The 72,089-nt window shown below is 38.2% G+C and overlaps 2 protein-coding genes and 2 long non-coding RNA genes across 4 annotated transcripts; 2 read left to right on the top strand and 2 right to left on the bottom strand.

The window, feature by feature from the left end:
- Positions 1-33,532: 33,532 nt before the first annotated feature.
- LOC145790195 (uncharacterized) lies at positions 33,533-34,683 on the top strand. Its single transcript, XR_014328856.1, has 2 exons — positions 33,533-34,211; positions 34,303-34,683. It is a non-coding gene; the product is annotated as an uncharacterized LOC145790195 (long non-coding RNA).
- Positions 34,684-35,714: 1,031 nt separating this feature from the next.
- LOC114269033 (uncharacterized) lies at positions 35,715-38,997 on the top strand. The gene is made up of 6 exons (XR_014330060.1): positions 35,715-36,761; positions 36,922-36,955; positions 37,057-37,166; positions 37,258-37,313; positions 37,646-37,724; positions 38,793-38,997. It is a non-coding gene; the product is annotated as an uncharacterized LOC114269033 (long non-coding RNA).
- Positions 38,998-40,832: 1,835 nt separating this feature from the next.
- Positions 40,833-43,615, bottom strand: LOC145788881 (uncharacterized). The gene is made up of 2 exons (XM_082869665.1): positions 43,176-43,615; positions 40,833-42,047 (listed from the first exon to the last, which is right to left on the bottom strand). The coding sequence occupies exons 1-2, from the start codon at positions 43,563-43,565 to the stop codon at positions 41,286-41,288; spliced, it is 1,152 nt and encodes a 383-aa protein (XP_082725791.1). The 5' UTR covers positions 43,566-43,615; the 3' UTR covers positions 40,833-41,285.
- Positions 43,616-61,194: 17,579 nt separating this feature from the next.
- On the bottom strand, positions 61,195-65,212 carry LOC114267645 (uncharacterized). Its single transcript, XM_028208697.2, has 2 exons — positions 64,566-65,212; positions 61,195-62,395 (listed from the first exon to the last, which is right to left on the bottom strand). The coding sequence occupies exons 1-2, from the start codon at positions 65,091-65,093 to the stop codon at positions 61,595-61,597; spliced, it is 1,329 nt and encodes a 442-aa protein (XP_028064498.2). The 5' UTR covers positions 65,094-65,212; the 3' UTR covers positions 61,195-61,594.
- Between the last annotated feature and the right edge of the window lie 6,877 nt (positions 65,213-72,089).

Here is a 72,089-nt window from a genome sequence, read left to right as displayed (position 1 = left end):
AGATTAATTAATTCCGAGACGAAGGCTTGGTGAAAGAGTTACAGAAGGTTTGAAGACAATTGGAGTAGTTGGGTAATTTGTTTGTTATCTTTGTAATCTTTCTTTCTTCAATAGTGGATTGGTTAGTGGCGTTTCGCCCGTGGTTTTTTATTACAATTGAAGGTTCTTCAATTGTGATTTTTTCACGTAAAAATCGTTTGTGTTGATTTATTGTTTATTTCGAAAACAACAATCTAAATCACTTTCGTAAGTGCTTGATGATTTAGATTGTGTGTTTTGAATGATTGGGAATTAAAATATTTTAATCTTGATCTAATCACGAATCACTTAGGATTTTCAAGAATAAATAAAATCAATAGCTCAAAAATAATTTTTGTTTATGGCATAATTTTTATAATAATTTAATTTAATACTTAATTGTAAATAATTTTATTTAGTTAGCTGTAAAGTATTGTCTAAAAAATGCCTTTAAAAAAAAATCAATAGCTGAAAAATAATTTTTTTTGTGACACAATTTTTATGTTTATAATCATTTCATTTAATAATTGTAAATATTTTTTATTTAGTTAGTTCAGGTATTGATAAAAAATAATTTTGTATACATTTAAAATCAATTATTTTTAAAGCCATCAACTATTGAAATAAAATGTAAAAAAAATTCTTTTATAGTGATTTACAAATATAAAATATATTGGATTATACTTAAAAACTAACAAAAATTGATCAAAACCCATTTTGAACCCCAATAAATATGATTTTGGAAAAAAAAATTGTATCAGTAAATTTTTTCAAATTGTGCGAAAAATAAAAAAATAAAAATTACAGTTCTGATTACCGCAATTGTTACACTATAGCCTTTACACCCCGCAACTGCAACCACAACCACACCACCACAATCATTACTGTGTTTCCGAAACCTTGCCTAAAACATTTAGTCAACCAAGAAATGTCTGCATATATGTGTCTGATTAGGCATCCATCTATGTCATAGCTAAGCAAGAAACACACAAAGAGAAAAAATAGTAAGAAAGAAAAGGAAAGAGATGGAGGCTGGAGGAGGGAAACCAAAACAGAGGATTCATGAAGCGGCAATTGAAGGAAGAGCGAGACAAGAACAGAAGCTTCATAAAGCGGCAGTTGCAGGAGATGTAGACACATTGACTGAAATATTAAACGGCAATCCAAACTTTCTTGATATGGTTAAGGTGGGTTGTTTCGTTCACACTCCTTTGTATGTAGCAGCATACCATAGACATTTAGAATTTGGTGAAAAAATTCTAGAGAGAAGTTCGGGACTCGTTGAAGTGATGGATTCGTGACGATGGTCTCCTTTTCACTTGGCATCTGCTAGAGGACATAAAGATATTGTACAAGCACTCATATCGAAGAATTGTGATATGTGCACATCTCTTGATGGAGATGCTAGAACCCCTCTCCATCTTGCAGCCATGAAGGGTAACTTGAGGTCTTGGACAAGTTGTTTAAAGCTAGCCTCTATGGCCCCCATGAGTTTATGAATGCTAAGGATGTTGCTGGTAATACCATATTGCATCTAACTGTGAGGAACTAAAAATTCGCAGTGTGAGTAATACTACAGTTTCAAAATTTTTATTCTCAATTTTATCCAAAATCATTAATTTATGACTCACATTCATTTCATATTTGAACTCACACAATACCAATTTAATCTCCACCATACCATCACAATATTTTTAGAACGGTAAGATTTTCCTTCAAGGTATGCCAATAATTTAGTTAGTTTTTTTTTTTTGGGGGGGGTATTAATGGGGACGAAGCCAGAACTACACTTTCATGAGGCGAGGATAGCCCACACCATTCTTGTCACTATCTAAGTATAAGGCCAAAAAGGAGGGCGCATCTGTCGAAATAACACCCACATAATCAAATTGCAAGGCTTCCTTGGCAAATCTGTCCGCACGGGAGGTAGCTTTACTGTGACAACCCCAATCTGTATTATGCTTTTAATTCCTTGTTGCGTGTGTGTTTATATGGTAAATGTGAATTTGAGTGATAAATGTGTTATTATCATGTTAATGACTTTATATCTGTTGACCATAGAAAAATCTGTTAAGAATTCTGCTTTAATCTGAACATTGAAGGCCTTAATGGTGTTAGAAACAGAAATTGGTTAATTTATTGTGATCAACATAATTTTTAGAGCGTAATGAGAAGTTTAATTAAAATTTGATTCAATCTAATTTAATTAGATTAAATTAATTGAACTAAGTGTAATTAGTTAATCCTAAGCCTAGATTAACACCTTAATCTAATCCTCAAGTATAAATAGGCTATAATTAAGAGCTTGGACTTAATTACAAGTTTGAGCTCAAAAATTCTGAAGTAAAGAAGTTTAGAGAGAGAAAATGCAATTGTAAAGAGAGAAGGGGTTGAGATTGAATAATTGTGAAAGGGAGCTCAAGTTCTTGAAGAATTTACTTGATTGAAGGCCTTAGGTAAGCCTTTGAACTTTAATTCATGAGATTAAGACATCAAATATGTGAATTCAAATAGATTGTGTGCTTAAATGAAATAATTGAGCTAGAACTGTTAGAATCAAAGTCAATTTGCACATGCATGCATAGTTTGATAGAGTTTCATGAGTTTGAACACAATTGATGTCATCTAAGTTGAGTTTTGAAGCCATCTTTCACATGCACTCATGAATTATGAAGTTTTGGAACCTTATTTGTATGGTTTACAAAGTTTGAAGTTTAGTATCATATTTTGAAGGCTAAGAGAAGGAATTTGGGAAAAGATTTCTACATGCATGGAAGTTTGAGTCTCTAACTGCTTTGACTATAAAGTTTCAAGTTTTAACTTTACTAAACTCAGAATTTTGAGTTGAAGGTTGTGATTGATCATGGTTCTTGCCATCTAAGCTTGAATTAAAGCTTGAATCAACTATGCATCCATGATTTATAAAGTTTTGATGTTGAATTTCATGTTTCGAGCTTTAATTTTCCAAATCGATTATGTATCCATGTTTTTGGAAGACTTTCTAAGTGTTTTCAAAGTATTGTCAAGCCATGCAAGAATTGCAATGGCCTGGACATGCATCTGATTAATTAGTCATCTAACTGCATTGTTATGTGGTAATTGATTAAGTGTTTGATGAGAAACTGCATGTGAATTAGAAGGATTTGAGTTTATATCTGTTGATTGTAGGAAAACCTGTTGAAATTACAACTTTAAACTAAAAATTGATGGTCTTAGAGGCACCAGAAACCAAAATCGATTAAATATTTGTAATCAACATGATTTTTGGAGCCTAATATGAAGTTTTGTAAAAATCAGATTCAAAATGAATTAATTAGATTTAACTGAATATTATATATATATGAGCCTTAGTTGAGCCATAGGTTCAGCAAAATATCTTCTAAGAGAGAGGAGGATAAGAGAGTTCTAGAGAACTCAAAAAGAAAAGAAGAGGTCAAGGGAGAAGGAAGATTGACCCCAAAATCAACAACTTAATGTAAGAATTTCCTCCTTATCTCTTGAAATAGAGCTAAAGCACTCATGAACTCATGGTTAATTAGGGAGTTGGTGGTGTTAGTTTGAAATATCAACATGTGTAGCATATTGTTCATGGAATTCTTGCTCATACACATGATCTATTGCATGTACATATGATTTAGAGCATGATTATTAAGGATTGAGAAGGAAACTCCATGGATTTTCAAGACTTGGAACTCAACATTTAAATGTGTTATGATTTTACCCTTTTGATCTTTTATTTGGAACCTTGGTTTTGATGTGAAGCTATGGTTTGAGTTTGAAGTTAAACATGGTTAATTCAACATGTTTTTAAGGGTTCTGAGCCATGGATCTTATAAAATTGGAGTTGGATTTTGAGAAGAATAAGTTCCACATTTCAGTATCATTTTCGGACTGATTTTTGGCCCAGACCGCACGTATAGCCTGAGGTCCCATACGTGTGGCCAAACCTCCCCTGTTTCGAGCTGCTTTCTGCAAAAATTGCATGTGCGGGTGCATGTGCGGTGGAGGTTCCGCACGTGCGACCCGGACCTCCGCACATGTGGTTTTTAGAGTAATAGACTGTTTTATTTCTTGTCATTTTTCTGGTGCACGGGTCTTCATTCGCATGATTCTAGCATGTATTTTACACTTGTGTGCATATCATGATAATGAAATAAAATAAGAAAGAATATGAAGAACTAAGTGAATAACTAACAAATGACCCGACTAAGCAGCGTGAATGAAATGTGTTTTGTTGTGCTTGGTTATGTTTCTGTAGGTTAAGCCGTTAAGGTGTATCACCAACCAAGTACTATGAGTAACATTTCTGTAAAGATATGTTCATATGAAATATTTTTGAAATGCTATTTGATAGTTCATGTTTTTGGAATGTTATTTGCTCAAGTGAATGAATATCTAATTTTGAATCTATTATGACATCCAAAGAATGGTCCCAAGCCATGGGGGACTGCATGTTAATGCGGATCCATGACATATATGTGCTTACAAGATCTCGTTAGCCACTTGACAAAGTGGAGATGTGTTTATATCGGTTTTCGGAACCGATTACTTTAGTCAGAAGACGATATGTTCTGCTTTGTTAGATGTACCATTATTATGTTCAGATATAAGAATAATTATGATATGATTTGTTTTACGGATATGATATATTTGGAATTCGTTCACTAACCCCTTTACTTTAATGTTATTCACTGGGCTATAGTTCACTGTGTATATATATATATGTATAGGTAAGCGTCATGAAAAGCAAGCCCAGAAGGAAGCCTTTAGCTGAGCCACCGTTTAAAGCCTTTAGAGTTTTGTTTTGGTGACTCCGAGTTGAGGCTAGGTCTAGAAGACCGTTGTCAAGTTTTTGATCATGATGTTGACATTTTGATATATGTGTATATGTATATAAATGTTTTTTGTACGAGATGTGATGAATGTTATATAGGGTGGGTAAATTAACGTTATGTGTATGTGTTATTTCATATAGAATCACAGCTCATTAGATTACTGGTCGGTTACGACGCTAAACCTATAGGGGCGTGTTTGGGTCATAACAAAAATAGTCTTTGAAATTGCAAGTTTTAAAACTCAACCTTGTTCTGGAAATTCTATAATTTTGTCTCATCGCTTGAGCAAACAATCCATCGCTTGAGCGTACTTTGCAAGCATCCAGTACTTTTTCAGACATTTAGCTGTTGGCTCGAGCGACCAAGTGTACGCTCGAGTGAAATCACTCTGCACTTGGCTCGAGCAACCATCGAGCATAAAATTTGAGCATCGAGCAACCATCGTGTGTATGTAGGTGAGCAGCGGGATGTCCAGCCCCAGCCTTAGTGAACTTGAAAATGATACCAAGTTTTAAGGAGTCTGTTATGAGCGCCTCACGAGTGAGGCTTGTGTTCTTCTGTTCTTTTGTTCTTTTGTCTTTTGATTTTTTGTTTATTTCTTTTGTCAGTCACGCCTAACAGTTTCTATATATAAGTTATGGTTAATATAACAGTGATGTTTGAAAGATCTTGGACATATGGAATCTTATTATGTACGTCTAAGCGTGAGTTATTAATGTTTAAAAGTTTTCTATTTATGCCATTTATGCACAACTCATTAGATAACATTTATAATTCTGCTTCCGCTTCTAGCCCCCTTATTATTAAATTTGTCTATTATCTATTTGAGGCTGTAGGTAATCTCATGATTATTGGCCGATTACGATCTAAACCCTTAGGGGCAAGTATAGGTCGTGACATTTACACCAGATTAGCAAGAGATCCCACTGTTATTCCTGATTTAAATCCCAAATTTCCCGACAGAGGTTGGAATTAGGATGCAATGGACTTGAGACTTTGATAGCTTGAATATCATTTGTAGAGTTTGACTCAATAACAACACATTGGTGTCCAGAAGACCAAGCTAGCTTCAAGCCATGCCAAATACCCTAAAGCTCTATAATTCCTGGATGGTTTTGATATATGGAATATGGTATAACAGTGTATATTGAAAATGAAGGTTTATAGCTCAATTTTGATTAACTCTTAATTCAAGCAAGACTTCAATCAATCTTTCCTCTCTCTTAATCAATCTTTCTAACCCCTCTCTTCTCAACAATCTGATGTTCTCCTTATAGGAAAAGCAAGTGGAGGAGATGGTGGAAGACATGGTGGAGGACAATGTGGAAGACAATGGTTAATGGAGAATAAAGAGAGATGATTAATGCTTGCTGTAACCCTCTCGTTTTTAAATAGGCAAGTCCTTTATGCAATGGAGGCTGAGTGTATATGCATTTCAAGCACGAGTGGATTAGAAAATGGGAAAGTGGAGAGTCCCACACGCACTAAACAAGAATTCTATCGAAACTGCCCTATTCCTAGATAAATTAATCGGTCGGCCAATTTCTTGGTCAGCTAGCTAATTAGTTGGCCGGTTGGCCAATTAAGTTGGCTGGCCAGCTAAAATATTGGCTTTGGCCTTACAATTTTCCATGAAATAGGAGTTTTCAACAGAATTATCATCCTTTCCTCCTATTTCCATATTGTTCTTTACTCAATTTCCTAAGAGAACATTTCATTTTGAAGTTTGAAAATGAGACTCAAAACATTACAGAAATACTCAGAACAAAGCACGAAAAGAACGTTTCGAAAGAGAGTTTTGAATGAGTTTTAAACATTTGGGAAAAACGTGCTTATGGTTAAGATAAAAGCTCAAAATCCATCTTTTTTATTGACGCTTTTATGAGAAACACATTCTTGTTTTCATCATCGTGTAATAAAAAAAAAGCGCCCAAGTCTTATGGTCAGTCAAAACGAGATGTCTATAGTTACCCCTCTTTAACAGAGCTCGAAGTCATTTCATAATGTGAGTGAATGTCAAAGCCTGAAGATGACCCTTTTGACAAAGCTGTAAGACTTAGGCAAACAAACAAGATGCGAATGCAATTAGTTGAACTTAAGGGTTGCCTATGTATCCCTTTGCAACGAATCAAACCAGCGTAGTTCAGGAGCAAGATACAAATGATATGTTCGGAATGCAATTGAAAGATGGACTTACACGATTCGCAAAGTTCATTTTGTTCTAGTATTCATGATTCATGCAACACAATGAAATAACGATAAATATACCAAGATGATAGCATATGAAACAAGCCTCAAGCTTAATTAAAACAGGTTCAACTGTGTCTCACACAGAAAAGAGCAACCAAACATCAACTCCGAACACGTTTCACATGAAAGAAAAGATGGTATGACCAACAAGCATACCTAACTGTATTTCATACAGAGAAGGGGAATGTTTTAACCCAGTAAATATGAAATCCTAACGTATTTTATGCGAAAGGAGGAAATGTGGTGTAACCAACAAGCATACCTAACCGTATTTCATACGGAGAGGGGGAAGGTTTTAACCGAGTAATCTTGAAATCCTAACACGTTTCACGCAAATAGAGGAAAGGTGGTGTAACCAACAAGCGTACCTAACCGTATTTCATACGAAGAGTGTGAAGGTTTTAACCGAGTAAACTTGAAATCCTAACGCGTTTCACGTGAAAGGAGGAAAGGTAGTGTAACCAACAAGCATACCTAACTGTATTTAATAAGGAGAAGGAGAAGGTTTTAACTGAGTAAACTTGAAATCCTAATGCATTTCATGCGAAAGGAGGAAAGGTGGTCTAACCAACGGGCGTACCTAACCGTATTTCATATATGGAGAGGGGGAAGGTTTTAATCGAGTAAACTTGAAATCCTAACGCGTTTCACGCAAAGAAAGAAAAGGTAGTGTAACCAACATGCGTACCTAACCGTATTTCATACGAAGAGGTGAAATGTTTTAATCGGGTCCAAATCAATGTTAAAACACCAAAGCATACATTCCAAATGCTATTTTTGAGTTTTTGACAGCGAAAGCGATTTGGGCGTGCCATTTGATCGTCTTTGGATGAAAACAAGAACATTTGGCCTCATCACATGAATCCAACCGTACAAAACAAGAGTGACCCAGACAATTTTGAACTTCTCGTACAAAAACAGAGCAACCCAGCCAAATTATGAGCTAAACGACCAAAAAATGATCCACCCAGCCAAAAACTTGGCTAGTCGGCTAACAAAATTTTCACACGGCTAAAAACTTAGCCGTCCAGCCAAAAAAGGTTTCAACCAGCCAATTTGTTCGACTACGAGGCAGAAAATGGGTTTTAGAGAGCCGATTGCTTTAAAACATGTTCAAGGGTTCATTTCCTCATACACCCATGTTCGAAAAACATATCCCTCACTCCCGAAGCTCTCTCTCTCTCTCTCTCTCTCTAGATTTCTCTTCATTTTTTATTTGCCCTAAACCCACGTCGTTCCTCACTTCTGCCGTTGTTCTCATCATTTCGCATTGATTAGAATCCAAAAAGGTAAGGTTTTAGCACTTTGTGTTTAATTTTGCATGACTTGAGTGTTCATTCCATGACTTGGGCTCGATTATTGAATGATTGCCATGAATTTATGCAATTTTTCACCATTTTTCTTGATTTTGCATTTTCTTTCATTATTCTTTGCAATTTTGGTCTTGAATTCTCACAATTTGGATTGATTTCTGAGGATTCCTTATAATTAAGGTAATTTTTTTAATGTACTTTGAACACTTGTTGATTTCTCATCATTTAGACAAATTTCCCCACATTTGGCTTCAAGTCTTGAATTTCTCACAATATTTTCACTATTTCATCAAATTTCTCATTGTTTGTTGTTGATTGCATACCACTTAGGCAATATTCTGACTATTCTTATGTGATCTTCTTGAACACAATTTTGAACCATGTCATTCATGAATTTAGACCTTTCTTTCGATTTGGTTTGAATAGGCTACTATCCACGACTTGGCACAAAACTCTCCTCAGATATAGCCTTTAAATTCACGTTGCCTATATTTGATTTCACAATGTTAGGCCTTAGTTTCATGCTTTCCTTTATCGTTCCTCATGATTCATCGCAAACTAGCCTTGATTTGGCACTGTTGGATTGAATTCTCGGATTTCTCAATGATTGATTACAGCTTGAATTGAATTTTTCACACTTTTTTCTTTGATTCCACAGATTGCTATGGCTAGTGATGACGCTCCTCATGATGATGTGCCACCTATCATTGTCACTGAGGGTGACGTACGCTCATCGGTGCCTGAGGTTGATATCCTTGCGTCTGCCACGAGCGTTGAAGGCCATGGCAAGGATTCTATGGTTGAAGACATCGAGGCAGAACCAGAGCCACTCTCCTTGAGGACGAGGCGATTTGATCTTGTGACCTACAGGCCACGCACACATACAATGGCCCTCGGAGGGATGTTGAGTTTCACAGAGTTCTCCCGACAGGTTGCAGAGGACGTATTGCTTCGGGAGCGCACGAGGCACCTCTCCCATGAGTCCTTCATGGTATTCTTTTTTCTTTTTTTGTTTCTTTATTTAGCATGCTATGCTTTGAACTCATTGATAGCTCTATTCTCTTATATGCTAACAACATTTTTGTCACAGGTCACCGATCGATTGATGAGGGGGGTACGGAAGTGTCCACGGCCTTCACTAGTGGTACAGAGTTCTCCCCACTAAGGTCCACATCCTGGTGAATAGGGCCAGCTTCGATCCATTTTGCTTAGGGATCTCATCATTGCAAGCGGACCGGTCAATCTACGACGCCTTAGTGGAGAGGTAGTAGGACACAACCAACTCATTCCATTTCTCATCTACTAGGGAGATAAATGAACCCCTATGACTTCTCCATGATCAGTAGTCTCTCGGTGGGGGGTGATACGATCCTTTTCGACCTCAACCTGAGCCAGTGACATGCTGTTCAAATCTTCTTTCTTGGGGCTACTCCACCCCTTGCTCACTATGGGATGATTCGATACAATTGGCTCTAGAAGCACTTCTATAAGACAAACCCAATGACTCTAGAGGAGATAGCCCAATATGTCTACAGGTTCCTTATCTATGTCCTCAGTACTACCCTGTTTGTGAGCAAGGTAAATACTGTAGGACTCTATCTATTGAGCGGCATGGTAGAGCTCCCGCAGTTGAGGGAGTACAACTGTGGTGGAGCTAGCCTCGTAACCCTCTATGGATGCATAAGCTCCATGTCCCGCCGAAAGGCGGATCTACTTGGAGGCTATTGGAGGACATGAGAGGTACATTCTGCACTTTCTTTCAATTCAGTTGTATTTCATCGCCTATTTTATTTCCATCTTTGCCTGTTGATTTTTTAACATGCTTTTCCGTACAGCTACGGCATTACACTTACTTTTCCCCTATCACTCCCATTCCGAGGCTCGAGATAGCCATGGCGGTGTCTTCCTCCTCTTGTATCAAGCTTTATTTTGTATTTTGTATTTTTTTTTTTTTTTTTTTTGGGTAGTAAAAAAATGGGCACTTGGTTGAGAAATCCAATTTTAAATTTTCTTAGTCTAAAGATGTAGGTGTTGATTTTCTTTGCCCATAAGGACAAGCATATGTAAAATGACCAACATACTCTTCTGTATATAAACCATAAACACTATTGTCCAAACCCTAAACATTTGCACTTCTCTCTCTCTCACTCTCTTTCTCTCTCTCCTCACATACAGTGACGACAACACCGACACCAACTTCGTCGCCTCAGTTACTGCCACCATCGCCACCTCCACCTCCGTCACCGCCATCTCTCTCTTCTCTTCTTTACCTCCACCTCCATCTCCACCTCCAATCTCGTCACCGTCATGCACCTCTCTCTCTCTCACGCTATCAATCTCCATTCTCTCTTTCTCTCTCGCTCTGGCTATGAGTCCCACCATCGCCGCCATGACTCCATCGTCGGTCGCCGCCATGACTCCATCGTCGATCACCACCATGGCTTGCGCACCTGAATCTTTGGCTTTGAATTGCCATTGTTGTTGACGATCAGCCCTTCTCCACGTCATCGAATTCCTCCGCCTTGCTCCACGACCGAAGCTACCCAATCTACCAGATTTGGACTTCCCTACCCTCGAATCTGGACTCCTCTACATGAAAACCTCATCTCCCCTTTTTTCCTCTTCATTTTCTTTTCTTAGTTCTTCTACACAGATAACATATATATACACGCACACAAGAAAATGTGTTTATTTATACATATATAGATCCATATGTATGTATAAGCATATATGTGGCTTTTGGAAATAGTGATAACATCAATGAGTTCAAACTGAGACATTATTGAAAAAGAATTAGAAAGAGATGAAGAGAGAAGAGTTAGAATTAACTAACCTAAAGTAGTATTCACCGATCTGGTAGAGGAATTGCACAAGTGTTAGATTCACTGATCGTCTCTCTAGGGCTTTTGAAGAAGAACAAGTACTTGTTTTATGTTTATCAATAAATAATAAGAAAGAATTATTATTTTTTTTTTAATTTCTTATTTTTATTGAGTATTTTAATTGAATAATGAATTTTTTTCGCTCAATGCTTCACCAATTCTTTTATCAAATTCAAATATTTATCCATTTGTATGTATAGGTATTGTTGTTATTATGTGTTTATTTAAATTGTTTGATGATTTGTATTTGGACAGATAGAAAATTGATAATGATGATGAAACATATGTAAATGATTTTTATCCATGCAAACCAAATTTTTGCAACTAAAATTTGTATATATAAAATGTTGTCTCTGATCTATCCAAATTAAATAGAGATTTTTTCAAGAGAGAAACAGATAAGGAAAAAATAAGAAATTAAACAGATAAAAAATAGAATAGATAGAAAAAAATAAATTATAAAAATTCAACAAATAGGTTAAAAAAATTCAACAGATAAAAAATATTTAAACAGATAGACAAAAAATTTTGAACAGATAGTCAACGAAAGTCAAAGATAAAAAAAGTCAACGAGGTGAAAATTGAAAACAAAATGTCCTTTAAAACCAATAAAATGATTTCTCACCAAATTATTTCACAAAAGATGGATATATCACCAACAAAAAATATTCATTGGATTTGTTGTCTTAGATACTCTCTAACCTGGATTTATCACCAATTTTTTCTAAAAAAAAATAACAATAATAATTCTCTCTCTCTATATATATATCATTACTCTTATCCAAAAATTGCTAGTTAATTATATCCAATGGAATATAAAGACTGCAGGTTGCGGATTATTTACTTGAAAAAATAGAAAAAGCAGAAAAGACAGAAATTCGAATGAAGGAAGTAAATGCAGTAAACAATTGTGGGTACACAGCAATGGACATTGTAATGGAAATTGAAAAGAGACAGAAGAATTGATAGACATTAAAGCCACCTTTCGAAGAGTGAAAGCAATGAAAGCAAAAGATCTCTCCCATGGTGAATGGTTGTCAATAGGAATGGCAATGGGTTAATGGGGTGGATATTAATTTTTCATCCTCATTTTTTTATAATAAATTTTTCTCATTTTCCATTCCCCATTCTCCATGGATACCACCCTTCCCATTTTTTAATGAGTATGAATTTTCTCAAACCCACTTTAATCCTCATTTTTATTTTTTATATTTAATGTTAACAACTTTTTTTTTTTAAGGTTCACAACAAAAACTAAATATACCTTCAATCTTTTTTCTTTCTTTTTTAATATATTTAATGTTAACAATTTTTATTTTTTTTTATTTTTTTTAAGGTTCACAACAAAAGTTAAATATACCTTCAATCTTTTTTCTTTCTTTTTTAATATATTTAATGTTAACAACCTTCTTTTTTTTCTTTTTTTTTTTAATAAAGGTTTTAGCTAAATATACCTTCAATTTTTTTTCTTTCTTTTTTAATATATTTAATGTTAACAACTTATTTATTTATTTATTTTTTATTCTTTTAAGGTTCACAACAAAAGCTAAATATACATTCAATATTATTTTATTTTATTTGGTTCAACAACAAAATCAAATACACATTAATTAATTAATTAAAAAGTTTGTTTTATAATAATCAAATATATAATTTTGAGACAATCAAATAAGTTTTAGTAATTGAAAAAAAAATGTGGAAGAACGCGGAAGATTAAAAAAAAATTACAACCATCTCTCTCTCTCACTCTCACCATCACCACTATTCTCACTTTCACTATCACACTACCATCATCATAGCCACTACCATCATCACTGCCGCCATCACCCCACCACTATGTAACAATCTCTACTTTCACCTTCGTTCCATCACCACCACCACCAAATATAAAAAAATATATTTTTAATTTTTTTTATAAAAAATATTTTTCATTAAAAAATATTTTCTATCTAAATAAATGAAGCATAACATTGGAAAACAAGCTGATTTCAGTTAAATCTGTTCATAACTAAGAAAAATTCTTTTAATTTAAAAAAAATTATTTAGTAAGATTTTGTATCCCCTTTTTGTTTTTCTAGCAAATAAATCTTTGTACCCATCATTTCTAACCAATCACGACTCATGCTTGTTTTGATTCTCTACAATTTCCTTATTTTCAAATACATTCATATATATATATATATATATATATGTTGTATAAATTGTGTGATAACATAAAACAAATAGATTCATACTCGTTAATTGAAATTTCAGAACAAGCAAACTGTACGGGGAGCAAATACTCCGGCAAGCCCGTACTCCTTTCTTCCAAGCTCCGTTTCTGTCCGATCACCTGCGAGCACAATAGCGGTGAGCTACCCGGCGGTGTGGCGCCGGAAAACCCCTCCGACGATCAAGTTAGAACACACACAGGGGATAGATAGAGAGAAGGGAGAGTGTTTAGTGTTTAGTGTATGTCTCACCAAATGTTCATCTGTCCGCGTATGGGGGGCGCAGACATGTTTATATACCCTCTGCGCCCCATATCCACTCCCAGTCATCTCCTGACACGTGGCTCTGCTATCCCATCTGTCAGCATAAACCTTGCTGAACACCACCTAACCCAACTGCCAGCCCACTCTACTGGGAGCTCGGCAGCCGGGCTGCAGCTTCTCGGCTGCCAACAGCCATACTCCACTTCAAGACCAAGTGCTTCCAATAACCGAGCTTCGTTTCAGCCGTGCTCGACCGCATTCCGGCGACGCCGAGCACGGGATTGGTCATTCCGGTCAACCAAAGGCCTTCCTGTCGAGCTTCAGGCACGAATCTTCACGCCGAGCTATGGGTGCGCGCCTTCCGACCGAGCAACGCACGAACCATGAAGCCCTTCTAGGCCGCGGACGTCTCAGCCGAGCTCTCACTTGACCGGCCTTCATACCAAAGAGCCCAAGTAGCTCGGCTCCGCAGGCCCTTTGCCATTACTGAGCAAAACCACGGCACAATCTTGAAGCCAAATACCTCGGCCCAATCTTGTTTGGCCGAAACTAGATCATAAATCTCCCTCTCAATTGCCCCTTAATTCCGTCCGCACTAGCGTGACTGGGATTACATTACAATGTCCGCTCGGCGACTTCCCTCTTGGCGAGCAAGATCAGCTTGGCCAAGAAACTCCAAAGAAGGCGAGCATGGTTCGCTCCGCCACTTCCTTCTTGGTGGACAAGATCAGCTCGGCCAAGGAACTCCAAAGAAGGCGAGCTAGGTCCATTCCGCGACTTCCTTCTTGGCGGACAAGATCAGCCCGGCCAAGAAACTCCAAAGAAGGGGAGCTAGGTCCGCTCCGCGACTTCCTTCTTGGCGGACAAGATCAGCTCGGCTGGACTCTCGGAGTTGAGCAAATCATCAACACGCTAGCCGGAGTAAAACATCTCGGCTGGAACCTCAGAGTTGAGCAAATCATCAACTCTTCAGCCGGAGTAAATCATCTCGACTGGAACCTCGCAGTTAAGCAAATCATCAACTCTTCAGCCGGAGTAAATCATCTCGGCTGGAACCTCGCAGTTGAGCAAATCATCAACTCTTCAGCCGGAGTAAATCATCTCGGCTGGAACCTCGCAGTTGAACAAATCATCAACTCTTCAGCCGGAGTAAAACATCTCGGCTGGAACCTTGCAGTTGAGCAAATCATCAACTCTTCAGCCGGAGTAAAACATCTCGGCTGGAACCTCAGAGTTGAGCAAATCATCAACTCTTCAGCCGAGTAAATCATCTCGGCTGGAACCTCGCAGTTGAACAAATCATCAACTCTTCAGCCGGAGTAGATCATCTCGGCTGGAACCTCGTAGTTGAGCAAATCATCAACTCTTCAGCCGGAGTAAATCATCTCGGCTGGAACCTCGCAGTTGAGCAAATCATCAACTCTTCAGCCGGAGTAAATCATCTCGGCTGGAACCCTAAGTTGGACAAAACGCCAACTCTTCCAACCGGAGTAAATCATCTCGGTTGGGGATCCGAAGTTGGACAAAACACCAACTCTTCCAACCGGAGTAAATCATCTCGGTTGGGAATCCTAAGTTGGACAAAACACCAACTCTTCCAACCGGAGTAAACCATCTCGGTTGGGGGTCCGAAGTTGGACAAAACACCAACTCTTCCAACCGGAGTAAACCATCTCGGTTGGGAATCCGAAGTTGGACAAAACACTAACTCTTCCAACCGGAGTAAACCATCTCGGTTGGGAATTCGAAGTTGGACAAAACACCAACTCTTCCAACCGGAATAAACCATCTCGGTTGGGAATCCGAAGTTGGACAAAACGCCAACTCTTCCAACCGGAGTAAACCATCTCGGTTGGGAATCCGAAGTTGGACAAAACACCAACTCTTCCAACCGGAGTAAACCATCTCGGTTGGGAATCCGAAGTTGGACAAAACACCAACGCTTCCAACCGGAGTAAACCATCTCGGTTGGGAATTCGAAGTTGGACAAAACGCCAACTCTTCCAACCGGAATAAACCATCTCGGTTGGGAATCCGAAGTTGGACAAAACACCAACTCTTCCAACCGGAGTAAACCATCTCGGTTGGAAATCCGAAGTTGGACAAAACGCCAACTCTTCTAACCGGAGTAAACCATCTCGGTTGGGAATCCGAAGTTGGACAAAACGCCAACTCTTCCAACCGGAGTAAAATATCTCGGTTGGGAATCCGAAGTTGGACAAAACACCAACTCTTCCAACCGGAGTAAATCATCTCGGCTGGAACAGAAGAGTAGGCCCCTCATCCACTATTATTTCGGACACAACAAAGCTCTTCAGCAAAAGTAATTCACTTCTATTACATTGACAAAAAGAGTATTTGCATTCAGAAGTGTAGGGGAAACAAGTCCCTCAAAAAATTACATAAGGCCGCATTCCATGGCCGGGGTAAACCTTTGCCATCCAAATCCTCTAAGTGGTATGCCCCCTTGCCCGGTTATCTTGTAAGGCTCTTCCTAGTTTGCCCCTAGCTTGCCTTCACCCGGCACTAGTGCGTTGCCCATAACCTTCCTTAAAACCCAGTCGCCCACTTGCCCGTTGCCATCGAGGTTGTCTCCGCGGTGGACGTCGCTGCATCATCCTCTACTCGAATGTGCTCATTGATGCGTTGCATTAGGTGCCACATGGATGTCTGCTGGCTCATTGTAAGCGAATCCCTCAGCCTATGTCCGAGCCGGAGACCGCGCTTATATTGGGTGATTGCCAAGTTGACCGGGCAATCTGGGATCTCATTGTAGGTATCCCAGTACCTGGAGTTGTACGCCTTGAGAGTGTTGCTCGGTTCCATCCTGACACTGAGAAGGTGGTCAACTTCCTTTGGCGTTTTGGTGTTGGTTTTGAAACGCGTCACAAAGGCTTCGGCCAACTGATTCCACTGTTGTATACTCCCTTCTGGCAACCTCTCGAACCACTTCAAGCCCAGCTCGCCTAAACTCGACGGGAAGATCAGGCACATAAGAGCGTCATTTCGCCTACGTCCGGCCATGACCTGTCGGAAGTGGCTTACATGCATATACGGATCGGTTTTTCCGTCATAAAGCGTGAACTTTGGCTAGTGGAAGCCCGCGGGAAGCGGTGTTGTTTCTATCTCCAGGGAGAAAGGGGTGGCGCTCAGCCTCGTCAAGTCTGTATCTACAAGGAGTGGCGCCGCTAGGCGGGGTGGGGGCATTCCGGCCTTGTAACAACCCTCATACTGTTTACCGACTTATGACTGATTGATTACCGATAATCACCGATTACTGCTAAACGGAACTGATAATGACTGATAACTGACTGATAATTGAACTGATTAAAGTACTGAACTGACTGACTGAAAACTGGAACTGGATTGAATGAATACATCTGATTGAACTGCATTCTATCTGTTGATTGATTATTTGATCTGTTTGTGTTTTGTGTTTAAACTGCTAATTGAAGGCCATATCGGCGGCCGAATTAGAAACCGATTGATGTTCCATGATCCTCAGAATTAATGTGATTTTATGGTATAATTACCTGAAAACTGATTAGGTATGATTACATTAGATTAAACATTGACCAATTGCAAACTTTGCCTTATTTACCAAAGAGCCATCTAGTGGGCCACTACCTAGGCATATTGAGCTACACCACACTTGAATCAAAACATTTCCTCAGCTTCTTTGAGCACACCCCCGAATTTAGAGAGAGAGGAAGTGAGAGACTTGAGTTCACTTGTAAAATTGCTTGGGAATTGAGAGATTTGGAGCATAAGATTTCATAGTTGAACCTCTAGACTTGCATTCAAGGAACCTAGGTATGAATTCCATCCTTTTGACTTGTCTTTAAGTTGATTCATGCATGGTTCATGTCTAATTGTAAAGCTAAGCCTAGAATTGGTTCATTGTTGTTGATTTGAAGCTCAATCTTTGCATGCATGTTAGTATTGTTGGTTTTTGAGTTGTTTTCATGGCAAAATGTCACATGCATGTTCACAAATATGTTTAAGTCCATGATTTCATCATGCTTTGGAAAGATTTGGCTCATAAGAGCATGAAATTGAAGCTTTGAAATAATTTGAATGCATGCATGTTTGCATGTTTATATTGTTCTTGAAATTGGTTTGAACATTGGGTTTCAATTAAACACCATTGGGCTTTGATTTCGCAAATTGAGCTTTGAATCATGTTTAACTATGTGTTTACAAATGTTTTCTGGAAATTCAGCCCAAGAGGTCGAGTTTTGAGTTGTTTAAACTTGGTTTTGAGCTTGGAGGTGCAATCTGGGTTTTCCAGATTTTGCACTCCCGCTCGAGCGGGGAAAGTTACGCTCGAGCGTGGAATTCGAGCAACCAGCATCTCTCTGCACTGTTTTGCAGTCCGCTCGAGCGGAGGATTGGGCGCTCGAGCGGAGTCTTGTCTCAAGCTCGAGCGGGCGTCGAGCGGGGATTTCACCCATCCAGTACTTTTACAGTACGCTCGAGCGGAAAAGTTTACGCTCGAGCGTGTACCTTTGTTGCATGACCGCTCGAGCGGGGAAACTTGCGCTCGAGCGGAACTCTGTTTTTCTGAAAATGCTTTTAAATGTACATCTTTGCATCCTCATCCCATTCTAGGCATTCTTAGGCCTAGTTTAAGACATCTTGTTGAGGATATAGATGTAGAACACACCGAGGCATTAGGGATTAAGTTATGATATTTCCCAACTGTGTAGCTTAGTGTGTGTTCAACCTGTGAACTGTGTAGGGTTGGCGACTGGGGAGACACGCTCTAGCATACTGTGGCCCAAACTCTGTGAGTAACAATTGTGTAAAGATATGTTCAACTGATATCTTTTGAATACTGAACTGAACTGTTTACTGAACTGGTATTACTGAATGAATGTATGTCCTTTATTTCTGAACTGTACTGTGGCATCCTTAGTACCTACTGTTTACTGTTACTGTTACTGTTACAGAGATCTCTGTCGGTTCCCTCGTGGAACCACTACTGTTTACTGACTGATGGCCATCATTACTGTTCGGTCTTTTAAGACCTACTGTTACTGTTATGCTAATGGATGTACCACATATGACTGTTTACTGTACTGAACAACTGAAATACTGATTGAATTGAACTGTTTTCATTACTGTAAGGACATTCATTCTAAACCCCTTTACGCTTTATGTTATTCACTGGGCTTTAGCTCACTGCTCATATATATATGTAGGTGTACAGGCACCAGATCGGAGCTAGGAGCGTCAGGGTAACTCTAGTTTTGTCAAGCCAGCCTTTGTGCCTCACTGCGAGGTTCCGAGTTGCCATGCTATGGCTTTGGGGTGTTTGTTTGTTTTCCCCCACCTGTCATCATACTGTCTAACTGTTCTGTATAGACTGAATGTTTACCGTACTGTTATCAAGGGATTAGGTCCCTGTTCTGTGTGACTGTAAATTTTGTATAGACCGTACTGTTTTGTACAGACGGAATGTTTTCTGTACTGTTATGTAGGGTTGAGTCCCTAGTTTGAATGGATGTAAGTATTGTACATACTGTTCTGTACTGTTTATGTATAAACGTATGAAAAGCCTTTTTGCATACAGACTGTCACAGCTCAATGGACACTATTTATTTACTGTATTGGCTTCCGCCAGGCCCTGTACTCTGTTTTACTGTATTACTGTTCTGCAGGCCTTCGGTAATCTCGGATTACTGGCCGGTTACGGTGCTAAACCCATAGGGCCGGGTTTGGGTCGTGACAGAGTGGTATCAGAGCGATACTTAACCACGAGTTATACCGCACACACGTGTCCAAATGAGCTATAGGGTGTCCTAGAAAAGTAATTACGGCATCTCATGAGCATGATAAGTGTGTGGTTATGTTATGACTGAATATCTGTTAATGTGTTAAACTGTGAAACAAATGACTGCTTATGTTTAAAACCGTTATAACTGCTTATAGTGAAATGGACAATGCAAATGAACCTGAGTCCTCGTCTACCGAGGCAAGAATGGAAAGAATGGAAAGAATGATAGAACTGATAACTGCTAGACTGGAACAACAACAGAACCAACCGCCCCCACCTCCTCCTCCTCCGGTACAGCCGGAACCTAATGTTAATGTGAATGATGGGGATATTATTGCTCTGACCCAGAAGTTCAGCAAAATGAAACCGCCATCCTTTCAGGGAGGCCTCGAACCGTTAAAGGCTGAAGCTTGGGTGCTTGAAACAGAAAAATTATTCGAAGTGTTTCCGTGCTCAGAAGCGAACAAAGTACTGTTAGCTACCTTCACCCTACAAGAAGAGGCTAGAAGGTGGTGGATGTTAATCCGTGATACAAATACTGTTATGACTTGGGCTCAGTTCAAGGAGTCCTTCTTTGAAAAATATTTCCCTCAGTGTGTTAGGGATAGGAAAGTGACTGAATTTGAACAGCTGAAGCAGGGCACAATGTCCGTTGCAGAATATGAAACGAAATTCACCGAACTTGCCCGTTATGCACCGCACATGGTGGATACGGAATATAAGAAGGCCAGAAAATTTGAAGGTGGCCTTAATGTTGCGATCCTTGATCGAATAAATGTCTTGAAACTACCGACTTTTGTGGGTGTTCTCGATCGGGCATTGATGGCCGAGTCGAACATTGCAGCAGTGAAACAATCTGAAACACCAATAACTGAATGGCATGGAAAAAGGCAGGGTTTCAAATTCAAGAAAGGCAAGCACAACCCAGCCAATAAGAAACAGAATACGGGGACGACAACTAGCCCCAGTCAAGGGAGTGGATTCATACCACCCTGTCCTGAGTGTGGCAAGAAGCACAAGGGAGTCTGTTACAGAATATCTGGAGCATGTTACAGGTGTGGCAAGGTGGGCCACATGGTTAAAGACTGCCCCTCTGTTCCACAAGCCAGTGGTAAGGCTGCACCAAGCGCAGCAGCATCAAATGCTCCACCAAAGCCTAACCCTAAAGCTACCGGGAAAGAGCCTGTGAGGCAAGGCCGAGTGTTCGCACTAGTACCGGGAGATGTGCAGAATACCGAGACCGTTGTGTCAGGTATTCTCTCTATTTGTGCACAAAATGCATATGTATTAATTGATTCGGGGTCTACGCATTCTTATGTATCGCATGCTTTCTCACGGAAATTGAATAGACCCTTAGAACCCATGAACTATCTGCTAGCCGTATCATCACCCGTAGGGGGATCTATGACATGTGCTTATATGTACCCCGCATGTGAAATCATTGTTGGGGATATGCATCTGTTTATTGATTTACTGCCATTGAACATTGATCATTTTGACGTAATATTGGGGATGGATTGGTTACAAAAATATCACGCCACTATTGACTGTGTGACCAAGCAAGTTGTTTTCCGTCCACCTGGTTTGCCTGAATTTGTGTTTAATGGGAGTGGAGTAGTACCTCCTCCGTATTTGATTTCGTCAGTGAAAGCTGTTAAATTAATTAGAAAGGGGTGTAAAGGATATCTGTGTTCTGTACTGACTGTGTCTACTGATGATAGTGTTAAAACTGATGTGAATTGTATTCCTATAGTCAGAGAATTTCCAGATGTTTTTCCAGATAATCTTCCAGGAGATTTGACTGACAGGGAGATTGAATTTACCGTTGATGTGATTCTCGGAACACAACCAGTTTCTAAAGCTCCTTACCGAATGGCTCCAACTGAACTGAAAGAACTGAAAGTGCAATTGCAAGAACTGTTAGACAAAAAGTTCATCAGACCTAGCACTTCGCCATGGGGTGCTCCTGTTTTGTTTGTCAAGAAGAAAGATGGCTCACTGAGACTATGCATTGACTACCGTGAACTGAATAAGGTAACTGTAAAGAACAAATACCCATTACCGCGTATTGATGACCTGTTTGATCAGTTACAGGGTGCTAAAGTATTTTCCAAGATTGATCTCAGATCCGGATACCATCAGTTGAAGGTTAAGCCGGAAGACATTGATAAAACTGCTTTTAGAACAAGGTATGGACATTATGAATTTCTAGTTATGCCTTTTGGAGTCACGAACGCACCAGCTGCTTTTATGGACCTCATGAACAGAATTTTTAAACCATACCTTGATGACTTTATTGTTGTATTTATCGATGACATATTGATTTACTCCAAAAGTATAGAACAGCATGAACATCATCTGAGACTTGCCCTGCAAACCTTAAGAGAACAGAAACTGTATGCTAAACTGTCTAAATGTGAATTCTGGCTTGACCATGTGATGTTTTTGGGGCATGTTGTTAGCAAAAATGGAATTTCTGTTGATCCGCAGAAAATTGAAGCTGTAGTGAACTGGCCTAGACCAACAAATGTGACTGAAGTCCGAAGCTTTTTGGGATTGGCTGGATATTACAGAAGATTTGTCAGAGATTTCTCCAAAATTGCCCTACCATTGACACAGTTAACACAAAAGGGGACATCATTTGACTGGACTGACCAAAGAGAATCTGCTTTCCAGGAGTTGAAAACTCGATTAGTGACTGCACCGGTTCTTACCTTACCTTCAGGTACGGATGGTTATACTGTATTTAGTGATGCTTCTCATAAGGGTTTGGGATGTGTTTTAATGCAGAATGGGAGAGTTATTGCTTATGCTTCCCGACAGTTGAGACCACATGAAAAGAACTACCCGACCCATGACCTGGAACTTGCTGCAGTGGTGTTTGCACTGAAAATTTGGCGTCACTATCTGTATGGGGTGACATGTGAAGTATACACCGACCACAAGAGTTTAAAGTATTTCTTCACACAGAAAGAACTGAATATGAGACAGCGGAGATGGCTGGAACTGATTAAAGACTATGACCTACAGATATTGTACCATCCGGGAAAAGCCAATACCGTTGCCGATGCATTGAGCCGGAAATCGATTGGAAACTTAGCCTGTTTGCTCACCGGACAGAAAGAGTTGCTTTGTGACCTTGAAAAATCTGAAATTGAAATTGTTTTACGAGAACAAGGTGGAACCTTAGCTGCTATTTCTGCTCAACCGGCACTGATTGAAGAGATTAAAGAGAAACAGCAACTGGATGATTTCTTGAAGAAGATCATCGAAGAAAGAGAATCTAAACCGAGACCGGGATTCAAATTTGAGAATAATGTACTGAAATTTCAAGAAAGACTGTGTGTACCAAATGATACTGAACTGAAAAGAAGAGTTCTGCAAGAAGGCCACAATTCGAAATTGACTATCCATCCGGGGAATACGAAAATGTACCAAGATCTGAAACAGAATTTCTGGTGGCCGGGAATGAAGAAAGAAATTGCTGATTTTGTATCCAAATGTCTTCATTGCCAACAGGTCAAAGCTGAACATCAGCGACCTGCCGGATTATTGCAACCCCTACCCATACCAGAGTGGAAATGGGAGCATATCACGATGGATTTCATTGTGGGATTACCTCGCTCCAGAAAAGGTATGGATTCAATTTGGGTTATTGTTGATAGACTAACCAAATCTGCTCACTTCTTACCTGTCAAGACAATCTATAATGCGGACAAATTGGCTGTTATCTATATTGATCAAATTGTGAGACTGCATGGAGTGCCTGTGTCTATTGTTTCTGACAGGGATTCGAAGTTTACATCGAGGTTTTGGCAAAGCCTACAAACTGCACTGGGTACTGAACTGAGACTGAGTAGTGCCTATCATCCTCAGACAGATGGCCAATCAGAAAGGACCATCCAAACTCTGGAGGATTTACTGAGAATGTGTGTCCTTGATTTTCAGGGAGACTGGGAAAGTCATCTGCCATTAGTTGAATTCGCCTACAACAATAGCTACCATTCGAGTATTGGTATGACGCCTTTCGAGGCATTGTATGGCAGAAAATGTAGATCTCCGATTTGCTGGGCAGAAGTCGGAGATGGGCCTTTGCTTGGGCCCGAGATTGTGTATGAAACAACTGAGAAAGTGAAACTGATACAGCAAAGACTGAAAACTGCACAGAGTAGACAGAAAAGTTATGCAGATGTCAGAAGACGGGACAGAGAGTATGAAGTGGGTGATCACGTTTTTGTGAAAGTGACACCAATGAAAGGCCAGACTCGTTTTGGAGTCAAAGGCAAGTTAGCACCGAGATACGTCGGACCATATGAGATCATTGAGAAAATCAATCCGGTGGCGTATCAAGTTGCGCTTCCTCCTGAAATGGAGCACATGCATAACGTCTTCCACATCTCTATGTTGAGAGACTACCTTCGGGATCCTTTCCATGTAATAGAGCCTACTCGTGTAGTGCTGAGTGATGACTACACTTACGAGGAACGGCCTATACAGATTGTTAACAGATGGATCAAGAAACTGAGGAACAAAGAGATCCCGTTAGTGAAAGTTGACTGGCAGAACCATGGTGGCGTGTACGCCACATGGGAAAGGGAAGATGACATGGCCAAACGATATCCTGAACTGTTTCCACTGAATCCTGTTTTCTTCCAGAATGAAGGTAACTCGAGTTTAGAGGACTAAACTCTTTATAAGGAGGGGAGACTGTAACAACCCTCATACTGTTTACCGACTTATGACTGATTGATTACCGATAATCACCGATTACTGCTAAACGGAACTGATAATGACTGATAACTGACTGATAATTGAACTGATTAAAGTACTGAACTGACTGACTGAAAACTGGAACTGGATTGAATGAATACATCTGATTGAACTGCATTCTATCTGTTGATTGATTATTTGATCTGTTTGTGTTTTGTGTTTAAACTGCTAATTGAAGGCCATATCGGCGGCCGAATTAGAAACCGATTGATGTTCCATGATCCTCAGAATTAATGTGATTTTATGGTATAATTACCTGAAAACTGATTAGGTATGATTACATTAGATTAAACATTGACCAATTGCAAACTTTGCCTTATTTACCAAAGAGCCATCTAGTGGGCCACTACCTAGGCATATTGAGCTACACCACACTTGAATCAAAACATTTCCTCAGCTTCTTTGAGCACACCCCCGAATTTAGAGAGAGAGGAAGTGAGAGACTTGAGTTCACTTGTAAAATTGCTTGGGAATTGAGGGATTTGGAGCATAAGATTTCATAGTTGAACCTCTAGACTTGCATTCAAGGAACCTAGGTATGAATTCCATCCTTTTGACTTGTCTTTAAGTTGATTCATGCATGGTTCATGTCTAATTGTAAAGCTAAGCCTAGAATTGGTTCATTGTTGTTGATTTGAAGCTCAATCTTTGCATGCATGTTAGTATTGTTGGTTTTTGAGTTGTTTTCATGGCAAAATGTCACATGCATGTTCACAAATATGTTTAAGTCCATGATTTCATCATGCTTTGGAAAGATTTGGCTCATAAGAGCATGAAATTGAAGCTTTGAAATAATTTGAATGCATGCATGTTTGCATGTTTATATTGTTCTTGAAATTGGTTTGAACATTGGGTTTCAATTAAACACCCTTGGGCTTTGATTTCGCAAATTGAGCTTTGAATCATGTTTAACTATGTGTTTACAAATGTTTTCTGGAAATTCAGCCCAAGAGGTCGAGTTTTGAGTTGTTTAAACTTGGTTTTGAGCTTGGAGGTGCAATCTGGGTTTTCCAGATTTTGCACTCCCGCTCGAGCGGGGAAAGTTACGCTCGAGCGTGGAATTCGAGCAACCAGCATCTCTCTGCACTGTTTTGCAGTCCGCTCGAGCGGAGGATTGGGCGCTCGAGCGGAGTCTTGTCTCAAGCTCGAGCGGGCGTCGAGCGGGGATTTCACCCATCCAGTACTTTTACAGTACGCTCGAGCGGAAAAGTTTACGCTCGAGCGTGTACCTTTGTTGCATGACCGCTCGAGCGGGGAAACTTGCGCTCGAGCGGAACTCTGTTTTTCTGAAAATGCTTTTAAATGTACATCTTTGCATCCTCATCCCATTCTAGGCATTCTTAGGCCTAGTTTAAGACATCTTGTTGAGGATATAGATGTAGAACACACCGAGGCATTAGGGATTAAGTTATGATATTTCCCAACTGTGTAGCTTAGTGTGTGTTCAACCTGTGAACTGTGTAGGGTTGGCGACTGGGGAGACACGCTCTAGCATACTGTGGCCCAAACTCTGTGAGTAACAATTGTGTAAAGATATGTTCAACTGATATCTTTTGAATACTGAACTGAACTGTTTACTGAACTGGTATTACTGAATGAATGTATGTCCTTTATTTCTGAACTGTACTGTGGCATCCTTAGTACCTACTGTTTACTGTTACTGTTACTGTTACAGAGATCTCTGTCGGTTCCCTCGTGGAACCACTACTGTTTACTGACTGATGGCCATCATTACTGTTCGGTCTTTTAAGACCTACTGTTACTGTTATGCTAATGGATGTACCACATATGACTGTTTACTGTACTGAACAACTGAAATACTGATTGAATTGAACTGTTTTCATTACTGTAAGGACATTCATTCTAAACCCCTTTACGCTTTATGTTATTTACTGGGCTTTAGCTCACTGCTCATATATATATGTAGGTGTACAGGCACCAGATCGGAGCTAGGAGCGTCAGGGTAACTCCAGTTTTGTCAAGCCAGCCTTTGTGCCTCACTGCGAGGTTCCGAGTTGCCATGCTATGGCTTTGGGGTGTTTGTTTGTTTTCCCCCACCTGTCATCATACTGTCTAACTGTTCTGTATAGACTGAATGTTTACCGTACTGTTATCAAGGGATTAGGTCCCTGTTCTGTGTGACTGTAAATTTTGTATAGACCGTACTGTTTTGTACAGACGGAATGTTTTCTGTACTGTTATGTAGGGTTGAGTCCCTAGTTTGAATGGATGTAAGTATTGTACATACTGTTCTGTACTGTTTATGTATAAACGTATGAAAAGCCTTTTTGCATACAGACTGTCACAGCTCAATGGACACTATTTATTTACTGTGTTGGCTTCCGCCAGGCCCTGTACTCTGTTTTACTGTATTACTGTTCTGCAGGCCTTCGGTAATCTCGGATTACTGGCCGGTTACGGTGCTAAACCCATAGGGCCGGGTTTGGGTCGTGACAGGCCTCCTCGCTGGCATGAACCCTGTAGGATAGCCGCTGGAACGCCGGCACCCTTTGAGCCTCCCGCCGGCGAGCCCGTTCCTTCAAGACCGCCCGCAAGTCCTCTGAACGAACGGAATAGGAATATCTCGACGTCGTCACCGGACGCGAGGGCTGGTAAGTGCTATCTTGCGCGCTGGACTTCTCTGAACGGCGGGATGGGGTGCACTCTCTGTGGTCTACCACTCCATCTACACCCTTCCCCTTGACATGCCGCTTCAACTCCTCCATCTCCGCCACCATTCGCCGGATGACAGCGTCTTGGTCTCTCAACTTGTGTTCCAGACGTCGGGCATGTGATTCTCTCCGCCGCCGATGACCGTCTGGACTTCGTGAATGACCATAACTTCTTCCGCGCTTATCCCGCGCGTCTCCTGACTGTCCTCCAGTGAACGTATCCAAGTTCGCCAATGGACAGCACGGTGAAGGGGCATTCCTCCCTACCCCAAGGCGTGGTTTCTTCTTCAGCCAGCTCGAGATGGACGTCGGTCGGGACGCCGTACTCCTCTCTGAAAGCGGCTAGCGCGGCCGGAGTCTCCACTAGGAAGCGGAATTTCCCCATTTGTGGCCGACTTACTATAGCCCGGTTGATGGGTTGGGCACGGTGATAATTGGCTGCAGCTCGGTACTGAGAGGTTCAGGAATGGCAGTGGTCCCCTTGGACTCTGCAGGAAAAGGATGGCAAGTGTAAGTGAGCGCGGTTTCGCATTAGGAGCTAGACTTCAGCTCGGTCGGTAAGGGTGCCAAACCACCTCGGTTGACTAATTAAGGAGCTCGGTCGCCCAAGCAGACCTGATTTTAGCCCGGTTAAGCGATCAAGTAATTGGGTTATCTCGGTTTGTGCCGTGGTTATTACAAACATGTTGTTTGCCCGGTTTGGTTGGTTTTTTGGATCAAAAGAAGGCCCAGAGCTCGGTTCACCCCAGTTCTTCAGCGTTCTTCAGGAAGACGAAGAACGCCAAGAACAGTGGGAGGTTTGTGACGTTTTCAATGGTCAATGCCCTAAAAGCTACGTTTTTGTGCCCTAATGTGTGTAAAATAAAAGAAAATAGCAACGTAAGAGGGATTGAGTATCTTACCTGTGAAGGGCTGAAGTTGTTCTTCCAAAACACGAAGGATGGCAGAATGGCAGAAGATTTGAATACGAGAGTGCTGGGGCTCTGAGGTTGAATATCGAAATGGCAGTAGGGATTGGAGTTTGGGGGAGGTCTCGTATGTATAAGCAAGGGGGAGTCCGCCCAAATTCAAATTCTGACAAAAACGGCGGGTTGGCTGCCCGATGCCCAATGGCAGGCCGCCACGTGTCCCCATTTATGGCTACGTCGGGGCTGAAGCGACGGGTTGAAAAGACGAAGAGCCAACCGAGCTACTTTCAACGAGAACAGGTCGGCCGAGGAATATAACCGGTCAAATCTGCAGACAATGACGTCAACTAGCTCGGTCGAGGCTTGGCGTCTTGACGACCGGATAAATTTTATCTTGGTCGAAGTGGGTAATCCCAGTCACGCTTCCGCGGACGGAATTAAGGGGCAATTGAGAGGGTAATTTATGATCTGGAGTTGGGCCGAGATATGGACCGAGCAAGTTGAGGGCCCAACGGTGCATAGGTCCGAGACGATCAACTTTTTACCCAAAGTGGGCTGCCAGAATTTGGGCCGGGCAGAGTACCGGCTGGGTGTCACCCCGGACCGGACAGAAACTGCTCGGTAAGGCAGTGCTCGGTCGGACCAGGGTGCCCGGTCCGAGGATGGCCAAAGCCGGATTGACCGAGTGACCGGCGCCCAGGAAGGCATGGACAACCGAGGAAGTTGAGTGGCCGGTGCCCGGAGAGGCATGGACAGCCGAGGAGACTGTATGGTCGGCAGGAAGGCCGATCGAAGTATCCGGGCTAGGCTTGGCCGGGATGCCGCTTAGCCCGGTCCTCCGTGTGTCTATCCGGTTAGGCGCTTGAGGTATGAAGCATGGTATGACCGAGGTAGGGCAGCTCGGCTGCCGAGCTCCAGCTGTGCTGACAGGCAGTTGAGAGCAGGTGATGAATGGCATGGTTTATGCTGACAGATGGGATAGCAGAGCCACGTGTCAGGAGATGACAGGGAGTGGATATGGGGCTCAGAAGGTATATAAGCATGTCTGCGCCCCCCATACGCGAGACACGAACATCTCTGTAAGAAAATCCTTACACTCAAACACTCTCTCCCTTCTCTCTATTCCCTCTAAGGTGTGTGCTAATTTGACCGTCGGAGGGTGTTTCCGGCCACACACCGCCGGGTAGCTCACCGTTATTTGCTCGCAGGTGATCGGATATCGACGGAACTCGGAAGAAAGGAATACGGGCACGCTGAAATATTTGCTCCCCGTACACAAACCATTATGAAAATTACAATACATAACAAAATAAAATAACATAAAAAGGCAAACCGAAACCTACACTAAACAGTGTCCTTAATTTTTTTAAATAAATTTAAAAAATTCTAGATATGCATAAAATTTGACAAGAATAATGTGACAATGTTAATTAATGTGTATTTGATTTTATTGTTGAGTCAAATAAAATAAAATAAGATTGAATGTATATTTAGCTTTGGTTGTGAATCTTAAAAAAAAATAAAAATAAAAAAATAAAAATTTGGTTGTGAACCTTAAAAAAAAATTAAAAAAAAAACAAAAGAAAAAAGATTGAATGTATATTTAACTTTGGTTGTGAATCTTAAAAATTAAAAAAAAAATGGTTGTGAACCTTAAAAATAAAAATAAAAAAAGATTGGAGGTATATTTAGCTTTGGTTGTGGATCTTTAAAAAAAAAATAGTTGTGAACCTGAAAAAATAATAAAAAAAAAAGAAAAAAGATTGAATTTATATTTAGTTTTGGTTGTGAATCTTAAAAAAAAAAAAAACATATGGGGAAATTAGTGGGTACCCATCCCCAACCCATTCCCTGTGGATATTTAAAGAATATCATTTATCCTACTCAATGGATAAGAAAAAGAGGGAAAAACTCGTGTATTTGGATTGAATCTCTATAAATATCCACAGAATAGATTATCCATGGCTGTCAAAAAAAAACGAGACATATTAATGGTCGTGGCATCACTTATTGCGACAATGGCTTTCCAAGCTGGGCTAAATCCTCCAGGAGGTTTCTGGCAAGACAATTCATGAAAATACTGCATGTCATTTAATATCAGGGATTTTAAATTAAAAACTCGTTATTCTAATCTCTAATTTTTAAAGTGTGTCAATTTAATTTTTAATGCCACTACAACAAATTAAGATTTTAGAGATAAAAATTTATGGACAATTACTTTTTAGAGACGAAATATTTTAGTTGTCGAAAATATCTTTTTTTAATTTTTCGTGAACGAAATTAGATATTTAGTGATTAATTATTATCTTTTTTAGACTATTTTTTTTTTCAAATAAACTTTATTTCACCAAATTATTTTATTTTTAAAAATACATTTATTGGCAATATTTTTAAAATTTTGTCGCTAAAAGTCATTGTTTCACTTTTTGAAACGATTTTTTAGCAACTATCCTCACCACGGTAAGAATTGGTCCCCAAATATTTTTTACAACAAAATTTTCACTTTTGGGAACAAAAAAGTTTGATTCCCAAACTCTTGTATGTTGTAGTGTGTACACTACAAGAAAATTGGGATTTAACGGCGTTTATTTAACGGCGTTTAAAAAAATGCCTCTATTTTTAACATTTAACGGCGTTTTGATAAACGTCGCATTTTTCTGTTTAACAATACGACACCGTTTTAATTTCAAAGTCGTTTTGAAAACGCCTTCGAATGTATTTTTTTATTTTTTATTTTTTTAACATATGAACATAAAGTAGCGTGTTCTCTCAGTCTCCCTCTTTCTGAAACCTTGATTTCACTCTCTCTCTTCTCTTCAAACTCCGTATTTGTAGAACCGCAGCTGAACCCCTTTGTATTTGCAGATCGATTCATCTACTCGTAGATCGATTCAAGTATTATTCACTCTAAGTCTTGCTCTCCTTTCTCTAAACCCTTGATTTCACTGTCTCTAGCTTCAAACCCCTTCGTTTCAGAGACAACCCTTCATATTTGTAGAACCATAGCTGAACCCCTTCGTATTTGCAGATTGATTCAAGTATTCATAGATCGATTCAAGCCTCTTCTCTAGTTCGTGTTTGCGTTCGCGTTCGCAGCTCTTTCTTCATAGTAAGTGTTAATCAGTCTCATCTCGATCTTCTTACTGACGGAATCTTTCGATTCAAGTATGCTAGGTTTGATCTACTTTATCATTCTTAGATCAGATTGAAGATCTATTGATTCGATTCAAGTATGGTAGGTTTCGATTGAAGATCTATTGATCGATTGAAGATCATAATGTGCATTGTAGATGTTAAAATTGAACACAAAATACATACATACATATATATGAATAGATTGACAAATTTTCTTTTACAGTCAAGGTCTCTCTCTCATTCTTTATTTGTTTTACATACATGTTTATATGTGTTTGTTCAAATTGTTTTGTTTGGATGTTGAGAAAGTGACTGAAGTTTATAACAAATACAAAAAAAAGGTATGGAATCTTTCAATCACTCCATTTTTTGGGGGGCTTTTGCTTTTTGTCTCTAAAAGTATATAATAACCGGAATAATCTCTTTATATTTGTGTAAACTTTTCAGTTAACTATGAAATACACTCATAAATTTTTAAGTTTTTACTTCAATTTTACTTTTCACTCATCTTTTATGTTTTCATCTGTGTTGGGTGGGTTCTGTCACAGAGTTGAACTTTGTGTGTCTATATTTTCTGCTCATTGAGAAAGTTACCTGCATAATCTGCATCAATGCATTGGGATCAACTTCACAATGTATGCTTAATGCCTTAACCTGAACAACAAATTATTTAAATGGTCTCAAAAGTGGAAATCTGCGTCTTGCCTATTGCTGCTATTTTGTAAAAGGATCCTAATATTGCTATTCAATTTTCTGTGGCATAATTTATTACAGATTTTTTACCATACTAAGCTGCCTTAACAGCTGATTGTAAAAATATTTGACTAGTACAAGTCGAAAATTTTCTTGTGAAGTTTATTTGTTGCTTGACTGCCACAATAAGCACTCAGTTGATGAAGATATTTGTGAATCTTTTAATATATTGGTCTCAGCCTCAAGCTTAAAGGTTACAAAGAAGCTAGATCTGAATTTCTAATTTTGTGTTTGGTTCTACTTTCAAGTACTAAAGCACCTACTTAGGCCAAGCTATTCTAACCTAGCTTCTAAATTTCTGCATCATTAGATGTCATATAGTTATTGGTTTTTCTTACTTTCCTGTTTCTTTTCTTTGTATTTTGGTCCCTATCCTTTTGCTGACTTAATTTTCTGATTTACTCAGATTAAAATGATTTTTGTGCTTGGAGAACTTGGTGGCCGAGATGAGTATTCCCTAGTGGAAGCCCTGAAACAGGGGAAAATCAGTAAACCTGTGGTTGCTTGGGTCAGTGGAACTTGTGCACGTCTCTTCAAGTCAGAAGTACATTTTACTCAGATTAAAATGATTTTTTGTTCTGTTGATTTTTTTTTTTTTATAATTGTTTTTTGATATTTGAATTACTATATTGAGGTCTATGTTCTCACTATCTTATGTGACCTTATCAGATTTGCGTAATGTTGTGTGCTGATCATGGTCCTTGTGTCTCTGGCGCTCACAACACCATTGTAACTGCAAGGGCAGGAAAAGATCTTGTGTCCGGTCTTGTTTCAGGTATACTCCTATTACAAATATTTGTTAACTTGTTATGATAAGATTATATCCTCTTAAGTTACCAGACTGAATAATGTGTGAGGAAAACTGAAATGTGCTTCTGAAACAGGTTTGCTAACAATTGGTCCCCGATTTGGTGGGGCTATTGATGATGCTGCCCGATACTTCAAGGATGCTTATGACAAGGTGATTTCTTGTGTATTACCTCGGTAAATCAGAGATTACTTGCTGTTTGGTGACTTAATTTTTTTTGGAGTCTAAGATGTCAATGTGCTGTGTTTTAATAGAAAATTTCCATTTGGAGTCGGTTTGCAATTTTGGCCTAAATACTCTGCTCAAGCAGCACTACTCATTCTTCTTTAGAGAATCAACTCTATTACTGTCACAAGAAACATGCTCTCCCATGAGAGGAAAGCCCCTCAACCCTTGGGTGTATTAAAACCTTGGGCCTTGTTGGTTGATGAATACCTCAAAAGGGTGGTTGATGAATCTATTGACTTATGGTGGGTACTAGACTTAACTCTATTATATATTGATCTGTTATTATGGATTCTTATTTTCATTGTTCACATGGCTGACCTTGTTGGTTTTAAATACAGATTTTCCTGTTTTAACAGATTTTATTTTCATTCCTATTTTCCTGTTTTAACAGATTTTAAATACCTCAAAAGGGTCAATAACAATCGAGTTATACAAAGAAGGTTCTCCTAAGGGTGGTTGATGAATCTATTGACTTATTGCATGCTCAACAAGCCAGAATGCAAGGTAATTTTGTATTTCAGTATCCAGAAAGACTAATTATTTTATAAGATGCACAAGCCTCCTCTTGCCTTGAAACCCCATAATGACTGAGTTCTGCTGTCAACAGTATCTAAAATTTTATTGATGCATATTTCAGGCTCAATATGGTATTTCTGTGTCATAACCTAGGCTCATTTATCATTATTGGTGATGACATTTGCTTTCAGAATCCTGTGAGGCCTATAGCACTAGCAGTTTCCAAGTGGTTGTTATGAAGCCATCTTTTTATCTACCCATATTTTCCCCAGGAAGCCTCTGCATGATGGATGAATGTGCTCACCTCTTGTCAGGAACCTTGGCTGTTTGTACATTTGTTTAATACATTCTGCATCCTACCTCTATGCTTGATTATTTGACTCATTTTTAGGGCATCCCTCCATGAATTTGAGATTCAAACTGTAAATTCTCTAATATTTACAGTGGTCACTCCAGAATCATGTTGATATCTTTATTTATGATTGGTTTCCCTTGTTCTCTAAAATTCTTAAAGTCCTAAAAAAATGTTGAACTAATGCAGTTCTTTATATCTTCTACTAGTGCCTTTTTTAAGGTTAACAGATCACTGGCTCAATATATATATATTTTTGATGGGATTGGCTCGTTGTTCAACTAGTACATCTCTGTATATTTTTTGAAGTGCCTCATGTAACTTCTACTGCTAAAATAACAGATGATTCAGTGACTGGCATGCTTCTACTGCTTGCCTTCGAACTTTCCATTGACCATGTCTGCCTTGGATTACAGGTTGAGTTTGATGCCGATGGAAAAGCTGTTGGAGTGACCTCTGAAGGAGAAACTGCTAAATGCAAGAAAGTTGTTTGTGATCCATCATATTTACCAGATAAGGTAACACTGAAAATTTTAAAATAGAAGAGTTTCCAACAGTCATTAGTACGGATTGATGAGTTTACTAAGTCTGCCAAAATGAAATAATTAGGAACAATAGAGCAATGCCATTGGTGTCTTCATTCTACTGCACATTGTGGTTAGAGTTGCCAGTCCTTTTGAGATGTAAACATTGAACAGGTTCAGAAGGTTGGTAAAGTTGCTCGTGCTGTATGCATAATGAGCCATCCAATCCCAGACACCAAGGACTCTCACTCAGTCCAGGTCATTCTGCCACAGAAGCAACTTGGCCGTAAATCAGGTATGTATGCTAAATTTACTTGGTTGTTGCTTCTGTAATTTCCTTTAAGCTACATGAAACAAATGTTTGGAGGCTCCATCCACATGCATACCTATGGATTCTGTCCACTATTTTCCTGTATGTCAATGTGTATGAGTAAGAAATGCTTTGAAGACTCTATTTTCTACATCATTGTTTGTGTAGCAGATATAAGCATCGAGCAATATTAGTTATAAGTCATGAATCACAGGTACGAGTACTGGTACAGGTACGTCGATACGGTAAAATTTTAAATAAGTCATTCGAATGAGGGCATCTTTCTTTTGAACATAGAGTTGTTACGAGTTAAGTCTAATTTACAGAGAGTTCATTTGAACGTAGAGTTGATATTCCTAATGAACTTTCCTTTTAGACTTAATATTGTTTTTTTAGCATTATTTAGATTTATATTTAATCAACTAAAATGTGTAATTTTGTGGATATGTAATAGAAGTATGATCTATGGCATAATTTGCAATTTGCTATTGCTGTGACTTGTGAATTCTAGTTACATTCATTATATGTGCAATGAATTTACTCTCTGAAAATAATCGAAGTTATTGTGAGAAAATTATCTTTCAAACATGTTGAGGAGTTATTCCCTTTTACAGAAAGAAATATTCTCATAATGGTTAATTCTGTGTAAAATTTTCAGGTATGCTTATCTGCTTCCTGGTTTTTCTGCATCACTGCTGGGTGGTTAGTTTTCCTTGTAATGTTTAATGAGTTGTTTTGATTTCGGATAGTGCTTACATTCTATATAATATTATGGACAGTATCTGTCGTCTGAAGTAGAACACAAAAAAGCATTATACTTGTCAATTGTTTTGTATGCCATATTTACTTCATTTTGACCTTAATTTTATAATTTTGACCTTAATAATGATTATACATTAAGATAGAACTGTCACAAAAAAATTAAAAAGTAAACCAGTAGTTTTTGATGGGTGCACTATAATGGGTGTGGAATTAGCAACTCCCTCCCACTCCATGGGACTTTACATGATCTACCCACAAGTCAAACAACAGTTACTTTCAAAGCGATTTAGCGCCATAATTGTAATTTCTTCAACCACCCATTTTCCATATCATCCTCCTCCTCACGAATAAAACACTCAAATTACAAATAAATAAATAAAATTAATAAAAAGGCACCAACTGTAATTTTTGTTTTTGACAGAAGGCACACGTCTCTGATCTGAGAGAGCCTGAACAGGGCACCACCACCCAATTGATTAGATTAGTGTTTCTCATTTTCTCTGTACAAACCACATACACCTACCAGGTATGCAAGTTAATTAGCTTCAATTTAAAAATCAATCAATACCTTTATTCAAATTCATTTGTGATTTGTTGGTGTTCCATCTTTCTGCATAATCATTGGGATCCTGTCAGGGATATATGTTAATATATGTCATTGGAATGAACCAAGAATGGACTTTACTTTCTTGGTTGATGTATTGATCTGCTCAAATACCAACACGTCATGTAATCTTCCTAATAGAACTGTACTGTACCTTACCTTGTAAAATAAACCAATTTCTCACTGGTTTAGAAAACAAAAAACCAAAGCATAGAAAGAAGAAAGAAAACAAATAATCAATGTTCAACCAATACCATGAATCCATGATGATGAATAAGTAAGATTGTTTCACGATGAACCAGGACAGGTAGTCCAACAATTAAGAAGGTGAATTTTAGAATGAGTTAACCTTTAAAAACACAATCAATACTTATAATTTGTAAGTAATTGTAAGTATTCAGAGTTTATATAATTGATGTGTAGCACAAAAATTTGTGAACTTGGGGGCTTGACACGAGTTTATAATTGATGGGTTATTGTGTGTGTGTGTATATATATATGTGTGTGTGTGTGTGTAAGTAGGGAAGATTGAATAAGAAATAAGGGGAAAATGTCTGCAACTGTGAAGGACTTGGTGATGAGGTTGACAAGTCATGTAGCTGCTAAAAGAGTGGTACTGTTGAAGCACAAGTATGTAGATCACACTCAGATTGATTTTCTTAGAGGGAATAATTACCGTAAAGCGTCGGTTCATTTGAACCGGTCGTGCAGTCGAGTTCAGCTCGCTCGCTGTCAGGAAGTATTGCAATTCAGTGCAAATGGATTCACCAACCTCAAGCCCGAGAAAGGAAAGCGACAGCTTGGAAGCTGGTCCAGATCACAAGCCATCCTAACCCCGGTTTTAGACCCGACTCCAACCATGAAGAAGGTATGCATTCTAACTATTTGAAATATTATTAGTAATGCCTTTTTATTTTTTTATACAACCAAGTGTCCGGATTTACTTGCGTGTAGCTTGACTAGATATCATGTTGAGCTTTAGCATCAAATTAGGCTAATATCATTTATTGGCTTTGTTGGACTTGCAGTAGCTATAGTTGTTCTGTTTGTCCTTTTGAGAAGGTAATTGCAATCTTAGTTGTTGAGTTCTCTCCTCAATTCTCTATTTCTCTCTAAAAAACAAAGTTTGGACTGGTAAAACTTATAAATTGGAGTATCTGCAGATACTTTACTGGACATACCAAAAACACAGATGGAACTCCTCAATTCAAGGCTGGTCATACTAAAGTTTGGTACTGCCATAGATGGAGTTATTAAGATTTTCACTGTTGCAGTATGTGCCGTTTTACAGACATAATTTGTAATTAGTATATATTCATATATAGTTATTTTGAGTATTTTACTAATACTTGAAGGAATTTTAGGTCACTATTGTGGTTGTTGCAGTGCCTGAAGGGCTTCCCTTAGCCGCTACCTTAACGTAAGTTTGACCTTCTTCCAGTCATTTTGTTGTCATTCTAATTTTATTAACTCATTTCAATTGATCAAAAATATTGTCAAGTATCTGGAGTTGGTTGAGCAAAATTGGTGTTAGGTAGAGCTTATGTTATTGATTAATTTATTTTGAAAAGTGACTCGACAATTTTCATGTTGCTGCATAACTGCTTTGTGTTTGTTTTCTTCTTTCTCATTGTCAGTAGTGTAGGCGAGCCTATAAATCCTAGTGCATGGAGGTTACAAGCTCTACTTTTGTTGCTGGATTACATTTTTGAACACAAGAAGTATGACACGTTTTCTTTTTCATCTTAACAGGTGGTTTTTCAATATAGTTGGAGATTCAAGATGCCCCATATCTGACACTTGGTGGCAAACAGAGACAGGTGGCTTTATGGTAGGTTTTTCCCTCCCTTCTTCTCGGTATATCTGCTGGCTCTTGAAACAATTTCTTTTCTACATATTACTATGTTCTAGAGTCGATAAAATATATATGGGAAACTACTGAACTCAATCACTTGCTGCAAGGAAATTATAATCTGGGAATTGACTCAATGATCAGATCATAGATTTTAAGTTCAAAACCCTTGCTCAGTCCCAATTTGATCGGAATAGATCTACTAATTCTTTGGTTCCAAGTAGTAGGACGTATCTTGAACTAAAAATACACCCTAAAAGCTAAAAAAAAAGGTTTTTATTTCTCATCTGGGGTAACAACTATTGTAATTGCAACACAATTCCCCCTGTTGCTTCCAGATTACTCCTTTACCTGGATATGTAATATGGTTTTCTTTTTCACATTTATTATTCATGGCTTGACTTTTCATGTTGTAAATTGCTAGTTTAGATGAATTCAAGTTTCTTTTTTTCTTGGAATAGTAGCCATCAAGCTAAGGTATTTGATTCAAAATCAGGGGCAGAACTTCTTGACATAATTCTCAAGAAGGTATTAGTTCATATTATGTTTTAGGGCCTTGTTAATATGTGTCTTCAGTGCACATATGTTTGTATGATTTTGATTGTACAAGCATAGTATGTATCCTCAGCAGTTGATTCATCTCAGTTGTGAACTACCACACTTTATGAGTTCAAGGAGAGCATACAGCCCATAAAAATAGTTACTTATAATTAGAATTCTTATTTTGTTGTGAAATGTTCATTCTAATCAAAAAAATATTTTTTCTTTTCCTTTTACGTTATTTTGTATAATTTTTACTTGTAGCCTCTTGCCTGGATTCGAGTTCATGAATACTCTCTCGTGTGAAATTGATCATACGTTGAAGAAATTGTGATAAAATCTTTTCCTTTTTCTTTATATGTATTTATTTAGTGCTTCTTGGTATGTGATAAAATCTTCTTGTTAGTGCTTTTTCAAGTTTTAAGTACTGTTTATAAGTATTGGGTACAAATTCTTCAATTTGTGTTTATTTTGGTAAATCTGATTGTAGTTTATGTTCTGATGCAGGCATGTAGACCAGTGAAGATTACAACTTTAATGCTAAGACATGATTTTTAGATATATGTTAGTTTGTGGTTAATGTTAAGGCATGATTTTTAGATATATGTTAGTTTGTGGTTAATGTTAAAACATGATTTCTGGATTTTGGATATGTTAATTTTGTGGATAATGGTGATTGGATATTAATTGAATGAGAAAGTGAATTAATGCTTCATTACAACTATTTGAATGGGAGCTATTATTTTATATTAGTGCTATTACAGGTATTTTTTTAGTTCAATCAAATAAAATTAGCACAATTTCAAAAAAAAAAAAAAAAGAGATATGACGGCCTTTCTACAAATGCCTCTTAAACCATACTTACTAACGGATCTATCTTTAAAAAAAGATATGAAGGCGTTTTTCTAAAACGTCGCTAAATATGGCCAGTGACGTCAGCATGCGTTTGGTAGGACATTTGGCGGCGTTTTTAAAAACGCCGCCTATACTAATATCACGACGTTTTTAAAACGCCATAAAGCTATAGCGACGGCCGCGTCCTCGGCGTTTGGTGCTTAGCGTCGCAAAAGGAATTGGCGGCGTTTTTTCCACTTATAGCGGCGTTTTTTAAACGCCACTAAAAATCTATTTTCCAGCAGTGGTATTAAAATATTTCGATTTTGGTCCCTATTAATGTTTAAATTGTGCCAATCTGATCTCTCAATATATAAAAAGTGCTTCATTTAGTCCAATGTATAAAAGGTATTTCAATTAGTTTCTAAATAAAAATTAGTGTTTCAATTTTAGTCTAATATATAAAAAGTATTTCAATTTAGTTATTTGACTAAATTGAAATACTTTATATACATTAAAAACTAAATTAATACAATTTAAATATTAAAAACTAGATTAACATATTCTAAAAGTTGGGAACTAAAATATCACCAGCCTCTAAATGTGTAATTTGCCCTAAACTTAAAAAGCATGAAGTAGACATTGCTAGAAAGGCTCCAAAGTTAAGGCTGCTTTAGAGGTACCTGGGAAAGATGTATCTCAATGGAATTACGCTTTCATGGAACACTTTTTTAAAAATTTATTTTATATTTGGTTTTATTTTAATGATTTTTTATTTATTTATGTCATCGATGAGTGAATATTTTATATCCATCTTTTTTGGGTATAAAGTGTAATGTGATTCCCATAAAAATAAATAAATAAATAAAAAGTGTAATGTGATGTGTGGTTCTAATTCCTATAATTTTATGGACATGTTTAATGTTATTTTAAATACCATTTTAGCAGGAAAAAAAAAAAAAAAGCCACCTCTTTTTTTGAATTGTTTTTGTCCTTAGCGCCTTTTTTTTTAAATTACGTCAAAATTTTTTACTTTTTCGATAAGTCTTGTTGAGACGAATCTAAAAAATACTCTTTTTCTTTTTCTTTTTTTTGAAAATTTGCAAAAAAAATCATTAAAGACCAAAATAAGCCAAAAATAATTATTAATTTTGGCTTATTTTTATCTTTTCTAGATTATTTTTTAATTTTTTTTAAAAAAATTATAATTTTTCGGTTCGCCTTATCAAGCTGAATTTAGAAACTTAAAACTTTTTGAAAAAATTAAAAAAAAAAGTTCACTAAAAACAAAACAAAATAAAATAAAACAAAACAAAACAAAAAAAAGTTCCTTACCAAAACACCCATCTTTCATGTTATTCCAAAATATCTCACACTATCCTCATATTTGTTGCATAATTTAATATTTAAAAAGAAAAACTCACATAATTAATTTTTCGGTTAATTTTTTCATTGCCTTATGCTCTATTTCTTTCTTTCTTTGGTCTATATTCAATTCTTTGTATTTGAAAGTGATTTATGGGAGATGTTATAATGTGCACTCTCAAATAGGTACAATGATATGTTTTTTAAAAAAATGTTGTCATTGAAAAATATCATAACAAAACTCTATAGTGTCATAACAAAAATTACAAAGTGTCACAACATTATCATTCTTAATTTTTGGATGCACACCATAAATTCATTATTCATTCATAATTTTACTACAAAATATCATAACACACATCACAAACAATTATAACATTCATCATAAAAAAACACAACTTTTTACAGATGTGCACCATTTTAAAGGGTCCACATTGTAAATTTCTAAAAAAAACAGTGATTCATTCCCCTAAAACTAGAGCTCTAGTTGAACTCTAGTGATGTAAAAAATCAAAAAAAAAAAAAAAAAAAAAAAAAAAAACCAAAACAAAACAAAGCCAATGCATCACATCAAATAGGATCCACACACAAATTAGAGCTATTAGAGCTCTCTCCCTAGCGCTCTCAAACATTTCTCTTTGTAAAAATAGAAACTCACACATTAAACATAAAGCCCAAACGGTAGAATGGTTACCATTAAATGAATTTATATCTCCTCTTTATTGTTGCATGCCTTGTCTACTTGAGTTGAATTTGAAGAACTTCACCATTACTTGATTGTTGTAGGCCTTGTCCACTTAGCTAAATTTGATTAACATCACCATTAATTGAATTTGTACCTTGTCTACTTGTTTTGGATTTGAAGAAATCTTTAATCTGTGGCCAAACATTTATTCCTTTGTTGGTCTTCAACCACCAATTGACGCGAATTGCGTGAGCTATGAGGAGGCTCGCCATCACACAGCACCACACTATGGCTCCAACTACAATTGTATGAAAAAGTGGTTCCCTTTCCCCTTTCGGAGAGACAACTACGATTGAAAATGCATAAGTAAAAGCAATTGATGTAATTGTCACCCACATGATCACGACCAGAAGCCACATGAAAAACTTTTTCTTGAACGGCCATCCAGTAACGAGCAATAAGATTGTACTCACAGATGCAACGAATCCTGTCGTGTTAGCACGAATGAAATACGGATATGTATTTGGATAGTTATAAGCCATTATAGCTTCCCCTGCTCTATGTAGAGCTGCATTGTCTGGCCAGAAACCTCCTGGAGGATTTATCCCAGCTTGGAAAGCCATTGTCGCGATAAGTGATGCCACGACCATTAATATGTCTCGTTTTTTTGACAGCCAGTCACCTTGAGAAAGATCTTTTGCTTGCATTGCTTTCACTTTTCGAAAGGAGACTTTAATGTCTTTGAATTCCTGCTCATTTTTACTGTCCATTACAATGTCATATGCTGTGTACCCACAATTGTTTATTGCATTTACTGCTTTTATTCTGTTTTCTGTCTTTTCAGCTTTTTCTATTTTCTTAAGCAAATAGTCCACAACCTGCAGTAGTTATATTCCATTGTCAACATTAGATTGGAAGTAATTAGCTAGCAATTTCCCATATATATATATATAGAATTACTCTTTTGGGTAAATGAGTGTTTCATTATATAGAAGAAAGAATGTAAAACAGAGCTCCATACAAAGCCTATATCAGCTACACTAGAGCCAAGGAAGTCGTGGCTCCCAACTTAAAAAAAAAAAAAAAATCCTTTTAAGTCATGTTTGAATGATAGTAGTTTTATGGGAGATTGAGAATGTAACTCTGAATTAACATAATTCTTGTGTTTGGAACATAGTGAAATGAGAAAGTGATTTCTGATTATCTATTCACATTCCCAAATTTAGTAAGAATCTAATTTCCTCACTCTACAATGAGAATCTCACATTCTTGGAAGAATGTTGAAATTTTAAAAATTAAAAAAAATAATAATAATTATTAGGTTCAAAATATTTCCAATTTTATTGCTTTTCCATTAAGAATAACTAAACCAACACTACAACATATAAAAGTTTTAAATATAAATTTTTTTTTTTCTCTAAAAATGAAAATTTTGTTGCAAAAAATATTTAAGGACCAATTTCTTTAGTCACGAGGATAGTTCCAAAAAGATTGTCGTGAAAAGTATAAAATATGACTTTTGGTGACAAAATTTTAAAAATGTCAATAATAAATAAACTTTTAGAGACAAAATAATTTGCTCTCAAAATTATTTATTTTTTTGAACAAAAAATTTTGTCCAAAAAAGATAATATTTCATCACTAATGTTCAATTAATAATGATACTTTTCGTAACAAAAATATTTAGTTCTTAAAGAATAATTTTATCCCTAAATTTTGGTTTCTAAAACCTTAATTTTTTATAATGCAAACACCCAAGTAACATTAACACTAAAAAATTATTACTAATAATCTCATTACTATTTAGCACTACGGAAACTTTAAAATTTGATTATGGTAGAAATACTATTTAGCACTACAAATCATTAACTTCAATAATGGCTAAAGGAAAATTAAAGGAGCGTTCGGAATAACTGTGAAACTCTTTTTAAAAAGTAACTTGTAAAAAATTAATAAAAAGAAATGCATTGGAACCCAATCTAAAACAAACTTAATAGTTGGCATACCTGCAATTTTTTATTCCTGACAGCTAGATGCAATATGGTGTTACCAGCAACATCCTTAACATTCATCAACTCATGGGGACCATAGAGGCTGGCTTCAAACAACATTTTCAAGACATCAAGGTTACCTTTCATGGCTGCAAGATGTAGAGGGGTTCTAGCATCTCCATCAAGAGCTGTGCACATATCCGGATTCTCCGATACGAGTGCTTGTACAATGTCGAGACGGCCTTGAGCAGATGCCAAGTGAAGAGGAGACCATCGTCGCGAATCCAGCACTTCAAGAAGTGCTTCTAATTTATTATTCCCTTCAACTATCGCTTCATGGAGCTCCTGGAGCTTCTGTTCCACTCTCCCTCCTCCACTCTCCACCTCTCCCTCTCCCCGGCACATTCTTTCTTTTTCTCTCTCTTTCCGTCTCTTCTATTGTTTAGCTGTGACATGGATCGAGACCTAATCAAACACATATATATGCATAAATTTCTTGGTTGACTAGCTGTTCTAGGTCAATCTTTAATATTTTCTCCAGATTAGTAGGGGACAACATATACAAAGAGATGTAAACTATTGTCAGCCAGAGCATGTGAACAAGACCTTGAGTGTGAAACAAGTGGAATGTCTTTATAAACAGACTGTACAACAACCTTAATAATATTTAAGAATGCAATGATCTGAGGGTGAGGGAGGTAGAAGTCAGCCATATAAATATATAATTAGGTACAAGTTGCATTTTTCTATGCTTGAGATTCCCCACAATTATACTGTGCTCTCCTCTTCATTTTGAAATTACATTGTGAGGTTTACTTTTAATTTGCAGGTTTTCTCAATCTGCGAGTTTACCGTTAGTTTGACTAACAGTTTTTTTCCTTTTTTTTTTTTTTTTTAATGAATGTTAATTGTTAATTGTTAGATTAGTACATAGGGAGATTTCAGTTTAGTTTGTATAACATTTGAAGTGATTATCTGTAAATTAATAATAAAAGAAATCAATTAATTATTTTTTAGGAAAACAAATAGTATAAATTATTGAAATCAAATGAGAAATGCATGAACATGTACATATGTAAAGCAATAATATATATGTATTTTTATAGTCAAACCATGTGACTATTTAGAAATATTATTTAATCCTATTTAAATAAATACATTTAGTGTCCCAATTTATTTTGGATTAGTTTAGATAGTGAAACTCATCAATTTTATTTTATTTTTTAGAAAACAACTGAACTATAATGTCAAGTATAGATTAAAAACTACTAAAAAACTTATCTTACATTTATGTAATTATAAGTTTTTAATTTATTTCATCATCACTTTTGTCATAACAATAGTTTATTCTAAAATATACACCATTAAAATTACTAATCCAAAATAAAATATACACCATTAAAATTTATTTCATCATCACATTTATGTAATTATATACACCATTAAAATATACACCATTTATGTAATTATATAAGTTATAATATTTGTTGTGTTGATTACTACAAATGTTATAAATAGATTTTTTCAATCATTCCTATAAATAAATAAAAAAATGAATCATAACCATATATCATACAAATAAATAATAATTACATATTTAATGGTTATCAACAAAAATATCTCTAATATTAAAATTATTAAACTAACCCTCTCATTAATGCTGTTAGTCGCAGGGAAATCGGTGTAATTTCAAAAAAAAAGAAGGGAGGCCAGTGTAGTTGTGAATTTTAAGGAGGTGATTGTAATTTATCTATAAATATATAAATTTAAAAATGTTTGACTTTAAATTATTTACTCATATTTAAATACACCTGTGAGTTAGGTAGAGGTAGACCTGTTCACACGATGTGATTTTTCTATGCCGGTGGTGACCACTACTTTGGGAATTTTACCGCTGGTTTAGCAATATTCCAATTGAGTAATGTTATGGATTATAAAAAAATATCATTAAATATTTTATAAAGGTAATTTAATGCTGTGTTTGATTATGAAATTTGAAAAAAAATTTAAAAAGAGAAAAAGAAAATATAGGTGAAATAAAAATAAAATATATCTATATTTTATCTAATTTCACACACTTTTTCTATTTTGATTTCTAAATTCCTTCATAAATCCCCTAACTAAACACAACATAAGGATACAGAATCTTCATGAAACATTTTATGATATTTTTTTCATTATTCCTAACATTACTCTTGTTTTAATTTGATTCCTACACTTTCAGTGTATTTTTAATTTGATTTTTTTTTTTTTTTTTTTTTTTTGGGTTCAAATTGGAGGTTAAATAGTAATTTTGGGACACTTGTAAATTTTATAAGATGTACATATAGACAAAATTAATAAAAATTTTGACAAAATGACCAAAATGAAATTTGACTTGTAGTGTAGGAATCAAATTGTTCAAATTGCAACAATAAGAATTAAAGTGAAATTTAAATTAAACTATAAGAGTGAAGAATATAATTAACCCAAAATTTGCTAAGAATTTTTAATTCCTCAAATTTGATTTGAAATTTATTTTGACCTTTATTTTTAAATTGAGTAATTTGAACATTACCTCTGAAGTCTACATTAGTTTGGTTGAAAATACAAATGTGCATTCCTCCCAAAAAAAAAAAAAAAAAAAAAAAAAAAAAACCACTAACAAGGGACAAAAATGAAAATACACACTGGCCAAGTCATAACATGTTGGCTTGAGAATAAATAATTTTAGTAATTTTTTAATTTTTTAACTAAAATATAAAGTGAAAAAATTTAATATGTTTGTCATATTTTTTGATTTTTTATTATTAAAAAAAATGCCAAAAGCTTAGAGGAAAGAAATTTTTTTTTGTGTAATTCTTCGACTTTTTTTATTTTTATTTTTCATTCCCTCCGTTCAAAAATATTAATCTCTTTTAGGGAATCTATTTTTTTTTTAATACAATTATTACATTTTAACAATATTAACTTTTCAAAACTACTCTTTGGTAGTACAATTATTGTACTTCAAAAATATTACTAATGAATTTAGAAGAAGAACAAAATAAAAAAATTCATGTTATTTTAGTCATACTAACGATCCCAGTAATTTATGGTGTGTCATTTTGATCTCTGATATTTCAGTTGTGATCTATTTGACCTTAAATTTTGAATCTCATTCCAAATAAAGACAATTAAACACAATGTTTCATTTCTAAACGGAAAATGCTCCATTTCAAAGACAAAGTTGTCAATTTAATAAAATATAAACTAGTTTGACAAAAATAAGGTTATTTTTTAATTTTTAAAAATTATTTCTATCACCCAAAAATAAAATTATATAAAATAATAAATCTTCTACATTTTTATTTTTTATATTTTTACCAAGTTAATTTTTAGTATGTGTTTGGATGATAATCATGTTATGAGTGGCTATTTTTGTTAATGTTTTTGGATGATTATCACGTAATAGATGGTTGTTTTTGTTGTTAACAGATATTTTTGTTATGGTTATCATGTAATTGATGGTTTTTAGATTTTTAATGTGTAATCGATATGTTTACTGTATGAAATACTTTTAATTATATATTTTTTGATTTAATAGATTTGTTTAATAATGATATTAAAATTGTCGTCATATTTAACTTTTGAAAAAAGAAAAACTAATGAATATCAAAAAAAAATTATTTTAAAAAATTATTTCTACCCATTCAAAAGATAAAATTATATAAAAATAATGTGTTTAAATTTATTTTTTTTTACCAAATTAATTTTTAATTTCTTAAAAAAAATTTGAAAAAAAATTATGAAAACCAAACGAAACCAAACTAAACCGAACTTTATAACCAACAAAGTAGCACATTATCCATTAAAAAAAATGTCATTACATTTCAAACAAAATATAAGTTAACCAACATAAAATAAGTTATATGACGACTTTGCTTTTAAAATAGACCGTTTACAAATAAAGGCCTCGTTTGGGATGAGGCCTAGCCAAAAAGTTACTAAATTAGCCAATTAGCCAATTAGTCATACCAAAAAGTCAACAATTACGGATTCTTTCTACTTTTTGCACAGCTTTTCGTAATTAGTCAAAAAGTCATCCCAAACATACAAGTTTTTTTTACCTACCTTTTTAGTCAATTAGCTAAAAAGTTACTAAATTAGCCTATTCCCAAACGAGACCAAAGTATCTTTAATTGTCTCTATTTGAAACAAGATTCAAAATTAAAGGTCAAATATATCACAATTTAAAAGTCAGTGATTAATGTGACACAAGTCCTAAATTATAAAGACAGTTAGTATAATTCATCCTATTTTAAAATAATAAAAAATAAAATAAAAATCTAATATTTTGAGACCGAATATTCTAAACTTACTCTGAGTTTCACTCATTTTCCTGTCAAACTATTAAGTTGACTCGACTCATCATCATCTCTGACATGGGTAAGCCCATAAAGATTATAGCCCACCATTTAGGGCCCAATACATAACTCAAATACTAAAACCCAACATTGCTGAAGCCCCACGTAACAATAAGAACCAATGACATCGAAACACATGGCAAGAGAAGGGCAAGCCACATAAGCAGACAAAGATCTGCAAAGTTATTGCCACTGCACATCGCCATTAATGAAGCTCCTTACAGCATTTATTGCGATAACCTCTCTCCGTCGGGACGGAACGACTTCACCATGAACAAGGTAAGCTAGAGCATAGACTTTCGGTTAAGGTGACAGGTCGGAAGGGACAACGAAATGATTACCAGAGGATATAAGCAGACGTCGAAGAAAATAAGAAGGTTAAGCTTTCTATCTCTAATCTATCTCTACATACCACCTCTCTTTCTAACTGGCTCGTCGGAGGGTTCGCTGGGGGACCCCCCGTTCCCCGTTGAACTCTTGTGCAGGTTCCCTTGTGGGCTTGGTCATTCGGACACCGGTTTGGGAAGCGTGGATCAGTCCGACTCGTTCCATCAGGAACCCGTAGTATCATCAGCTGGCGCCGTCTGTGAGAAAGTTTTTGTTCCGCGCGCCAGTTGTGCTCATTGTCACCGGAGACCCTCTCCCCATAACCCCCTCCTACCACCTGTGAAGGTGGATAGTCACAACTAGATCCATGGCTTCTCACCCCAATGTTCCTGATCATCAAGCCGACCCTCCCAACCAAATAACCCACTACAATATTTCACCGAGCTCACCAACAGCATTAACTGCCTGGCCAAGCAAAACCAAGCCCTGATTAATGCTCTACTCCAAAGAAACCTTCATATGTCTCCTCCACCACCTCCGGATATCCCACCCAACCAAGAACAAGCCCCGAGCCATACTATCCAGCAGCCTAATTCACCCAACTTGAAAGGCTTGTAACCCCCTCCCCCAGGCATAAACCTGTCACCCCAGGGCCCACATCCATAGATCCCGGTACCAACCCCTGAAGGAGAGGCCAGCAGCGTCCAGCCCCCGCTGCCTTCCGGTGGTGACAACATTTCTCTCTAGGACACAGAACTCCGAGCCATGAAGCTCCAACTCTAAAGGGTCATGCAGAACATACAGCATAAACCATCTACCACAACCAACTCCCCATTTGTTGCCTCCATCAGGGACAAACCTCTACCTCCTAAGTTCAAAATCACGATCGACTCTTTTGAGGGTTCAACGGACCCAGTCAATCACTTGGAGACCTACAGAACCCTCATGATCCTCCATGTATTCCCCGATGAAATCATGTGTCGGGCTTTCCCCGTGACACTCAAGGGGTCGGCTCGACTATGGTTTAATCAACTGCTAGCAGACTCTGTCTCCACTTTCCAACACCTCAGTGACTCCTTTCTCAACCATTTCATTGGAGCCTAGCACCAGCGGCGTCGGGCAACCCAGCTCCTCAACATCCGTCAGACTGAGAGGGAGTCGCTGCGCAGCTTTGTCACTCGCTTCAACACCGAAGCCCTGCAGGTGGCGGGAAACGATGACAAGGTCAACCTCACGGCATTCATGGCCGGCCTACGATCATCTGATTTCCTTTTCCCTCTCTCAAAAAACCCCCCGACCTCCATGGCAACCCTTCTTTCCAAAGCCCAAAAATACATGAACACAGAAGATTCTCTAGCCGCTCGCCAAGACCTTAGAGCCAAAAACCTGAACCCCAGAGAGAAGAGAAAGGACTCAGAAACTAGAAACACCCAGTACAATAACCAAACACCTCAATATACCGACCGAGCCCCTCGAGCCGACCGGTCGGCACCAGCCCGACCGCCCGGCCGGTTCAAACGGTACACACCCCTTAATTCCCCCATGGAACAAGTTCTCAATCAGATCCAACGAGACTACCCCCTGAAATGGTCCCAACCATCACGGTCTCTTTCCAATCGGCGTGACCAGTCCAAATATTGTCGTTTTCACCAGGACCACGGTCATAATACCGAGGAGTGTGTTAACCTCAAAGATTAGGTCGAGGGCTTGATACGTCAGGGACGTCTCAGTTGGTTCACAGAAATCTGCCCTCAGCAAAGGCAAAGGACCGAACCCATCAGAAACAACAGACGGCGTACTCCTCCTCGGCAACCAGCACAACCTAACCTCGGCCATGATCGCCCCCCACAGCAACCCTGACCACAAGGTAACCCCGCCTCCCCTGTCGGAGAAATCAGAGTCATAGCCGACGGGCTTGCTTGTGGAGGTCCATAACAATCGGCCCAGTGGGCAGAACTTAGAAAAATAAGACAGGGCTCAGACAAAGAAGTTGCCACATTAGACCGCCCTCCCAAACAGCCCAAGTAGTGGATGGAGCCCATCACCTTTACAGAAGCCGACTGCACAGACATCTGTTACCCTCATGACGACCCTCTCGTCATTTCTGCCCTCCTCTCTAATTACAAAGTCAGACGGGTCCTCGTCAACAATGGTAGTTCTTCAGACATCATCTTTCTAAATGCGTTCTGCCAGCTCAAGATCGGGGAAGAAAGTTTGTCTCCTCTCCAAACCCCGTTGGTCGGTTTTACTGGAGACCGGGTGACCTCTGTATCGCCCTCAAAATAATAACATTAAACCCATCAATATAAACATGCATTTATAAATATAAGATCCACACTCTTTAATTCATCAGAGTATTTCGTTACAAAAGTATTACATGTTAACAACAAAAGCAAATGCCCTACGGGCTTACAGCTTTCCAAGTTAACACTTGGTTACAAAAAGAAGAGTACTAACTCAATACATATTAAGCCTTTGGCTTGAATTTACATGTAATACATCAAATAAACAAAAGAAAGAGTCTTCAACTCTCATCATCATCCAAGCTATGTCCTTGGGGGTGGCATACTACCTGTACCTGAAAGTAATGTCCCATAAAGGGTGAGCCAACGCCCAGTAGAGATATGCTAAACATAGTATGAGCAATGACTAAGATATTAGCAATTGATAAATGTTCAATTTTCATAAACCAATTCATAACCCATTTCCATCTCATGACCACTACGTTCATGTTTCATTTCAGTTATCATTTCTTGTCAGTTTCACAATTTACATCAATGGCTCGGAAGCTGGCCAACCACTTATATGAGACAGTGACTCAAATGAAACATTTCTCATTTTCACAATAGATAAACATACTAGTTGTATCAACATCTCAACAGGTAAGCATACAAGCTGTACCCACATTTCAATAGATATGCATATTAGCTATATCAACACTTTCAATGACAAGCATATGAGCTGTATCAACACTTCCAATGACAAGCATATGAGCTGTATCAACACATTATCTGACAAGCATATGAGCTGTATCAGTGGAGTCCATCCCCTATCTCCTCCCAAACAACATCCGGTTTAGAGGTCCATCCCCTATCTTCCCCTAAACCGTGGAGTACATCCCCTATCTCCTCCCCCACACACACAATGCATATATACACAAAGGTCATATACACAATCAATCAATACATAACGTTAATGTATTCTATCAACTGCCATACTCTATGACATATCCAATTGATTAGTTTTAGTTTGCCTAATCATCATGCATTGTCTACAACAATCAAAACTACTCTCCACCGGTAGCCCAAGCAATTATTTCTAAACAGATAATAAAAGCTCCAACAGATAAAATATCAATGTTTTCAAAAGTGAGCGATTTATAAATCCAACTCCATCATTTCACAACATAATGAGCCAATTTCATTATTTCCAACTCAATTTCATAAGTTCACAATTTTTCCAAATTAATTATACCAATTAATTTTAAACAACAAATTAGGGCTTTTACCCCCAACTCTCGATATTAACCCGAAGGTTCCAATATCACCAACCAACAATTATATCATCATTTTGAAACCGAAAATACAAGTTATGAGCCCAAAATCACAAAACTCTTTTTACACATTTTGAAACCCTAAGTCCCAAAATTTCCCAAGTTCAACACTCTATCAAAATAACTAAAATCTAGGTCAAAGGCCATAAGAGTGAGTAGGAATCCCTACCTCAAAAGATGACACCCATTAAAGAGGATGATGAAAATGAACTTGCTCCAAACCACGAGTTTCTCGGATCAAAAGATAGCCCTCAACGATCAATAACTCTTTTGTAAAGGCCAAAGGTGAGGAAAGCACCCTAGCTAGGTCAATATCTAGAGAGAATGTAAGGTTTTAGAGAGAGAGGCTCTCAAATGGCCTTTTCGGAAAAGTAAGAGAGAGAAAGGATGAGAAAAAGTGATTTAAAACTGCCTCACAGCCAACTAATATACGACACTCCCGCTCGAGCGGAAAACACAACGCTCGAGCGTCAAGAACAAAAACTAGGTCCGCTCGAGCGCAAAAAGACCCGCTCGAGCGCCAAGACACAAGAATAAAGCAAACCCGCTCGAGCGCGAAATCCAGTCCACTCGAGCGCAGATTTCCTGCTCCCAGAACTTACACCCAAAGGTACTACCCGCTCGAGCGCCAACAAACCCGCTCGAGCGCCACCGCTCGAGCGTAAAGAAACCCGCTCGAGCGTAAAACTCACACCTGCAGAAGTTTTGCAGGGACACGAAATACTGGGGGTGTGCAATCCCCGCTCGAGTGCAAGAAGACCCGCTCGAGCGGAACGCCTAAAAACTGGGCAACAAGGAATTGAAACCAAGGCCTAACCAACCTGTAACAACCCCGCCCAAAACATCCTAAAACTCAATCAAGCGGAATTAAGGGACGACAACAAGGTGTACCACTACCAACATCACGGAACCGAGTTCGGAATATAACCAAACAGTAAAGGGATAACCGGGATCGCTATAACCTCCCCCCCTTAAAGAATTTCGTCCTCGAAATTAAACACAAGTTTGTTTTTCAAAAACAAGAATTTCTCAATTCTTAACAATATTACAACAGAATATTAAACAACCTGACCCATTACCGGTCAATCCCATCTCTTTTCAAGAGGCAAATCACATTATTTAAAACAACTTGCATCATCAACATGCATTTCTTTGAAATTTACCAATTTCAACTCATTTTCCACAATTCAATCATACATGCAACATTATCATCATGCTTGCATCCCCACGATACATTGAACATATGCAATGTTATACAAATTTCCATTAACCAAAACATTCACATTGTTTTACAACTTAAGACATACACAATGCTCTTAAAGTTCAACAATATTACAGAATTTCATTATAAAATTACACATCAACAAACATGTCCGGATACTTCTCACGGACTTCCAACTCACGTTCCCAAGTGGCCTCCTCCACTCCGTGATGTTTCCAAAAAACCTTTACCGAGGGAATGGTCTTGCCTCGCAAGACGTGATCCCGCCTATCCAAGACCCGCACTGGTCTTTCCTCATACGAGGCATCCTCATCTACCTCAAAGTCGGCCCAATCTAACATATGGGATGGATCCGACTCATACTTCCGAAGCATACTAACATGAAAGACATCATGAACCCCGGACAACTGTGGTGGCAAAGCCAAACGATAAGCAACTTCCCCAATCCTCTCGAGGATCTCAAAGGGACCAATAAACCGAGGGGATAACTTCCCACTCTTCCCGAACCTCACCAAAACCTCGCCTAGGTGATATTTTCAAGAAGACATGATCACCTACCTCAAATGCCAAAGGCCTCCTCCTACGGTCGGCATAACTCTTTTAGCGACTCTGGGCTGTAACAAGCCTCCTACGGATAAGCTCAACTTTCTCCGTCGTCTCCCTAACCAACTCCGGACCCAACAAAGGTGCATCACCCACCTCGGCCTAACACACTGGAGACCTACACGGTCGGCCATACAATGCCTCGAACGGTGCCATACCGATGCTAGACTGAAAACTGTTGTTGTAGGCAAACTCTACCAATGGCAAGTGCCTCTTCCACGTCCCACTGAAGTCCAGGACACACCCTCGAAGCATATCCTCAAGGATCTGAATAGTACGCTCGGACTGCCCGTCAGTCTGAGTATGATAGGCCGTACTAAAGGTCAACTTAGTGCCCAAGGCACTCTTCAAACTCTGCCACAACCTAGCAGTAAAACGAGGATCTCTATCTGAGACGATCGTCACTGGGACCCCGTGCAATTTCACTATGTCCCGAATATACAAGTCGGCGAGATGATCTACCGAATCTCTCACGCGTGTAGGAATGAAGTGTGCTGACTTAGTCAATCGGTCTATGACCACCCAAATGGCATCACTACCCCGTTGAGTCCTCGAAAGACCTATAACGAAGTCCATAGTGATATGCTCCAACTTCCACTCGGCAATAGGCAAGGGTTGCAACAAACCCGCAGGCCTCTGATGCTCGGCCTTCACTTGCTGGCAAGTAAGGCACTTCGATACGAAAACAGCCACATCTCTCTTCATACCCCGCCACCAAAACTGGCGACCCAAATCCTGATACATCTTAGTGCCTCTCGGATGCACCGCAAGACGTGAATGATGGAACTCTCGGAGTACTTCCTCTCGGTGCGATTCTGGCACACACAGACGGTCTCGGTATCTCACACTCAGGTCGGGATACACCGTCAAACCCTTCTCAAGCTTCCCATTTGAGATCTTCTCTCAGAAGGACTCTACCTCAAGGTCACCTCTCTGTGCCTCTAACACTCGAGTCACGAGTGTAGGCTGCGCAATAACAGAAAACAAGGCCGCACCCTCAATTGATTCTCCTAGAAGCAAGTCAAACTCGCCAATTACACCCAACATCCCCCATTCCCGGATGGCTATACAAGCTAATGGATTTCCTACTAAGGGCATCGGCCACAACATTGGCCTTTCCCGGGTGATAGTGCAACTCAAAATCATAGTCCTCAATGAACTCCATCCATCTCCTCTGCCTCAAATTCAAGTCCCTCTGAGTAAACAGGTACTTCAAACTCTTGTGGTCCGAGAACACTTCGAACCTCTCACCATAAAGGTAGTGCCTCCAGATCTTCAAGGCAAAGATCACTGCTGCTAACTCTAGGTCGTGTGTAGGGTAATTCTTCTCGTGTATTTTCAACTGACGTGAGCCATAAGTTGCCACTTTCCCCTCTTGCATCAACACACAACCCAAACCCTCTCGTGAGGCATCACAATAGACTGCATAACCCAACCCTCTCTCTGGAATAATCAAAACTGGAGCAGTGGTCAATCTAACCTTCAACTCTTGGAACGACTTTTCACAAGTCTTACTCCATACAAACTTGACCCCTTTCCGCGTCAATTTAGTCAACGGCGAAGCTAGCCTGGAGAAATCTTTCACAAACCGGCGGTAATACCCAGCTAATCCCAGAAAACTGCGGATCTCAAAACACACTCTTAGGCTGTGCCCAATCTTGCACTGCCTCAACCTTGGATGTATCTACAGACACTCCTTCCCTGGATACCACATGGCCTAAGAATTTTGCTTCTCCTAGCCAGAACTCACACTTCCCAAACTTGGCATATAGCCTATGGGCTCTAAGCAACTCAAGCACTACTCTCAAGTGTTCCTCGTGCTCCTCCTCAGAAGGCGAATAGATAAGAATGTCGTCCACGAAAATGACTACAAAATGGTCTAAGAATTCCCGGAAGATCCGGTTCATCAAGTCCATAAAGACTGCTGGTGCATTGGTAAGCCCGAATGGCATCACCAGAAACTCATAATGGCCATACCGCATACGGAATGCTGTCTTAGGAATATCCTCCTTCCTGACCCTCAACTGGTGGTAACCCGATCTCAAGTCTATCTTAGAGAAACAACGAGAACCCTTTAACTGGTCAAACAGATCATCTATACGGGGCATAGGGTACTTGTTCTTGACCGTAGCCCGATTCAACTTCCGGTAGTCTATACACAATCTCAAGGCACCATCTTTCTTTTTAGCAAAGAGGGCCGGTGCTCCCCACGGCGAAGCACTAAGGCGAACGAGACCCTTATCTAGCAATTCCTGGAGCTGAACTTTCAACTCAATCAACTCTGCTAGAGCAAAACGATAGGATGCCATAGAAATCGGCACTGTGCCGGGCACTAAATCAATAGAGAACTCTATCTCTCGGTGAGGTGGCAAACTAACGAGATCCTCGGGAAAAACATCCGAATACTCACAAACCACCCTCGGCAAAACAATCTGGGTCTCGTCACACTCACCACTCATAAAGTTAGCAAGTAGACCACTAAGCTCATTCCGCCCTCGCGGACTATACATCGGTGGCAACACACTACCAACCCGATCCCCCAAGAAATGGAAACACTCCCCGCTCAAGGTACAAACCGTGACCCTCTGGCGGTAGCAATCAATAACAGCCCGGTATGACGATAGCCAGTCCATACCCAAAATAACATCAAAACCCTTCATGGGCATGACCACAAACGGAAAGGGAAGCCTATGGTCGGCGACCTCTATACCACAACCCCTAACACCATGTTTCAAGATCAACTCACCACCAATAGGCAATACCACACATATAGGAGATGCTAACTGTGCTCACTCCAATTCCAAAACAGATGCAAATGCAGCAGATACAAAAAAATGAGATGCACCCGTATCAATCAATACGCTAGCAACCGAGTTGCAAAACAGAAAGGTACCTCTCACTACTGATGGAGCCGGTACTAGGTCTTGCGCGGTAACAGCATACACGCGCCCTGTAGGCCCCTGATCTACCTGCTCACCTCTAGGAGAAAAAGATAGCTGCACTGATTGGGATGACGAAGCTCCCGGATTGGCCCTCGAGGCCTGCACAGACTGAGCTAGCTGATAACTCTACGTCTGCCTAGAACCAGACGCTCCTGAAGTAGCACCCAACTGTGGGCAATACCTCTTCAGCTGCCCAGGCTGACCACACTAATAGCAAGATAAGGGCTGCCCTCTGCCTAAACCCTGACTCTGCGGTCTAGCTGAATAAGAAGCAGCTCTCTGACCCCCGCCCTTCTGCTGGCAAACCGAAGACTTGTGACCCAACTGGCCACAGGTGAAGCAAGTCAAACCTCCCTGATTACCTCATCCTGAGCCTGCACTCGGCACCGGAAAGGTTGATCTAGTAACTCCACCCTGAGACTGCTGAGGGTTAGAACCCCTCTGTCTCCTGCCGTCACCCTGACCATCATGGCTCCTCTTGAAGCCTCTCTGCCCCTCATCTTCTTCCTGCATCATAATCTCCATATGAGCAGCAGCATCCACCAAACGTCTGTACTCTCGGATAAAAGATCCACCAACCCTCAACTTGAGGCCTCGCCTCAACTTCCGCTCAAACTCAAAGCAACGGCGTTCCTCGGATGCCACTAGTTCAGGTGCAAACCTGGACAGACTAGTAAAAGTAGCCTCAAACTCGGCCACTGACAAGCTCTGTTGTTTAAGCTGGCAAAACTGCTCCCTCAGCTTCTCCCTCGCAGCTGAAGATAAAAACTTCTCCTGGAAAGCATTCACAAACGTCTCCCATGCACCACCAACACGCCCTTTCTCGTACTTCCACCATTGACCCGCATCTCCCTTCAGCTGGAAGGATGCCAGGGTTACCTTCAAGGCCCCGTCCTCGATGCCCAGCATCTCGAACGTCTTCTCCATTTGTTCCAACCACTCGTCAGCCTTAAGTGGCTCATTTGGATCCCCAACAAACTCGTCCGGATTAGACCGGAAGAATTCCCTCTTCAAGAAAGAACGCCCTGTCTCAGCAACCTGTTTTTCAGCTCTGAGAATACCTAAAGCTCCCGCTATCTCTCAGGCCAAGGCACCGATAGCCTGCTGACCCGCTGGCTCGGCCACGTTGGCCTGACCAACACCCTCCTACATTGCCGGAACGTCATCCGGTACAGGTACCTCCTGCTTACCATGCCAGCCACGCCTACCACGCCCTCATTCTGACATCCTAATAAAGGTAACCAAGACTATTAGCACATTCACAAATGTGCCGAAGCTATAACACCCTCGTCCTAATGCATGGACAACTGTAATTCACTCCACGTAAGCACATAAACACATAAGCACTTACGAATTTCATTTCCGGATAATGATAGTCCCGAGGCGTTACTAGAGTTCCGGTTAGAAACAGCATTGATCAAGTGCCTTTCCAACAAGACTCACAGAAACCCAAGGATCCAATCAACATCCTAGAAACTAAATCCCATACCCACATAGTCACATAAGCATGTTATCAATTAAGCATATAGCATATGACACTACATCTAAGTATCTATCAAGCGAGACAAACCCATTGTGATCCTAATCACTTCCAACGTACCCAAAGTATTCGAACCCGGTACGCTTTGATACCAAGTTGTAACGCCCTCAAAATAATAACATTAAACCCATCAATATAAACATGCATTTATAAATATAAGATCCACACTCTTCAATTCATCAGAGTATTTCTTTACAAAAGTATTACATGTTAGCAACAAAAGCAAATGTCCTACGGGCTTACAGCTTTCCAAGTTAACACTTGGTTACAAAAAGAAGAGTACTAACTCAATACATATTAAGCCCTTGGCCTGAATTTACATGTAATACATCAAATAAACAAAAGAAAGAGTCTTCAACTCTCATCATCATCCAAGCTATGTCCTTGGGGGTGGCATACTACCTGTACCTGAAAGTAATGTCCCATAAAGGGTGAGCCAATGCCCAGTAGAGATATGCTAAACACAGTATGAGCAATGACTAAGATATTAGCAATTGATAAATGTTCAATTTTCATAAACCAATTCATAACCCATTTCCATCTCATGACCACTACGTTCATGTTTCATTTCAGTTACCATTTCTTATCAATTTCACAATTTACATCAATGGCTCGGAAGCTGGCCAACCACTTATATGAGACAGTGACTCAAATTAAACATTTCTCATTTTCACAATAGATAAACATACTAGTTGTATCAACATCTCAACAGGTAAGCATACAAGCTGTACCCACATTTCAACAGATATGCATATTAGCTATATCAACACTTTCAATGACAAGCATATGAGCTGTATCAACACTTCCAATGACAAGCATATGAGCTGTATCAACACGTTATCTGACAAGCATATGAGCTGTATCAGTGGAGTCCATCCCCTATCTCCTCCCAAATAACATCCAGTTTAGAGGTCCATCTCCTATCTTCCCCTAAACCGTGGAGTACATCCCCTATCTCCTCCTACACACACACACAATACATATATACACAAAGGTCATATACACAATCAATCAATACATAACATTAATGTATTCTATCAACTGCCATACTCTATGACATATCCAATTGATTAGTTTTAGTTTGCCTAATCATCATGCATTGTCTACAACAATCAAAACTACCCTCCACCGATAGCCCAAGCAATTATTTCTAAACAGATAATAAAAGCTCCAACAGATAAAATATCAATGTTTTCAAAAGTGAGCGATTTATAAATCCAACTCCATCATTTCACAACATAATGAGCCAATTTCATTATTTCCAACTCAATTCCATAAGTTCACAATTTTCCCAAATTAATTATACCAATTAATTTTAAACAACAAATTAGGGCTTTTACCCCCAACTCTCGATATTAACCCGAAGGTTCCAATATCACCAACCAACAATTATATCATCATTTTGAAACCCAAAATACAAGTTATGAGACCAAAATCACAAAACCCTTTTTACACATTTTGAAACCCTAAGTCCCAAAATTTCCCAAGTTCAACACTTTATCAAAACAACTAAAATCTAGGTCAAAGACCATAAGAGTGAGTAGGAATCCCTATCTCAAAAGATGACACCCAACGAAGAGGATGATGAAAACGAACTTGCTCCAAACCACGAGTTTCTCGGATCAAAAGATAGCCCTCGACGATCAACAACTCTTTTGTAAAGGCCAAAGGTGAGGAAAGCACCCTAGCTAGGTCAATATCTAGAGAGAAGGTAAGGTTTTAAAGAGAGAGGCTCTCAAATGGCTTTTTCGGAAAAGTAAGAGAGATAAAGGATGAGAAAAAGTGATTTAAAACTGCCTCATAGCCAACTGATATACGACACTCTCGCTCGAGCGGAAAACACAACGCTCGAGCGTCAAGAACAAAAACTAGGTCCGCTCGAGCGCAAAAAGACCCGCTCGAGCGCCAAGACACAAGAATAAAGCAAACTCGCTCGAGCGCGAAAACCAATCCGCTCGAGCGCAGATTTCCTGCTCCCAGAACTTACACCCAAAGGTACTACCCGCTCGAACGCCAACAAACCCGCTCGCGCGCCACCGCTCGAGCGTAAAAATCACACCTGCAAAAGTTTTGCAGGGACACGAAATACTGGGGGTGTGCAATCCCCGCTCGAGCGCAAGAAGACCCGCTCGAGCGGAACGCCTAAAAACTGGGCAACAAGGAATTGAAATCAAGGCCTAACCAACCTATAACAACCCCGCCCAAAACATCCTAAAACTCAATCAAGCGGAATTAAGGGACGACAACAAGGTGAACCACTACCAACATCACAGAATCGAGTCCGGAATACAACAAAACAGTAAAGGGACAACCGGGATCACTATAACCTCCATCGGCTCTATCGATCTTCACATCACAATCGGCGAATACCCGTGGCAGACCACAAAGTTACTCACCTTCCTTGTTGTCAACTGCCCCTCTGCTTACAATATCCTTTCATGGAACACTTTTTTTTACTTTTTTTATTTAAACTTCATTTTATATTTGGTTTTATTTTAATGATTTTTTTATTTATTTATGTCATCTATATGTGATGAGTGAATATTTTATATCCATCTTTTAAGGTATAAAGTGTAATGTGATTCCCATAAAAATAAATAAATAAATAAAAAGTGTAATGTGATGTGTGGTTCTAATTCCTATAATTTTATGGGCATGTTTAATGTTATTCTAAATATCATTTTGGCAGGAAAAAAAAAGAAAAAGAAAAAAAGCCTCCTCTTTTTTTGAATTATTTTTGTCCTTAGTGCATTTTTTTTAAAATTATGTCAAAATTTTTTACTTTTTTCGATCTGTCTTGTCAAGACGAATCTAAAAAGTACTCTTTTCCTTTTTTTTTAATTGAAAATTTGCAAAAAAAAAAAAAAATCATTAAAGACCAAAATAAGCCAAAAATAATTATTAATTTTGGCTTATTTTTATCTTTTCTGGATTATTTTTAAATTTTTTTTTAAAAAAATTATAATTTTCCTGTTTTCCTTATCAAGCTGAATTTAGAAACTTAAAACTTTTTGAAAAATTAAAAAAAAAATTCTCTAAAAACAAAACAAAATAAAACAAAAAAAAAAAAGCCCCTTCCCAAAACGCCCATCTTTCATGTTATTCCAAAATATCTCACACTATCCTCATATTTGTTGCATAATTTAATATTTAAAAAGAGAAACTCTCATAATTAATTTTTCAGTTAATTTTTTCATCGACATATGCTCTATTTCTTTCTTTCTTTGGTCTATATTCAATTCTTTGTATTCGATAGTGATTTATGGGAGATGTTATAATGTGCACTCTCAATAAGGTACATATAATATATTTTTTAAAAAAAATATTGTCATTGAAAAATATCATAACAAAACTCTATAGTGTCATAACAAAAATTACAAAGTGTCACAACATTATCATCCCTAATTTTTGGATGCACACCATAAATTCATTATTCATTCATAACTTTACTACAAAATGTCATAACACACATCACAAACAATCATAACATTCATCATAGAAAAACACAACTTTTTACAGATGTGGACCATTTTAAAGGGTCCACATTGTAAATTTCTAAAACAACAGTGATTCATTCCCCTAAAACCAGAACTCTAATTGAACTCTAGTGATGTAAAAAATCAAAACCCCCCCTCCCCCCAAAAAAAAAAAACAAAAAAAAAACAAAAAAACAAAACAAAGCCAATGCATCACATCAAATAGGGTTCACGCACAAATTAGAGCTATTACAGCTATCTCCCTAGAGCTCTCAAACATTTCTCTTTCTAAAAATAGAAACTCACACATTAAACATAAAGCTCAAACGGTAGAATGGTTACCATTAAATGAATTTATATCTCCTCTTTGTTGTTGCATGCCTTGTCTACTTGAGTTGAATTTGAAGAACTTCACCATTACTTGATTGTTGTAGGCCTTCATTACTTGAATTTGTACCTTGTCCACTTGTGTTGGATTTGAAGAACTCTTTAATCTGTGGCCAAACATTTATTCCTTTGTTGGTCTTCAACCACCAATTTATAACGCGAATTGTGTGAGCTATGAGGAGGCTCACCATCACACAGCACCACACTATGGCTCCAACTACAATTGTATGAAAAAGTGGTTCCCTTTCCCCTTTTGGAGAGACAACTACGATCGAAAATGCATAAGTAAAAGCAATTGATGTAATTGTCACCCACATGATCACGACCAGAAGCCACATGAAAAACTTTTTCTTGAACGGCCACCCAGTTATGAGCAATAAGATTGTACTCACAGATGCAACGAATCCTGTTGTGTTAGCACGAATGAAATACGGATATGTATTTGGATAGTTATAAGCCATTATAGCTTCCCCTGCTCTATGTGGAGGAGTATTGTCTTGCCAGAAACCTCCTGGAGGATTGATCCCAGCTTGGAAAGCCATTGTCGCGATAAGTGACGCCACAACCATTAATATGTCTCGTTTTTTTGACAACCATTCACCTTGAGAAAGATCTTTGGCTTTCATTGCTTTCACTTTTCGAAAGGTGACTTTAATGTCTTTCAATTCCTGCGTGTCATTTTTACTTTCCATTACAATGTCATATGCTGTGTACCCACAATTGTTTACTGCATTTACTGCATTTATTCTGCTTTCTGTCTTTTCTGCTTTTTCTATTTTGTCAAGCAAATATTTCACAACCTGCAGTATTTATATTCCAATGTCAACATTAGATTGGAAGCAATTAGCTAGCAATTTCCCATATATATATATATATATATAGAATTACTCTTTTGGGTAAATGATTGAACAGAGCTCCATACAAAGCCTACACTAGGGCCAAGGAAGTCGTGGCTCCCAACTTAAAAAAAAAAAACCTTTTAAGTCATGTTTGAATGATAGTAATTTTACGGGAGATTGAGAATGTAACGCTGAATTAACATGATTTTAGTGTTTGGAACATATTGAAATGAGAAAGTGATTTCTGATTATCTATTCACATTCCTAAATTTAGTAAGAATCTAATTTCCTCACTCTACAATGAGAATCTCACATTCTTCGAAGAATGTTAAAATTTTAAAAATTAAAAATAAATAAATAATTAGGTTCAAAATATTTCCAATTTCATTATTTTTCCATTAAGGATAACTAAACCAACACTACAATATATAAAAGTTTTAGAAACCAAATTTTTTGGTCTCCAAAAGTGAAAATTTTGTTGCAAAAGACATTTAAGGACCAATTTTTTTCGTCGTGAGGATAATCGCTAAAAAAATTTCCCGAAAAGTAAAAAACAAGACTTTTAGTGACAAAATTTTAAAAATGTCAATAATAAATAAACTTTTAGGAACAAAATAATTTGGTCTCAAAATAGTTTATTTTTTGAAACAAAAAATTTAGTCACAAAAAGATAATAGTTAATCAGTAATGTCCAATTTTTGTTACTAAAAATATAATGAAAACACTTTTCACAACAAAAATATTTTATCCTTAAAAAATAATTTTGTTCCTAAATTTTGATTTGTAAAACCTTAATTTTTTTGTAGGATAAACACCCCAGTAACATTAACACAAAAATTATTACTAATAATCTCATTACTATTTAGCACTATGGAAATTTCAAATTTTGATTATGGTAGAAATACTATTTAGCACCGCAGAAACATCGATGATATATTCACCAATCACAGGGCCGGCCCTGCCCTAAGGCAGGTAAGGCTTGTGCCTTAAGCCTCATATTTTGGCCTAAAAATAGGACCACCAAATTTAAAAAATTGTTATAGGTTCAACATTTTTTTTTTTAGATCAATTTAAAGGGCCCCAAATGTTTTATTGGACCCATGTATAATTTAGCCCATATTTATTTATAAATGTGTTTGGCCCATATTTATTAAAATGAAAATATATAAATAAATAAATAAAAAATAATAGGGCCCTTAAATTTGATAAAACATATAAACATATATAACATAGGGCCCCTAAATTTGGCCCAAAAATAGGATCCCTAAATTTGGTAAAATATTATAGGCTCAATGTTTTTTTTTTTGGATTTTAGGATCAATTTAAAGGGTCCCAAAATGTTTTTTTGGGTCCATGTATGATTTACTCCATATTTATTTATAAGTGTAGTTTGGTCCATATTTATTAAAATGAAAATATATATTAAAAAAAAAGTATTTGGGGTCAAGAAAAATAATACATACAATATATGGGCCCTATTTTTTTATTTTTTATTTTTTATTTTCACCTTCTTTATCTATTAGATTTTAGTAGAATAAATAATTTTGCTCAAATTTTTTTACCAACGTCTTTATCAATTTTAATTGAATAATTTTTTCCTAATTTTTTTGTTCTAATTTTGTTTTATTAAATTGTTTTATTTATAATTTTAATGATTATATGTGTAAGTAAATTTTTTTATAGTTACAAACAAATAAAAAAATTGTAACTTATCGTTTTATTCATAAATTTTTTTTCAATATTAAAAGGGGCCCCATTTCTGAAATTCGCCTTAAGCCTCAACGAACTCAGAGCCGGTCCTGACCAATCATTAACTTCAATAATGCCTAGAGGAAAATTAAAGAGGCATTTGGAAAAACTGTGAGACTCTTTTTAAAAAGTAACTCGTAAAAAACAACTATGATACATATCACTAAAATAAGACTACTAAAAGCAGTTCTAATGGCGTGGCATGCCTAAAAAAAATTAAAATAGAAAAAAAAGAGGAAAAAGACAAAACACAAAGAGGAAAAAGACAATTTAATGCTCTTTTAGTGCTCTTCTTTTAATGTTCTAAATCATTTTTCTGTAAAAAATTAATAAAAAGAAATGCATTGAACCCAATCTAAAACAAACTTAATAATTGGCATACCTGCAATTTTTTATTCCTGACAGCTAGATGCAATATGGTGTTACCAGCAACATCCTTAACATTCATCAACTCATGGGGACCGTAGAGGCTGGCTTCAAACAACTTGCCCAACACCTCCTTCTTACCTTTCATGGCTGCAAGATGTAGAGGGGTTCTAGCATCTCCATCAAGAGCTGTGCACATATCCGGATTCTCCGATACAAGTGCCTGTACAATGTCAAGATGGCCCCGAGCGGATGCCACGTGAAGAGGAGACCATCGTCGCGAATCCTGCACTTCAACAAGCCCCGGACTTCTCTTTAGAATTTCTTTGACAAATTCTAAATGCCCGTGGTACGCTGCTACGTGCAGAGGAGTGTGAATGAAACAACCCACCTTAATCCTATCAAGAATCTTTGGATCTTCATTCAATATTTCTTTGAATGCTTCTAATTTATTATTCCCTTCAACTATCGCCTCATGGAGCTCCTGGAGCTTCTGTTCCACTCTCCCTCCTCCACTCTCCTCCTCTCCCTCTCTCTGGCTCATTCTTTCTTTTTCTCTCTCTTTCTGTCTCTTCTATTGTTTAGCTGTGACATGGATCCAGCCCTAATCAAACACATATATATGCATACATTTCTTGGTTGACTTGCTGTTCTAGGTCAATCTTTAATATTTTCTCCAGATTAGTAGGGACAACATATACAAAGAGATGTAAACTATTGTCAGTCAGAACATGTGAACAAGACCTTCAGTGTGAAACTAGTGGAATGTCTTTATGGACAGACTCTACAACAACCTTGATAAATATTTAGGGCAAATTACATATACCTCTTGAGGTTTGGTTAAATTACAGATACCCCTTGAGGTTTCGAAAATTACATCCCGTCCCCTGAGGTTTGTATTTTCATAACAATTTGCCCCATAAGGTTTAAATTTCATAACAAATTACCCCCTAATTTGTTATGCAAATATAGCATCCAGGGGGGAATTTGTAATTTCTCAAACCTCAGGGGTATTTGTAATTTAGTCAAACCTCGAGGGGTATATGTAATTTTCCCTAATATTTAAGAATGCAATGATCTGAGGGAGGTAGAAGTCACCCATATAAATATATAATTAAGTACAAGTTGCATTTTTCTATTCTTGAGATTTCCCACAATTATACTGTGCTCTCCTCTTCATTTTGAAATTACATTGTGAGGTTTACTTTTAATTTGCAGGTTTTCTCAATCTGCGAGTTTACCGTTAGTTTGACTAACAGTTTTTTTCTTCTTATTTATTTTTTATTTTATTATTTTTTTTTTGACAAAAGTTAATTGTTAATTGTTAATTGTTAGATTAGTACATAGGGATATTTCAGTTTCGTTTGTATAACATTTGAAGTGATTATCTGTAAATTAATAATAAAAGAAATCAATTAATTATTTTTTAGGAAAACAAATAGTATAAATTATTGAAACCAAATGAGAAATACATGAACATGTATATATGTAAAGCAATAAAATATATATATATATATATATATTTTTATAGTTAAACCATGTGACTATTTAGAAATATTATTTAATACTATTCAAATAAATACATTTAGTGTCCCAATTTATTTTTTATTAGTTTAGATAGTGAACCTCATCAATTTTATTTTTATTTTTTAGAAAACAACTGAACTATATAATGTCAAGTATAGATTAAAAACTACTAAAAAACTTATCTTACATTTATGTAATTATAAGTTTTTAATTTATTTCATCATCACTTTTGTCATAACAATAGTTTATTCTAAAATATACACCATTTTATGTGTAATGTATATAAGTTATAACATTTGTTGTGTTGATTACTACAAATGTTATAAATAGATTTTTTCAATCATTACTATAAATAAATAAAAAAATGAATCATAACCAAATATCATATAAAATAAATAATAATTGTATATTTAATGGTTATCAACAAAAATATCTCTAATATTAAAATTATTAAACTAACCCTCTCATTAATGCTGTTAGTCGCAGGAAAGTCGGTGTAATTTCAAAAAAACAGAAGGGAGGCCAGTGTAGTTGTGAATTTTAAGGAGGTGATTGTAATTTACCCATTAATATATAAATTTAAAAATGTTTTACTTTACATTTTTTTACTCATATTTAAATACACTTGTGAGTTAGGTAGAGGTAGACCTGTTCACACGATGTGATTTTTCTATGCCGGTGGTGACCACTACTTTGGGAATTTTACCGCTGGTTTAGCAATATTCCAATTGAGTAATGTTATGGATTATAAAAAAAATATCATTAAATATTTTATAAAGGTAATTTAATGTTGTGTTTGATTATAAAATTTGAAAAAAAATTTAGAAAGAGAAAAAGAAAATATAGGTGAAATAAAAATAAAATATATCTATATTTTACTTAATTTCATATATTTTTTCTCTTTTCATTTCTAAATTCCTTCCTAAATCTCCCAACTAAACACAACATAAGGATACAAAATCTTCATGAAGCATTTTATGATATTTTTTTGTTAATGTTTTTGGATGATAATCATGTAATGAGTGGTTATTTTTGTTAATGTTTTTGGATGATTATCACGTAATAAATGGTTATTTTTGTTGTTAACAAATATTTTTGTTATGGTTATCATGTAATGGATGGTTATTAGGTTTTTAATGTATAATCGATATGTTTACTATATGAAATACTTTTAATTATATATTTTTTGATTTAATGGATTTGTTTAATAATGATATCAAAATTGTCATCATATTTAACTTTTGAAAGAAGAAAAACTAATGAATATCAACAAAAAGTTATTTTAAAAAATTATTTCTACCCATTCAAAAGATAAAATTATATAAAAATAATGTGTATAAATTTTTTTTTTACCAAATAAATTTTTAATTTCTTAAAAAAAATTTGAAAAAAATTTATGAAAACCAAACGAAACCAAACTAAACCGAACTTTATAACCAAGAAAGTAGCGCATTATCCATTAAAAAAAATGTCATTACATTTCAAACAAAATATAAGTTAACCAACATAAAATAAGTTATATGACGACTTTGCTTTTAAAATAGACCGTTTACAAATAAAGTATCTTTAATTGTCTCTATTTGAAACAAGATTCAAAATTAAAGGTTAAATATATCACAATTCAAAAGTCAGTGATTAAAGTGACACAAGTCCTAAATTATAAGGACTGCTAGTATAATTCATCCTATTTTAAAATAATAAAAAATAAAATAAAACTCTAATATTTTGAGACCGAATATTCAAACTATTAAGTTGACTCGACTCATCATCATCATCTCTGACATGGGTAAACCCATAAAGATTATAGTCCACCATTTAGGGCCCAATACATAACTCAAATACTAAAGCCCAACATTGCTAAAGCCCCACGTAGCAATAAGAACCAATAACATCGAGACACATGGCAAGAGAAGGGCAAGCCATATAAGCAGACAAAGATCTGCAAAGTTATTGTCACTGCACATCGCCATTAATGAAGCCCCTTACAGCATTTATTGCGATAACCCCTCTCCGTTGGTACGGGACGCCTTCACCATGAACAAGGTAAGTTAGAGCGTAGACTTTCGGCCAAGGTGACAGGCCGGAAGGGACAACGAAATGATTACCAGAGGATATAAGCAAACGTCGAAGAAAAGAAGAAGGTTAAGCTTTCTATCTCTAATCTATCTCTACATACCACCTCTCTTTCTAACTGGCTCGTCGGAGGGTTCGCTGGGGGACTCCCTGTTCCCCATTGAACTCTTGTGTAGGTTCCCCTGTGGGCTTGGTCACTCGGACACCGGTTTGGGAAGTGTGGATCAGTCCGATCTGTTCCATCAGGAACCCGCAGTATCATCAGCTGGCGCCGTCTGTGGGAAAGTTTTTTTTCCGCGCGCCAGTTGTGCTCATTGTCGCCGGAGACCCTCTCCCGATAACCTCTTCTTATCACCTATGAAGGTGGATGGTCACAACTAGATCCATGGCTTCTCACCCCAATGTTCCCGATCATCAAGCTGACCCTCCCAACCAAATAACCCACCACAGTATTTCACCGAGCTCACCAACAGCATTAACTGCCTGGCCGAGCAAAACCAAACCCTGATTAATGCTTTACTCCAAAGAAACCTTCCTATGCCTCCTCCACCACCTCCAGATATCCCACCCAACCAAGAACGAGGCACGAGCCATACTATGCAGCAGCTTAATCCACCCAACTTGGAAGGCTTGCAACCCCCTCTCCCAAGTATAAACCTGCCACCCCGGGGCCAACATCCATCGATCCCGGCACCAACCCCTGAAGGAGAGGCCAGCAGCGTGCAGGCCCCGCTGCCTTCCGGTGGTGACAACATTCCTCTCTGGGACACAGAACTCCGAGCCATGAAGCTCCAACTCCAAAGGGTCATGCAGAACTTACAGCATAAACCATCTACCACAGCCAACTCCCCATTTGCTGCCTCTATCAAGGACAAACCTCTACCTCCTAAGTTCAAAATGCCCACGATCGACACTTTTGACGGTACAACGGACCTAGTCGATCACTTGGAGACCTACAGAACCCTCATGATCCTCCATGCATTCCCCGATGAAATCATGTGTCGGGCTTTCCCCGTGACACTCAAGGGGTCGGCTCGACTCTGGTTTAGTCAACTACTAGCAAACTCTGTCTCCACTTTCCAGCACCTCAGTGACTCCTTTCTTAGCCATTTCATTGGAGCCCAGCGCCAGCGGCATCCGGCAACCCAGCTCCTCAACATCCGTTAGACTGAGGGGGAGTCGCTGCGCAGCTTTGTCACCTACTTCAACACTGAAGCCCTACAGGTGGTGGAAAACGATGACAAGGTCATCCTCACGGCATTCATGGTCAGCCTACGATCATCTGATTTCCTTTTCTCCCTCTCAAAAAACCCCCTGACCTCCATGGCAACCCTTCTTTCCAGAGCCCAAAAATACATTAACGCAGAAGATTCCCTAGCCGCTCGCCAAGACCCTACAGCCAAAAACCTGACCTCCAGAGAGAAGAGAAAGGACTCAGAAACTAGAAACACCCAGTACAATAACCAAACACCTCAATATACCGACCGAGCCCCCCGAGCCGACCAGTCAACACCTGCCCGACTGCCCGGCCGGTTCGAATGGTACACACCCCTTAATTTCCCCATGGAACAAGTTCTCAATCAAATCCAACGAGACTACCCCCTGAAATGGCCCCAACCATCATGGTCTCCTTCCAATCGGTGAGATCAATCCAAATATTGCCGTTTTCACTAGGACCACGGTCATAATACTGAGGAGTGTGTTAACCTCAAAGATCAGGTCAAGGGCTTGATACGTTAGGAACGTCTTAGTTGGTTCACGGAAACCCGCCCTCAGCAAAGGCAAAGGACCGAACCCATCAGAAACAACCGCCGGCGCACTCCTCCCTGGCAACCAGCACAACCTAACCCTGGCTATGATCGCCCCCCACAGCAACCTCGAGCACAAGGTAACCCCGCCCCCCCTGTCGGAGAAATCAGAGTCATAGCCGGCGGGCTTGCTTGTGGAGGTCCATCTCGCTCAGCCCAGCGGGCAGAACTCAGAAAAATAAGACAGGGCTTAGACAAAGAAGTTGCCACATTAGACCGCCCTCCCAAACTGCCCAAGCAGTGGATGAAGCCCATCACCTTTACAGAAGCTGACTGCACAGGCATCCGTTACCCCCATGACGACTCCCTCGTCAGTTCTTTCCTCCTCTCCAATTACAAAGTCAGTTGGGTCCTCGTCGACAATGGCAGTTCTTCAGACATCATCTTTCTAAATGCGTTCCGCCAGCTCAAGATCGGGGAAGAAAGTCTGTCTCCTCTCCAAACCTTGTTGGTTGGTTTCACTGGAGACCGGGTGACCTCCATCGGCTCCATCGATCTTCCCATCACAATCGGCGAATACCCGCGGCAGACCACAAAGTTACTCACCTTCCTTGTTGTCAACTGCCCCTCTGCTTACAATATCATCCTTGGCAGCACCGCCCTAAATGCCTTCAAAGCTATCACATCCACTTTCCATCTTGCCATCAAGTTCCCCACTGATCTTGGAGTCGACACAGTGAGGGGAGAGTAGACCGTGGCCAGAAAGTGTTATGTTGCCTCACTTAAAGAAGTCAAGCTTAAGGAGGCTATAATCATTGAAGGACTCGACGTCAGAGACGAGGACAAGCCGGTCAGAGGGGAACCAGTGGAAGAGCTCGTTGAGGTCCTCATTGATCCCACCAACCCGGCAAAAACTGCCAAGATCGGCAGCCAACTATCCTCCCAGGCCAAGGCCGACCTCACCGCCCTCCTGATTAAGCACAACGACGGACCTACTCCGACATGCCAGGTATTGACCCCTCCTTCATCACCTACCGTCTCAGCATTGAACCCCATTTCTGACCCATCCGCCAGAAGCAGAGCATCTTTCACCCGGAGCGCAATAACCTTATTGCTTCTGAAGTAGGTAAGCTCCTTGAGGCACAGTTTATCACAAATGTGGACTACCCCAGATGGCTGTCAAATGTGGTTCTGGTTCTGGTTCGTAAAAACAATGGTAAACGGTGACTCTGTGTCGACTACTCTGACCTCAACCGAGCTTGCCCCAAAGACAATTATCCTCTTTCTTGAATAGATCTGCTGGTTGATGCCATGACCGGCCATCAAATGCTAAGTTTCATGGATGTCTTCTCTGGATACAACCAAATTCTGATGCACCCGTCTGACCAGGAACACACTTCCTTCATCATCGACCGGGGAACCTACCATTACCGTGTGATGCCATTTGGGTTGAAAAATACTGGAGCCACTTACCAACGGTTGGTCAATGTCGTCTTTCATCACCAGATAGGCCGGAACATGGAAGTATACGTCGACGACATGCTAGTAAAGAGCAAGTTCTCCACTGATCTTCTGGTCGACCTGCGAGAGACCTTCACCACCCTACGAAAGCATTAAATGAAGCTCAATCTGGAGAAATGCCCCTTCGGCGTAGGATCTGGAAATTTTTTGGGTTTCATGGTCAGTCAGCGGGGCATCGAAGCTAACCCCGAAAAGATCAAGGCCTTAATTGAAATGCAGTCACCCAGAACGGTTAAAGAAGTTCAGAGGTTTACTGGCCGAGTTGTTGCCCTCAATCGCTTCATTTCCCACGCAACGGACAAGTGCCTCCCCTTCTTCAAAATTTTTTGACAAACTTTTGAGTGGACGACAGAATCCGAAGAGGCCTTTCAGCAGTTGAAACAGTGCATGGCCAAACCCCCTACTTTCTCAAGCAATCACGGGCGAACCCCTCTTTCTCTATTTAGCCGTGTCAAACACCGCAGTCAGTGCAACACTCATCAGGGAAGACAGCTCTGTCCAATGACCGGTCTACTACATCAGTCGGGCCTCAGAGGTGCGGAACAAAATTACCCATTGTTAGAAAAAATGTCCTTGTCTTTGGTCACCGCCTCCAGACGACTCCATCCTTACTTCCAAGCCCATTCCATAGTGATCCTCACTGACCAACCATTGAAGAAGATAATGCAACA

Source organism: Camellia sinensis, chromosome 5 (assembly GCF_055761805.1).
Source record: "Camellia sinensis isolate YWXY chromosome 5, ASM5576180v1, whole genome shotgun sequence".
Lineage (NCBI taxonomy): Eukaryota > Viridiplantae > Streptophyta > Magnoliopsida > Ericales > Theaceae > Camellia > Camellia sinensis.
This window is presented reverse-complemented; position numbering and strand designations above follow the sequence as displayed.

Excerpts from the sequence above, each read along its gene's own strand:
- LOC114267645 (XM_028208697.2), bottom strand. The coding sequence starts at position 65,093 with ATGAGCCAGAGAGAGGGAGAGGAGGAGAGTGGAGGAGGGAGAGTGGAA. Across the intron at positions 62,396-64,565 it reads TCAGGAATAAAAAATTGCAG|GTTGTGAAATATTTGCTTGA; the intron begins GTATGCCAATTA and ends TAAATACTGCAG.
- LOC145788881 (XM_082869665.1), bottom strand. The coding sequence starts at position 43,565 with ATGTGCCGGGGAGAGGGAGAGGTGGAGAGTGGAGGAGGGAGAGTGGAA. Across the intron at positions 42,048-43,175 it reads TCAGGAATAAAAAATTGCAG|GTTGTGGACTATTTGCTTAA; the intron begins GTATGCCAACTA and ends TAACTACTGCAG.